This window comes from Lactuca serriola, chromosome 8, assembly GCF_051521515.1.
Source record: "Lactuca serriola cultivar US96UC23 chromosome 8, Lser_US96UC23_V15, whole genome shotgun sequence".
Lineage (NCBI taxonomy): Eukaryota > Viridiplantae > Streptophyta > Magnoliopsida > Asterales > Asteraceae > Lactuca > Lactuca serriola.
This window is the reverse complement of record NC_136415.1, coordinates 81,102,287-81,174,375: the sequence shown is the minus strand read 5'-3', so window position 1 is coordinate 81,174,375 and position 72,089 is coordinate 81,102,287. Positions and strand designations below refer to the sequence as shown.

Below are 72,089 nucleotides of genomic sequence, written 5' to 3'. Positions count from 1 at the left end.
ATGTTAGTGATGTTATTTATAGTAGAAAAATCATCGTTATTTTTGCGGTTTATAACCGTTGCATATATATAGTCGGGGTGTGTGTGTGTATGTGTATATATATATATATATATATATATATATATATATATATATATTCAATAAGACCTTTAATTAGTACATAATTTTACTTGATATAGTTTTACTAATTAGAAACATAAAGAAATATTAGTAAATGTTTTAATAAAATTATGAAAAATATCTAAAACATAAATAAATAAACATTAACATGTATAAATTAATGTTAGTATACATATATAAAAATTATTGCATAATTTAAATGTTAGTGGCATAAATAAAAATTAGTTGTATAAAGTAAATGTTAGTATGCATAAATAAAAGTTAGTTGCATAAAGTAAATGTTAGTATAAGAAATAAAAATCGTTAGTAGTCCATAATATCCATATTGAATAATTTTTATTAATTCACTAGAATTTTTTTTAATATGATAGAGGGTTTTATAATTAATAATGTTTTTACTAAGTAATACATACCTTGATTAAGATAGATGTGATTTCCACTTGTTTAATAACCTTGATTAGAGCTTTTGTGCTGATAATGTGTTATAAATTTGATGTGATTAAAACAAAAACTAACAAAATTAAACTAGAGCATTATAAAATAAAAGAAGAAGATTTGAGATGATTCTTGAACACTTAGAAGATTGTATTCAAGATGATGTAATTATTTCTTTCACATTTGATGGGTATTTATCAGTGTTGCAAATATCGGTCTAGGCGGCCGATTCATCGGCGCCTAGGCGCTTGGCGGTCCTCCACCGTCGACGTTTATAGCTAATCGGACCTTATTATCGGACGTGGTCAAAATCGGTCAAAGACGGAGATTATCGGGTCTAGGCGTGTCTAGGCGCCCTTATCGGTCAACTAAAGTCAATGGAAAAAAAATTTAAGGGCAAAAGTGTCAAAATGTTAGAATTGCTGCTAGGGTTCTTCTCATTCCATCGCATTCATCTATTTTCTTTTTAAAAATTCTCTTTGTACTTTGAAGGAATGAACAAAAGCATCAACTGAAGCTTCTACAACGACTCCATCTTCTTCTTCGTTTCCATCTGCCCTTCTCCGACACAATCTTTTTCTTTCATTCACGTCATCGCAGTCCATCAATCGTCATCCTCGAAGCTAAATCGGTCGGAGCCTTCTGAAGCTTCCACAATAGTCGCCGCCATCTGAAGCTTCCACAACATTCTCCGCCTCCGATGCCATCATCTCCTCCTCCAACGTCGTCGTTTGACCTCCGTAATCTTGTCAAAGGTTAGTCTCTACTTTTCACTTCTACTTTTTTTATTTACGGATTAATATTAGGGTTAAGTTGTGTTTGTTTTAGGCTTCTAGAATTTGATTAAAACCGATTATTGATTGTTGAGAATTGTCAATTGAGTTAAGTTGATTTTGTTTCTGCTCTTGGATGATTCTGCCCTTGACACACTCCCACTTCCAGAAATCAACTTGAATTTGTTTTACTGTTAAGGTTGAGTCAAATTGACGCACACAAACCGTTTGATGAAAATCCTCAAAGAGTTTATTGTTGTTCTTGGCTTAAGAACAGGGTTTGTTTGGACCTTGACCCATATATATGTATTGGAGGAATCAATTTGCAATAACATAGGTTTATTTTTCCTAGCATTTGTTTTTGATTTTGCTTTGGAAGCTAACTGTAACTCCTATGTGTTGTATAGCAATAATCAGGATGGAATCATCGATCATGGAATTCCCTCCTATCCACAGCCTCCTATTATTGAATTCCCTCAACATTCACAAAGTTCCAAATGCTTAGACTTGGATCCAGATGCATTAGACAGCAAGTTGCAGTAGACTTGGATCCATTTTATGCAGAGTTGGATCCAAATGCATTGGTTGGTTATGTAGATATGATGTATTAAGGATCAAAGGAGTTTTTTGTAATCATAGTTTCATGTTATAATGTTATATTTATTAATTTTTTTAATAATTTTTTAATAGATATAATGTTATATTCTTAGAATTAATGTTATATTTATTAACTTTTTAATAATTAATGGTCCCTGATTAATCCCCGCCTAGCCGATTAATCCCTTGACCCCAGTCCACCGTCGAGCTACCGTCGAGCGATTTCTGCAACCTTGGTATTTATACTACATATCATCCTATTCTTATATCATCAAAATAGTAACTAAATAGTTAAAGGAAATTATTTGAAGGGTGAAAAATGTTCATCCGCATGCTATATCTAACTCAATGATTTTATGGCTTTTATAACTATATATATATATATATATATATATATATATATATATATATATATATATATATATATATATATATATATATATATATATATATACATCTTCATATGCATGATTAGGGTTGAAGCCATAGGCTGTCAAGAGGGTGTATGTACGTAGCTTCGTTTCCCTCGATCATGCGTTTTCCTATGTAGTCAATTTTCATCTTCGATGAGTTACCGACAAAAGATAGTTCATGCTTAGTTACCGACGATAGCAGATGAAGGAAGAGAAATATAATTATGTGTTTCCCGGTAAAAGCATTGAGAGATGCGTTTTCTAAATAGAGAGAAAGTGAAATCCATCAGAAGTATTTCTCCGGTGATGTCTTCCGATGAGCAAGATACCCTAAAAATTTTGGGGTCCAATTCACTATAATGTCCAAGAGAGAGTTCGTCGAGGTTGTGAGGTTCGATCTTCGGCTAAGGATGAAGAAATAAGAAGCCCCGGTTATCATCTTCGATGTGGCTTCCGACAGCCACATAACCGAGAGTGAGAGAGGAATGACTTCATTCATGAAAGACACGATGATTTTGGTAATCCATCTAGGAAGCAAAGGATGAAAAGATGGTCAAGAACGAGTTGATTCGTGTAAGTAGTGTGTATATCCATTGACGGACACCATTATTAATACAATTACGTGAGTTAAAACAAGAACCCTTCTTTTTCCTATAATTAGGTTCTTTGATGGGCTTAAAAGCTACAATAAAGGGTAAATGGAATACTTGATAAATTTGATCAATTTAAATGAATTATAGGCTAAAGGTTGACTTTTATGATGGTAAAAGGGGTTTAACCTTTCATGATAATGGATTGCTTCGTAATATTAGGTACTCCTTATTTATTTATTTATTTATTCCATTCATTTGGTTAATATATGAATACTTGAGTATGTTTATGGACTTATTTTAATGAGTCAATATTATTTATTAATGGAGTAAATATCATATATGAGACCAATTTAAATACAATAATTTCTAACAAGATATAATAGTCATAAATAATTAATCAGGTTTAGGAAGTAGGTGAGTAAATTTAATCTTGGTTTAAGATGGGTAGGTTTTACCTATTTACCGAAACTTTGGATTAAATACAAACACGATGATATAATATTAGGCCATGGGTCTAATTTTATATAATTGGATTATAGGTCTTTAGCATACAAGAGCAATGTATGGAATCAGAGTGTCTCTAAATGCTATAATCAACTGAGGATTTAGTGTCGACTATTCGATCGATATTTGGGTGAATTTTCTCATTATACTGTGTAAGATGCTAAATGGTCTTTGTGACTCTTGCATGTATGTTGGTCAAAGCCTATTGGGTGAGACCCGTTATGCAGGTTGGGCGAGGCCCGTTAGGTGGGACTCGTTATACAAATTGGGCATAGCCCGTTGGGTGGGACCCGTTATATTGATTAGGTGAGGATCGTTTATATACTTTTTGGGCGAGGCTTATTATATGTATGTTGTATGTGGTATCTTGGGGAATTAAGTAAGCTTTGTGCTTACAGTTTTAAGTTTAAATGTTGCAAATCTTCTTGGCAGTACGGGAAGAGCACGATGTGATTGCATCACATCCGTTATGATTTTGAGATGTTCCGCACTTTTGAATTTATTACTCTGAATTATGTTATCAAATAACTGAATATTTTTTTTATGATTTAATGGTATGATTACTCTGTTTTAAAAATGAAAATTTTGGCTTGAAATTTGGGACGTTACATCTTTGTTTGGGAACTCTGTGAATAAAGAATACTCCCCTCCTGCCCATGGACGTAGGTCATCTTGACCGAACCACATAAATATTATGTCTTTGTGTGCTTTTGGTTTCGTGTGTTACCCACATTACTTCTTAACAAGGGCCATCAGAACTTGACAAGTGACATCAGATTTGTTATGGGACTTGACAAGTATCGTCTGATTTTCTAACATTTATCTCAGACTAAGTATATTTTAAATTTGTGCGAACGACCTCTTCTTTTGGATAATCGGGCAGTTGATACGTCTCTAGAGAGTAATGACAAATATTCTCCAACTGATGGTATCCCCTTATCAGACCTGAGCCTTTATCGTACTATTGTAGGAAGTTTGGTTTATCTTATTGTCACTAGGAAAAATATTTTTCATATTGTTCATGTAGTTAGCAAATTTATTACTAATCCTTCTACTATTCATTGGGGAGTTGTTTGTATTTTGAGATATCTTTGTGGTACTCAGTTCCGCAACCTTGTGTTTCCTTCCATATCATCTCTTGAGCCACGCTCCTATAGTGATGTTGATTGGGATAACGATGTTTATAATCGCAATTCCACTACCGGGTATTGTATTTTCCTTGGAGGTTTGTTGACTTCGTGGAAGAGTAAAAAAATTAGATGTTGTCTCTCAGTCATCTACAAAAGCTCAGTATCGAGCCATGGTTGTTGCGATTTGTGAGATTGTTTGGTTGCGATGATTTCTTGTAGATACTGTGTTTGTATTTCTCAGCCTACCATTTGCATTATGACAACACGAGTGCGATAATGATTGCCAAGAATTTGTGTTCCATGAATGGACAAAACATATTGAGATTGATTGTCGTTTCACTTATCATCACATTCCAAAGGGAACTATTTCTCTACCTTATGTTCTATCAACCTTGCAGATTGTTGATATGTTTACAAAGGTCTTGACTGCTCATCGATTTTATTTTTTGTCTGACAAAGTTTCAATGCTTATTGTTGTCATATTATAAGTTTGAGGATGAGCGTTAGCATAATAAGTTTATTGGACTATTTTGGTTTGAGCATTATGTTTAGCCATTTAGTTAGGTTTAACATAATTAACTTTTCTACTTACGACGTCTTTCCCTTTTATTGTAGTTGTATTTTTCTTTACAATAATAAAACTCTAACCATATTTTGTTTTAATTGTTTGTTAGTTTACATTTTATTTAAAACCATATAATTACAGCGAGATTACACCTACCACATTGTCAGAAATAACCTCAAAATGTATCTAGAGCCACACGTCTAGAAAATACCTAAACAAAATCTAAGTTCTACAAACAAAATAACCAAAAAAATAAAATAAAATAATAAATTTCAAGCTACAATTATGAATTAGCTTCAAAAATCAGTCATACCACTCAGCAACTGTACATTTTGAAAAGCCCTCGCTTCTATTCGGCCCACTTGACCACCCCATTCTCACATCTTTCATTATTCTCATAGGCTCATAGTTTTCATAATATCCAACCCATTATGATTTTTCCAGCAGCCCATCTCGGTTAATATGGATCATGTGGTGCTTGACTTGTGATGATAGAGGTAGGACCTTGGTCTAAAACTTTTTTGATTACGTCCTTATGATCAAGCATATCATATTTACTAGTTAAGAAAAAAATTGTGTTTTATTTAGGGTTGCAAACATGTCTTTTTTTTTTTTTTTAATGGTCTTGTTAATTTTTCTTTTGGACATGGTTTATTTTATTTGTACGGCTAAGATTTAGTAACAAATTAAGTTTACGTTATGATGAAACAATAAACAAATGTACATCATTAAGTTATCTAAATTATCTGTAGTTTGTCTAATTAAATATCACACTTTAGCTAACAAACTATATAATTTTTATTTTTTATTTTTAATGTTATCTAAATTGTGAAATCTGTAAACAACGTGTATGGTTTTTTTTAAAGAGTGTGCTCAACAAAACTAGTTGGACTAATAGATGGTAGCTTTGATTTGTATATGAAGTTATAGCTTTGATTTGTATATGAGTGTTCAGCAAAACTAATCAAAAGCTTTTAAAACATATAAAATTACATATAATGATATCTTTGTAAAATATAAAATAGAAACATATTTAAAAAAATAATTAAATCAATTTGCAAAAAAAAATGTTAAATTCTACTTGGAATAGCTTTTGGATTTACAATTTATTTTATAAAAAATTTAAAAATTATATTGTCGAACGTTTTTTTTTTCAAACTTTTCTTACTAAAAATTTCCAAAAGTTACATGCCAAACAAACCTAAATTTTCGTTAAGTTTTTATTTGGAACTAATCTACATTCTACCGTTTGTTTAATAAAGTTTTACAGTTTTAATAAATTTAAAAGATATTTAAAAAATGGTATTAACGATGCAACCCCATTTATTTGCATCGCAACTCACTATCAAATATCATACTTTTAATAAATTAGAGAAAAAAAATTAAGCAATTAAGGTTGTTTAACGAAATTTCAGTTTATATGACTTAGGAAAAAAATATATTAGCAATGCAACTAAAATTATTTTGACTCACGTAAATGTTTAATCAATTCATACTTTATAAGTGGAATCATTATGTAGATATATCATATATGTGTGAATATTTAACAAATGTTTAAGATAGATCATAAAAGTTTTACATAGACGTAGTGTGTAAACGAGCAACATGCTCTATTAATTCTGTTTGGATAACAAAACTAATTTTTTTAAAAACAACATTTATAGATTGCTCTACTATGCATGACCCGTCAGACTCTATTGAGAAGATCCACAACATCTAGTGCAAGAAAACCAAAAATATCAAACACAAAATATATAAAAATTTGTTGATTTTTCATGCATGCTTTCTCGTTTTTACCGTTTTGAATGATACAACTCTTAAAAATGCATTTAACAAATGAAAAGTCAAAATACAAATAAATTTTTTTTAATTAAAAAGTATATTTAATACTTTTATTTTCAACTACAGCAACAAGTTTAATTGTCATCGTACAATGAGTGAGATGTCATCGCACAAATAAAAATGCATTTAACAAAAACAATTTAAATTGTTCATTTTAAACAACGGGTTAAGATATCCTCTACTAGTAAGTTGTATAAGAACGAATTTATAGGGTATAAATTTTATAAACCAATTTTAGTAGGATATTTGATTTATTGCATGAAAACCAAACATGTGCATTGGCGGTTCTAGTGAATGAAATGGTCCTCATTACATGTGCAAATAATGAATTATTTTTTAATGTCCAAGCCCAAAGCCGAATGGGATTAAAAGCAAAATGTACATAGTAGGTTACGAGATCGACTGGTAAACGTCAAAATTTAAGTATAATCATAATGAATCAGTACAATTGCATGTGCAAATAAAATATTGTTTTGAATGCAAATTTTATGTTTTGAGAAATATATAAAAGAAAAAAAAATTTTGGTCAGCTGGTTTCATAAAAATTATTGATATGATCCAACAAGTTTCCAATTTGCATGGAAGTTCTAAAATTAAATTTTTTTTAGTGGTTTTGGTCCATAAATTAAGAAATTCGTATGATTTTGGTCCCTGAAAGACTTGATTTGATCATTTTTCCCTTTATTTATTTATTTTCTTTTTTTTCTATTTATTTTAATCAATTTTTTTTTTTAAAAAATAGGCAACGACCCTACCCCCACCAGTACCCTACGCCTTTTCGTTACTTTGTTTCTCATTGTGTCCTCCCTCTTCACCACCGATTTCTTCTCCTCCATCCTCCATCTTCACCGCCGAGGGCATATCCTCCATACTCCATCTTCATCATCGACATGCATCATCTTCTTCGTTCCTTTCCACTAGCCACCAATGTTATTAAAATTTCCCCATTTTCATCGCAAACTAAAAACCATCAACAAAATCGAAGATTGGAAATCAAGACACATCTGCAAAACCGGTATACCAGCCGATCGATTGGAAATGTGGTCTACCACGAAAAGTTCATCCTTGGAAACCGACATATGGTTTACAGATTCCACAAGATCTGTAAACATATGGTTCGACAATGAACAAGAAAATTTGTCTAACAACCTATCGATTAGAAATCAACATCTATCTTCAAAATAGAAAACAAAATCGAAATTAGGGTTCAATGGATAACACTCAATGACATTCATCATTTTGTAGAGGTATCGATAAACGTTTATGGTATGCGGTCTTGCAGATGAGGATTGTTCATTTTGCAGATTCATCTAGGGTTTGTAACTACATGCTCAGATTACAAATAGAGATTGATACTTCAACTACTTCTTGTGTCTTTTTTTATGATTAAATTTTTGATGTTGAAGATATTGGTTAATTTTTGTGTATTTGTGTTTTGTTTTACCAATACTAAGCGACAATTTGAAAGTTGTTTTGGTTTTTGAATATTTGAAGTTTAGTTATGGTGATTTGAGGATAAGGTTTTTCTTTATTGTGTTCAAGTAACACTAAGGAATAATAGTATATACAATTGGGTTTATTTATTTATTTTGTTTGTGCAGGTGTGTATGTGTTTGAGTTTCAAGTGTGTCTGTTTTTTTAACTTGTAGGTATATGTATATGTGTGTGAAGTGTTTATATCTGATAAGTGGTTTTGACATGTCATGTATTCTTAAGCTTCAATGTGTGTATAGTGTAGATTTGTGTGTTTAAATGATAAGGGAAGAAGAAGACAGTTAGGATATGGGTTTCAAAGGTTTTCCGATGTGTGTATATGAGAGAGAGAGAGAGAAAGAGAGAGAGAGATAGAGAGAAAAATAAAAGAGGTACCATTGGGGGTGGGTGGCTGTTCTTTTATTTTTTAATTATCTAAATATATAAAAATATACAAAAGAAATGATAAGGGCAAAATTGTAGTTTCAACTTTTTCAAGACTAAAACCATGAAAAATTCCTGATTTTGGATTTTCCATGCAAGTTGAAAACCTTTTGGACCATATCCACAGTTTTTTCAAAACCACAAAGGCCAATTTTACGGTTTTGTTTATATAATACCTTAGCATATAGTTATATACACAATTCAATTCGATAACCAATACAATCACAAAACATGGCTTAGGTTATTCTATTCAAAGTAATTATTGTGTTATTGTATGCATAAATGTGGGCCAATCAATTTTACTTATTTTAAGAAAGTGATTAATATATATTACTGAATTAAATATAATTGAAAAATATCATATAATTTAATTGCAAGGGTATTTTAGTCAATTAATATCTATTTAATAAAGAAAAATTGCTATTTTAAGGGATCGTAGATTCTATTAATTTTAAAAATCCGATTTTATGAATTATAATTCTTTTAAGTCGGACATTCTGACAGAATGTGTTTATGAGTATATTCAAAAGTAAAAATATTCTTAAACCTATTTATTGATCATGACTTTAAAAACTTCTTGTAGAATAACAAATTCTAGAACAATCAATTGAAAAATAAAAACAAAAAATACATTATTTCTTATAGAATACGGCGGGTAACAATTGTTAAGAATTACATTTATTGTTAAAGAATAAAGCTAAAAAAACTTTCAAAACGGGAAAGAAAACATCAAAATCTAACAACGACACTAATACATTCTAAAAGAATAATGTTGCTTAGAACCACTTTCAATTTTGTGGTCCGTTCTTCAAACATCAATTTCTCTGAAAACAAAACCAAATTGTAGTTTAGATTCCAACAGAATTAGAATTCATGATTTCATTCCAACAGAATTGGAATTCGTGAACAAATGCCATTGATCTTCTTCAATGGTCCATAATCGATTGATTCCAACCATTCTTACGAGAATGACATTTTGTGAGACTAATACCATACGAGAATTACGTTCTACGAGAATATCATTATGTTAAAACACATTTATTCTCCTTATCTAATTTACGAAAACGTGTAGTCCCTGCTTTTGCATCTCTCCTTTACTAGTTCCAACCTCCAGATCCTTTTCTGATAAAAAGAAATATCAAACTAACAATCCAACTTAAAATTAAAGTTCAGTGAAAACTCCAAGTAGTCTTACTTGATACCAGTAAAAATAGATGACCTTAAAAAAAGTAATTGGAAGAGATGCAAAATTTCATTATGGTTTTCAGGAAATTACCAATTGTAACTTAAGCCTACAAGGATTGAAAATGCTTTGTTTCTAGTATCACCACATTCAGAACTAAGATACATCAAAACGTAAAGCTCTCATAAATCATAGACTACTGTAACTTAAGCCTACGAGGATTGAAAATCGCATGGTTTTTGAACAAGATTAACAAATCTAAATAAATTATAAAGTTAAAATCACTTTAAACTCAAGAAACAAGCTATAAAAACACGATACTCCAAACATATTGTAACGACCCAAAAATCACGACTAAAAATTTCTCTTAAAACATTACTAAAATCATATTTATAAAAAAACCGTATCATAAGTCATAACATAATTTCTCGAGTATTAAATCAAAACATAACATCATTATCAGAGTCAAACGTTCCCAGGCTAACTGACTATGGTGTGTGCACTGCAATCTTCTCGAGCTCCTCTTTTGAAAACCGAATACCTGAAACCAAAACTGAAAACCGTAAGCACGAAGCTTAGTGAGCTCCCCCAATCTACCACTTACCACACAATAACAGAAAAAGCATATACTGGGCCTTGCCCACTGCATCGGACCGAAGTCCGGACTAACTGGGGCCTTGCCCCCTACATCGGACCGAAGTCCGAAGCTGACTGGGACCTTGTCCCCTACATCGGACCGAAGTCCGAAGCTGACTGGGACCTTGTCCCCTACATCGGACCGAAGTCCGAAGCTGACTGAACATAGCATGAACATATCCACTAGCATGAACACATATATACCACATCGGGCCGTAGCTCGGCTCACATAACACATAAATCCTGTCTGAGCCACGAAGGCATCAAACATGCTAACTACTACATCGGACCGGAGTCCAGAAACTACGGCTAACTGAACGGGCCGGCATTGTGGCCTTAGATCCGTTCCTACTGGGAAGAAAACTCACCTGAACTGCTGAGCTCTGCTGATAAACCTCTGGCTGCTACTCGACAATCTCCTGAACCGCTGTTCCTCTAGCTTTCCGAGCTGTCAATATCCATATAACACTTAGTCCAACTGACCTCCAAAGGTCAACTAGGTCAACTCTGGTCAAGGTCAAAATCCTGGTCAAAGTCAACCTTCCAGGTCAACCCTACTCGCCGAGTCCTCGTAATGACTCGCTGAGTTCATATGCTCAGGGTCTTTCTATTCGCAACTCGACTCGCCGAGTCAGTCTATGACTCGCCGAGTCCAACTAGTTCCAAGTCCTGTCCTGTCCAACTCGCTGAGTCACCACCCGACTCACTGATTCGAGTCTCAACTCGAAGGGTTTGGGGGTTTCGCGACCTGACTCGCCGAGTCCAAGGCAATCTTCAACCAACTTGTCGAGTTGTTCTTCCAACTCGCCGAGTTCATGCTTAACTTCATCCGACTCGACGAGCTGCTCATCCCACTCGTCGAGTTCCTCCTCATCTTCAAGCTACTCGCCGAGTCCACTCGAAGGACTCGCCGAGTCCATTCAGATCTACATACATGCAGAGGACTTTTGAGTCATGCATGGGCTCCAAACTGTAGATCCACTCTTCTAAAGCCTATTCCTTGCGTAAAGTGGCAAACTTTACGTGTAGCTAACGAAATCTAGGCTCAAATCACTATAAACTAGGGTTTGAGACAAAGGGGCTCAACAATCAACCCATAGACTGATGCTTTATAATTCTCTAGGCCAAGATACACATAGATCTGAAGTAGCAACTTCAGATCTGGACTTCTAACTCGAAATGGTTCATGAACTTGTCCTTAAAGCCCCAAATCCCATGATAAAGGTTGATCTATAAGCAAAAGAGGGAGGGTCACGACTCATTACCTTCAAATGCTCTGGAAGACCTCACAAACTCCGGATCTACTGCCAATTCTTGAATCCCCAATGTTGTGCCTTCTTCCTTTTTCCTTCAAATCACCCAAAATGGCAAGAAAGCTTGAATGAGCAACAATGGAGACTTAGGGTTTCTGGTTCTGGACTATAGGGCCGCAACTGAGCCCTAGGGAAGAGAATAAGATGCTTAAATAGGGTACCAAGTCCCGAAATTAGGGTTTCCAAACCCAGACCTGACTCGCCGAGTCGGTCACTTGCTTTACACCCGGATCCCGCTCCGAATCGCCGAGTTCCTCCCTGGACTCGACGAGTCAACCCTCTTCAACTTAGGGTTTTTCCTTTCCTTTCTTGACCTTTCTGATTTCGGGTGTTACAACTCTCCCCCACTTAAACTAAACTTCGTCCTCGAAGTTTGCTATGGCCAACTGTCCTGCGAACTGCCTCCAACTCTCTGTCTGGGAAACTAACACCCTTTTGTCCATCACTCCAGCCACTCACAGTGCCGGTCACTACTTGTTGGAACATATTGAATCCTTCTCTTTTCTATAATTTCCTCTACGCTACTTCCTCCGACTGAAAATCCTGTTGCCCCTCATCCGCCTACCGGATGCACTGAGACTACCCAGATCTAACTAATCTGCCGATATCTGGGTTACCGGACTCCCACCGGTCACTACACTCCATCGCAATCTCCTAGTCGTTCCCAGCGATTCCTGAAGATACTTCGACTCTCTATAACTGTTCTATCCATTCTGCCACTCATACTGAAACGATGCTGCTGGAACCAGCTTGCTGATATCCCATCTGATTACTCAACTCCTAGTAACTCGAGCCTTCCATCCTGAAAGAAAAGCTACCTGCCTAGCTATCCGCACAGATCACTTATACTTGGCAGAAGGCTCGACTGATCCTGCTGAGAGGGACTTGCCATCTAATTAATGTTTTTTATCGAAAAAAAAAACCGAATATACCGTTGTTCTCAATTTTTCGTCCTCTTTTCATAGAGATCCATGATAATATATAGAAAACGAACTTTTTTTTTGAAAAAAAAACCCACTTCATTTTGTTAGTTTTTTCAATATTTAAGTTTATTTTTATAAAAAAAATACTAATTATACCAAAAAATATTATTTTTTTTGTAATCTATTAATAAACATCAACACCGACTAGAAACAAAAAACCTCGATTAGTGTAGATTCACACTGTGAATCTAAACTGTAAATATTTCAATTTTTAACATTCACAATGTAAAAATACTCGATCAATTCAAATTCACATTGTGAATCTGACTTGCTATTATGTACATTATGAATCTAAAAAGGTTCACAAAAAAAACCTCGATCAATGTAGATTCACACTGCGAATCTAAACTGTAAATATTTCAATTTTTAACATTCACAATGTGAAAAAGCTCGATCAGTTCAGATTCACATTGTGAATCCGACTTACTATTATGCATGCTATGAATCTGAGAAGGTTCACAATGTGAATCTGAACTGAAATATCGTTTTTTACATGAATATGAATGTATGTTTAAAAAGTACAAAAAACATGAATTTTGATATATTTATTATTTTTTTTCTATAAAAAATAGACCTTAACTTTTGAACAAAGAAAATGAAGTGAGTTTTTTTCGAAAAAAAAGTTCATTTTTTATATATCATCATGGATCTCTTTGGAAAGAGGACGAAAAATCGTGAACAACGGTATACTCGGTTTGTTTTTTTCGATAAAAAACATGGTCTAAAAAAATTTTAAACGAAAAAAAGGAAGTGAGTTTTTTTTATAATCATGTGCATGTGCGTCCATTATAAAAGTCTACAACCCTTCCTTTTGCCTTGTTCGCTTTAAATTTCGATGTTTTGGATTGGTTCATTGGTTCTTTGATTAATAATGATTCTCTATTGAACTTTTCCATATATATATATATATATATATATATATATATACACACACCTTAATAAGCATTTACAAAATTTTGTTGAATTTTAAGAGGTACAAGGGTTATTGCATTATTTACAACAATTTTATGCATTACATAATCTGATTTGGTCTTGAAAAGGTCAACAACATAATCTACTGTTTGACTTAGCCCCCTCAAAATCCCTATATTTCCATCAATTTTGAATTGTTGTTACGCCAATGTCGCACCTACATCGCCAATATCTCCTCTTTCCCTTATAAGTTGCGTCTCACCACCATTAAAATCAAATAGAAGGAATCGACACAACCATCAAAGACAGAGGAAAACCATATTCAAGTAATTGTTTTTGTTTAAATCTACCAAAGCAACAATACCTAAAACTTATCTCAAGACTCTTTAATGTTGTGTGTGTGTGTTTTTTTTGGTGTTTACAGGTACCGAAATTGCTAGCAACAATCTAGACAACCATATAAGAAAACATTCCTCCATAAAAAGTAAAACGATACAGGTATATATATATATATATATATATATATATATATATATATATATATATATATATATATATATATATATAAAACACTGCATACACAACCAAAATCACTTTAACTCTCTCTTTGATGTTTTGTCTGTGTTTGTGTTAATTTTTTGTGTTTACAGGACTCAATTGTTGGCTCTATGAAATTAATTCTTAGCCAAGACCACCATCTATTCCTGAGGTAAAATAAATCAGTTTAAGGGCAGGTCTGTAATTTATTTCTAATATAAATTAAAACACATTATATACACACACATCCACATACAATATACCCACTCTAACTCTCTCTTTAATAGAGTGTACATGTCTGTAATATTTGCTTTTAAAATTAATGGTGCATGAGTGTGTGTTTCTGTTTACATCTACCAAAGCAACAATACCCAAAACTTATCTCAATACTCTTTAATGATGTGTGTGTGTTGTGTGTTTTTGGTGTTTACAGGTAACGAAACAACCATTAATCCAACTTATATTCCTATGCAAAACAAAAAACAAATATTAGGTATCTTCAATGTTGTGTGTGTGTGTTTTATAAATGCTCAGGTTTTTTTTTGCAATTTAAGGGTTATTCCTGTCATTTTATGCAATTTAATATTTTTAATGTCATATTCCGCAATTTACTATAGTTTAATGTCACTTTATTACAAAAAATAATTTTCAAGAAAAAAAACTTTTTTCATAAAGAATTTTTGAAATTTTTGCAGATTAAAACTACTCAGAAATGGATGTTGAAGTTGTTATCGATGTCATTGTGTGTGGTATATGTGGAGATGTAGGGAATGAACATTTACTTGCTATTTGTAGTAGATGTATGGATGGCGCTAAACACACTTATTGTATGAAGAAAATGCCAAATGAAGTTCCCAAACATGGATGGTTATGTGAAGAGTGCAAAAATGGTGAGGGCTATGATCTTCCAAATCACAATGCAACTATCCAAATGCAACTTGTCCCAAGACAGTCCAATAAGTCATCAAATGCAAAGAAAATTGTAGAAAATGAATGTACAACATAAATTCAAATTTTACAAGTGTTACAAGAAGTCACTATGCATGTAAATGAGGAAACACATAAAGGAAAATTAAATTGGTGGATGCAGTATGGCCGTTATATGATTGTTGACAACAATGGCTTCCTCTTAGGTAAATACAGAAAATTGGATGAAGACATGAACATAACCTAAACATAATTTGATTTAGTGTCTTTTATAGATGATTTTTAGTTTCATTTTGAACATAAATAGTTTGATTTAGTTCCTATTGTATCATCATACTTTGATTTGGTTGCTTATTATAGTATCCTAATTTTGTTTATTTTTTTAGTTGTAACCGAATTTTTGGTTTATTGTTGGGTTGTATGATTGTCAACAATAATTGCTTATTATATCAATGTACTTTTGAGTAAATCTTTATTATAGATCCATGTCAAAGTACTTTTGAAGATGGAAGGTTTATATTTGTTCAGAAAGAAAAGGACTAAAGAAATGGAAAAATAAAAAGATTGAAGATATTGTACATTCTTTTTCCAAAACAAACACCACCTAAGAAGTTATTTATAAAACTACCAACAAATAAGGTAATACAAATGAGTTAAATATATACACAAACAGAAAATGAGTTAAATATAAACAAACAGAAATTTTAAGTCACACATGAGAAAGCATGTAGTTGATGTGAAAAACATTTTACAAAGTACACTGCATTAGTTGCAATACTATGAACGTACACTATATATCACACACATCAATGTTGAGTTGCCAACATAACTTTTTATTATAAAAAAACGATAATGGGAAATATGCTAATTTGCTGAAAAAATGTCTCATATTTCATGAAAAAGAAATTCAACAGAAAAATTTAAACATTAACATATTCTCATAAATAAGTTATATTTTTGGTCCCTGTTAGTGTTTAATATCAACATGATCAAAACAAGTACAATGGCATTAGTTGGAATACTATGAAAGTACGATAATGTAAGTAGGATGATTTAACTGATAAAGGGAAATATGCTAATTTGCTGAAAAGATGTCTCATATTTCATGAAAATGAAATTCAACAGAAAATTGAACAGTAACAGATTCTCAGAAATAATTTTTATTTTTGGTCCCTGTTAGTGTTTAAAATCAACATGATCAAAAACATGGATCCATACGTATTGCAATTTCAAATAAAAATTAATCGAAAATCAAATACTATTTTTCTGCATAATCAAAAATTAAAAATTTATACAAATCCAGATTAGCTGTAGAAAATTCGAAAATAAGAAATAATAGAGGATAATTTTGTTTATAAAACAAAATATATTCAATATATATATATATATATATATATATATATATATATATATATATATATATATATATATATATATATATCTTATCCTATTTTTCTATCCAAACAAGTTACATAATTCAAATATAAAACTTATCCTATTCATTTATCCATACTAATTCAAAATTTAAAAATCATAATTCAAATAATGGATAAATTTTATCCCTTAGTGGATATATATTATCTGTTAGTAAAATCGTATATATATATATATATATATATATATATATATATATATATATATATATATATATATATATATATATATATATACTACAGTTCTGCCACTAAATCTACACTTCTTGTTTAATTCTGATATTGCAACAATCATAGTATGTTCACCTTTTGATTTATTGTTTTGTCTTCAGATTTTATTTTATGTTCTTGATTAATATTTACTAATCCTTATCTTATTTGACAGCCATCATGAAGACATTTAACAAAGATAACAATAAGAAAGAACATGAAATTGATGAAAAACTACAAAGATGTCTCCTCCAAAAACAAACAAAACGTCAAAGAGCACTTGAAAACTGGAACTAGGACCAGGTGATTGATGTTGTAAGTTCCGAGAATGAAGGGTTGACACCTTCTGCTGTGGACACATTAGATACAGCAGACTCGACACTTGTAAAAAAAAACTAAATACCCCGTGTCACTATTCAGACCCGGAATTGGTTTTTTAGAGTCGGTGACGATTTACCGTATGTCGGGTTAGTTATTATTTCATGCAATATTAATTTTTTTTTTCATATTTTCAATAAACTTAATCGGTTTCTTAATTTTATTTATGACTTCTGATGAAGTTATTTAATATTTTGATGTATTTTTTTACTACTATATTCAAAGTACTTATTAATCACTACAATTAATCTTTTGTAACATTTAGCTGTCTATTTATTACATTTGAAATTGCTATTTTCAGAGATGAGTTGCAGTTACCTTTAGCTGTAATCCAGCCACATCGTGTTGAAGATGATGTAGGTGTCACCGAGCCACATCCTGTTGAAGATGATGAAGGTGTAACAGAGCCACATGCAGTTGAAGATGGTGTAGGTGTAAGCCAGCCACATCCATTCCAAGATAGTGTTTAGGATGTGGATCATCTATTTACCTATAATATAGATTGATATGTTTAATCGTAATGCCTAATAATAAAAATGAATGGAAATTCATTTTTATGTTGGTATTGATCGAGCCTAGCAATAAATATTGTTAGTTGTTTTTTTAATATTTCTAATGACTCTTGGTTTAGTAATTTGGTGTGTTTATGGTTTTAGCTACTTGGCTATTGGCAATTGAAGTACTTTTGATTGATTATTATCAAATTTTGTTTTTTATTGCCATTCTTTTGATAGTTTATTTGTTTTCTTATATTTATTGTATAATTAGGATAACTGATATTATCTTCTTTTAAATTTATAGATGTTATCATGTGTATCTTTACAAACTAAATAGAAAAATCGAAAATGATGTTCGTTTAGTGCATGAAATAGCATCCTACTTTCATAAATAATTATTATTTTACAAAATGAACATTTTAAACAACCTCAATTGCAGAATATGAATCAGCAAAACTAATGTAACACAACTCAAATTTTGATTTGCAAAAACACACAACATATATTATGTAATACTCAGTTATCTCTTTATTGGCACACACAAAAATAAATTTTGCGATGTATATAAATATTTTTTCAATTTTGAAGAAAAAAAAATCCAAGAGGAAAGTCATAGTTTAATCAAATTTCTTATCTTGAACAAGTGCAATACCAAAATCATAAAACAACACAAAAACAATTAACATAACAAGGGAGAAAAAGTAACATGTTAAGAGCTTAACATCATGTCTTAAATATAGAAGATAAAGTCCTTGCAAGTTAGAAGGTAAGGGTATTATGGTTGTATCTGTTTTTTTATAAAAATAAGTTTTAAAATATAAAAAATGATTATAAAATATTAACAAATTACATTTATGCAAATATGATATTTTAAAAGTTTAAAAATGGAAAATATGATATTTACTTTCATAAATTTAAGTAAGTTGCTGTTTCTTAAGGTTAACTAAAAGTAAGTTTCTATATTCTTGTGATAATTCATATATTTTTATTCGATTATTTGTAGAAGCATTACATAGATAAATATTATCATTAAAACATGTTACTTTCAATTTTTCCAAAGTACAATGCTTTTACAGGAAAAATTAAAGTATAATACAATATTTTAAAATTTTATTTTTTATATTTACAATATTTGTGTATTAAATTATAAGTTTTGAAAATAAAAAATTTTAAAGTGGATATGACAAAAGATAAAAAAAATATATGAATATTAAAAAAATTACATTATCCTAATTTGAAATTTAAAAAACATATCCTAAACTTTCTACATTATCTATCCTAACTAAATAATTGTTAAGTATGTTTCATTGACTTATTCTTATCCCTCCAAAATACTAACGTGGTTTCATTATATATACTATATATTGCGCCAAATTGAAGTCTCTAAATCTTATTCTCGTTCGTCTTTTGTTCCTGCAAAAGGTATGTTTTTCTTATTTTTTTGTTTTTAAGTTCTTAATTCTTGGTTTAGAGTGTTATAAAAATAAAAAATGCATATTTCTTCATTCTACAGCCGCAATCAACAATTGTTCCCTTTATTAATCAAAGTCAAACATGTATGTCTTTCATTTTTTTAAGCATTTTTTTGTAATTTGCTAAATTAAGTAGGATACATCACATTAATATGTTTATGTTTCATTAATTTTACTTCTTGAAACATTTTGATCCTAAATAACGTACTATATGCCCATATGTTTGCCTAATTATACGTGACCAATTACTTGAACAATGTAGCCACTAAGTGTATGTATGGTTTTAATTTTTATCAACAAATATCATTTAGAATAAACAATTTTCTAAAATCTTTAATAATGCAATCCACACAAATAATCATCATAAAGTATTGAATATTACCAAATTAATCGATTTATAATAATGTACCTCCTTTTAACCGAGCATTTCAGAACCTACTATCAACCAAATTTCCTGTGATCAACAAACAAATAGAAAAATATAAATATAAAGTATGTTACTATAAACATTTAAAAATATAACAAATTAGGATATTTATTCACAAATAACCACTAACAATTTCAATTTGACATACCATACTTAATTTAACACTAGTTGTTCATTACATCAACACATTTTAGGAATATTCAATGGTCAATAAAAGAGCCCTTCCTCCTAATCTCTCCTTCAAATTTCTGAAAATTAAAAAATAAATTGTTAGTTTAGGGCTTTTTTGATATATGGTTGAGAAAGAGATATATTGAATAATGTAACATAAGAAAGTTCAAAGGCTATCAAAGAATCTTTAAAACATAAATCCATTAAGTTGAAAAGAAACCACACATTTATTACATATACATGAAAAGATTCAGTTTGAATTATGTGCTCAAAAGCACAATAATTCACACAAAGTTTTCAAAAATACTTGGATTTTAATCTGAAAACCTGAAAACAAATATATACTACACATATAATAGTAAATGTTAACACGATTGTAAAGGATGTACCTCAAAAATAAGAACACTTGGCATAATTTTCCAATCAGGAAAATAGCCAGGGAAAAAGTTGTCATTGACGGTCACATTGTTGATGCCAACTGCTGAAACTCTTGGAATATACTCAATCACCCTGTCCACCAAAAGAACTGGAAATGTGCAACAAAAAAAACTCAAATCAGAAATCGAACTTTGCATCCACATTTCTACAAAAAGTTAAAGAAGGATTTAGTTTTGCAGAAACAACAAATGAAATCTATATCAGAAATCAAACAACTCAATATATGTCAAGTAAAAGCACAAACCAGTGTTGAAAAATGTCACAAATATGATTGATATCACGAAATGCAGAACCTGAAATGATATGCGAGAAAAAACTTTGAAAATACCGTACCACAATACTCCAAATACTTCTGATTCAAATATCAAGAACAAAATTGTTCAAAATTGACAAATCAATGAAAAAAGCATACAGTGTTGTTGGTAATTGATGATGGTGATGTACACATCGACCCTCATCATATGTTATGTGACAACCCAAAAATTTCCGTCAGTTTTAACGTTGAAATTAAGTACGTCAAAAATTAGCCAAATTTATCCCAAAATATTTTTGACTGGATTTAAACCCGTTGGAATATTTTAAATAATATTCGTCAAGCGAACCAAAATTAAGGAGGTGTAATTTTTAAATTTGCCGTGTTTAACGGTTGTCGTGAAAAAACCCCGTTCGCGGTTGGTGTCAGGTGGACCCCCAACCAGGCCATAAACTCCACCCTATATAAGGGTTGAGTGGGTTTCATTCCAACCCTTTTCACACCTTAGGAGTCTCTCTCTCTACTTTCTCTCTCTATAAATCGGGTTTTGGTAAAAAAAATCGCCCCTTCGAGCTTCAAAACGGTAAGTTAACCTTCCTAGCTTGTTGTTTAGCTTATAACACTTGCAAATTCGTGGCTTAAACATCCAAAAACCCCAAGAACAAGAGTTTACAGTCTTGGGAGCATCCCAAAACCGTAAACACCTTGAAAGAGGGTTTTGGTGCCCAAAAACCTCTCCAAACCACTTCTAATGCTTAGCAATGACTTAGGGGCTTACATGAAAGGAATTAGAACACCAAAATCTTAACATATAGGGATTAAACATAATTTTACGGCCTAAGAACATTCTTGGACCGTAAACCCATCTTCAAGGACCATAAACACCTTTTTGGGTGTTAAACTACTCCTCAAACACCTCCAAAAGCTTCGATGAGTACCTAGAGCCTTGTAATCCTTCATTTGATGCACCAAAACACATGATTCATGGACTAACATGAGTTTACTGCCGTAAAATCATGTGTTTAAGGTAGTAAACTCACCAAGAACACCTTCATAGACCCTAAACACCTTTCCAAGGTGTTTAAGTGCCTTTAACACCTTCCTATGCTCATATAAGTGACTAGAACCTTGCCTACATAGCCTAGAACCACCAAAGCACAAAAGGAATGGGCTAACATGAGTTTACGACCGTAAACTCATGTGTTTATGGCCGTAAACTCCTCAAGGAGTGGTCAATGGACCGTAAACTCCCTATTGTGTCCATTTTGAGCCCCAATCACTTCCTTAGCCCTTGATTCGACTCTAGCATGATTCTATGAGTGAGTTAAGACCTTTAAACATCCCATGACACCACTACCATGAGTTTACGGCTGTAAACTCATGGGGGAAGTGGTCTTGAAACCATAAACACCCATAAGGGCCATCAGTTGAAGAGTAAACTCCAATGTGAGTCCATACACACCTTCTATGTAACCCTTGATACTTCTAGCACTTGTAGCAAAGTGTTTTTATGTAGTAAGACATCCTTACTTACTTAATTAGTTATTAAATGACTAATTAGATACTTAAATGTATCATTACATGTTAAATAGGATTCGCGTGTGTGGTCAAGTCCTCACTTGACACTTAGCATCTTATACCGTCCATTAATCCAAAACGCCAATGTCAGGTGAGTTCATACCCCTGAATTAACCTTTTAAATGTTTTTACATGCTTTTATGGGGGGGGGGGATACAAGTTAAAACATGCTAGTTATCATATCAATCATATGTGATTAATAACCCGCATGCACAAGGATTTATCACACTTTCAGTTGTTTTACCAAGTATAATACTATAGATGGTTTTCCAAAATGTCTTTACTTGTTTAAATCTTTTCTTAAATTATCTCTCGTGCTGTATGTTTTACTTCTACACCAGTTACAACAGTGTTTTAAACAAAGGTTTTCTTTACTTATTTTGTGTTATCAAATTATATTCAAAACGTGTTTATGAACGGTTTTCAAAGCTTGTTTTACATAAAGATATCAAGTCGTAAATTCTTATTTTTAAAGGTTTTCCAAAGGTTTTACCAAAGTTTTCTTCTATACTTATATACTTCTACTTTGTTAAATGCATGCATGTACTTGTATAGTTATATAAATAATGTTTAAATGACTTAGGAAGGCTAGTTCGCCTTATTTCCTTTTCCTCGTTGGGATGTGGTCTGGTGGGTATCGGATATCCATCTGAAGGTCGTTTAAACAGTAGTTATATATCATGTATACATGTATAGACATAAAGGTTTACATCGACCAGTTCATTTCCCTTGGGTGGCAAGGGCATCCTTCCATTCATCATTCATAGATCAGAGACACTAGTAACTATTATAGGAATAATTAGGAGGTTCTATTTACTCTTTCTAGTACGAGAATTCCAATGGAGTCAGTTCATTCGCGAGTCTATATCATTTCTCCAGTGCCTCCAATAGAATTCAGAATACGAGATGCATCCTCAGGACACGGATCTCCCCGTCATCAAGTTGGTAACCAGAGTCTCCTGGAGGAAGAGCGGGCATTGTGTGTATAGATCTATACGGGACTGACACTCCCGCACCCTGACTGCTAGCTACAGTCCTCGACCTACCAAGCCAAGGGGTGACAAATGTCACATTTATTCCGACGCTTGCAGGGCGTCAAGTACTCTAGTGTCAATCGGTATGGTTACGAGTATCTCCATGTTTACCTTATAATTCATGGCCTTAATGTAACGAGAATTAACACTGTATTTATGAAACAATACTCTTAGGATTACTCTTTGTTTTAGACCTTGCTAGCTTTGATACTGTTTGGGGTCTGTGTTTCTTTGTTTTAGACCTTGCTAGTTGTATCGTACATTTGATATCGTCTGGGGTCTGTGTTTCCTTTTGTTAGACTGAGTCAGGCGTATCATTCATTCGATACTCTCCTGGAGTCTATGATTTCTTTTGCCTTAGTCAGCAGTGTTTTCTGTTGAGGAATATGTTATTTTCCCCTAGTATTTTACTAGTGATATTCTCCTACTTTCTTTAAAGTCAAATACCGTATTTTGGGTAATGATGGTATTTCAGGGAAAATTTCTCTTTAAAACATAACACTGTCGAGTCTTGGTAGAAGACTGCTTTTAATTAGAAAATATAAGATTTTCTGGAAAGGACGCTAATACACTGTAGATTCTAAACTACTACTTTTTATAAAGTTATTTTGAATAAAATGCCTACTTACACAAATGACACTAAATACTTATGAACTCACCAACATTTATAAAAATGCTGATACTCGCTTTCAAAATAACTTGTATTCTCAGGTCAACGATAGACAGGTACACCCGGGAGCTTTTGTGAAGCCAACCTAGAACTGAGCTGCATCTATACTAGTTTCTGTATTACTTTGATGTCTCTATAAAATTTAACTTATGTAAAACTATTACTATTAATGCAATGGTTGTTGTACTTTGATTACTATACTGCATATGTTGTGATACTTGACATGACGTCATCCACCCCAGAACGTTTCCGCCGTTCCGGTTTTGGGGTGTGACATGTTAAACCAACAAAACACTTAAAAACCCAATTGTGGTGAATGTGTATCTGTTTTTTTAAACCAGAGAGATTAAGACAGAAAGAGGGAGAGGGGAGGGTGGAGAAATAAGTGATACCTGAAAGGCTGAAAACCTTATATTTACCAGAATCATTTGTTGACACGCCTAAATACAAGCAAGGTCATGAGCCTCAATATCGTTTTGTGACCCATCAGTTATAGAAGAAGTTATCTACTGGTGGGGGGTGGGGGAATAGTTGGTGCTGACTTCTGCTTTCTTGAAACCTGAGAAAATGAAGCGACAAAAAGAAACAATAGCAACAACAAAAGTATGAACAAAAGTGGTGGTGTATTGGTCGTGGTAGAAACGGCTTTTAGGGTTTAGATAGATGAGGGCAACGGAAACGATTCGAACATCCAGATGATCGGACATCAAGAAGGTCTTCCCTGCTCCACTGCAAACAAAATTGTTCAAAATTGACAAATCAATTAAAGTTTACAACCAGAGATAGAATATAAAAAAAAGTAGATGTTACCAGATCTATGCTCATGGCTGTGACTAGCAGAGAAGGCGAAGCTGTTTTGGGTACCAAATGAGAACAAAAAAACTCAAATTTGAGGTAGTTCGATGGTATTCTAGAGAAAGAGGAAGTTGTTAGACAAAGTTGAATGAAGTGTTTAGGCGGTGGTGGTGTATTGGTCGTGGTAGAAACGACACCCAGGGTTTAGATAGATGAGGGCGACGAAAACGATTCGAACATCCAGATGATCGGACATCAACAAGGTCTTCCCTTCTCCACTCCGAACTGGTAATTGCTGTTGTAGAGCAAATGTCGGCTGTAAGAAATGTATTTGCAATTTAGGGTTTGGATAGAAGTGAAGCAAATGTTTTTTCACTTATATAACAAGACCCTATATTTTTATTATTAAAAAAATGAAATAATAACGGGAGGTAAATATGCCGCCTTCACAAATCACACAACAGCATTATGTTAAGTATTTGTGTCATTGTGTTAAAATATGTATATAAAAAATAATTAAAAGATGTGTATTAAAGCAAAAACACTTTTGATTGTAATATTATATCGTAATTTTTTTTAATTCTAACATTAAATTAAATATAATAATTTAATGTGATTATTTAAAATATTTCACATAAACATAAAATTAATTTAGGCTTTTAAATAAAAATGAATACTCTTATTTATTATTACATAAAAAAATTATAAAAATGTTTATATGGTTAAATTAAATTATACAAAAGAATACTTATTTGTATTCAATACTGACATGAAAACTTTAGTAAAGGATGGTCATACCACTGTTCGAGATTTTTCTGCATTACGACACATTCACATATGGTAGAACATACTAGCTGTTCGAGTTTTGTTTGTGTGGGACGATGCTGAACATGAAATACTTCTTATTTGGCTGATTGATCGCAACGTAAGTATTAATACAATAAAATGAATATGTCATTATTTTGTTTAATGTTCTATTTATAATTCACATATTGTTATTATATTGCATATCTCAGAGAGACAAAATGATCGCAATTGTCCCCCGGGTTTTGAGGTCAATTTTGAACATGAATTTGGTTGGACGCGTTATCTCCTTAAATCATTTCCAAATGGATCATTTTTACACAGACCACCCAAGATATCAACATTATAAAATTTTCTTTGGTGAGTGGGCTATATTGATAAAGAGTAACACAATTTTTACTCTCTTGGGAAATGATATCGCCAATTCATTTCCAATTTATCCATTGTGTTCTTCTATTACAAGTCTCACAAGAGATTTTAGCCATCGAAGAATGTTGATAGGTACATTTGTATATTTGATTATATATTAATATATATATATATATATATATATATATATATATATATATATATATATATATTTCATACGACAAATTAAATAATACTAAATTTGGTGCATTGTAGATGTCGTTGGAAAAATCGTATGGGGAAGACGAATGATGCCATTCTATGCATTTGAACTATTTATCCAAAATGAGATGTAAGATTATAATGTATATTATTTAAATGTATTTACCAATTATTATTATTATTATTACTAAGTTAAAATCCGTGGAGCCCACGGGTGTTAATTTTAAATAGAATTAAAAGAATTGATTGTGTAATAAAATAATATATCAATAATTTAAAAACTTAAGAATTATAATGTTGTATTTTTTTTCATTAGTGGCATATTTATAATTTATTGTTAGTTTTCAAATTCTTATTGCTAGTGGATTTTGTTATGTATTTTAATTTTTAATCATTGGATATTTTAATATTTTCTAGTATTATTATCTCTATGTTAATATTATGTATAGTATTTACGCTAATAAGTTTGAATATATTTATTTGTGCCGGTAAAAAATTAATATTCAAACTATTGATTCTTTTTTTATTGTATGAGATAATTTTTTATACAAATAATCTAATATTTAATCATCACCTTTTCATAGTCATTTTTAATTTTTGTTTTATATCAAGAAGATTTTTTGACTAATATCTTTGCAACCAAATTTCTCCTCTTGTTCATGGTAGATTTGCTTCAAACCAAATAAATTAAATTAAAATTTATAAACCATATCAAACAAATTAAATTAAAATTTATAAACCATATGAAACATCTCAGTGAAACATAATATCAAACCCTATATAGTAGAAACACCTTGCATAAATTTCAACCAAATTCGTAGTCAAGTGATTATGCAAGAAAAAATGCATGTTAAAAAAATTGAACACAAAGCATCAGAACATACATAGAAACACATTCCAGCTTAATCAGGCAGTCCATTTTTAATCAAGAATACTACACAATCATTAATACTATAAATAAATACCAAATATTTAGGAACCTATACAAAAAGAATGAATATATGAAATCTTAAATATGATCCCTTATTTTTATTATCAATAAATTTTGTGCATAATAATATAAAGAAAAAAAGTAGGATGCTATAGAACACAAATCAACAAAAGTACATTGCTATTTCTTGCCTTTAACCTTGAACTAAAACCCAGAAAGCAGGAAAGTTTATTTCAAATATCTTAATTTATTCTAAAACTAATCGAGATCCCTTGATACTCTATATTGGTAAACCTCCAACCGACCTTAAAGTCTTTGAAAAGACTAATAAATATCTAGTGGTTGAGAATTGAGATGGTGGAAACCTACAATAGAAAACTTCACAACCCTATTTAAATTGTACATACATGATGCTAACGACTCCTTAAGATTCATATTCAATTGATATACATCAAAGTAACACAAAAGATCTAAAGTCAAAATATGATTATTCTTTGGAGTAATATGTCGAACATTTGGTGTTATCTTGATTTCCTTTAAAAGAGTCCTTTAAAAGAACGACTTTAAATTTTACTTGTACCTTTTTTCCAATTCTTGAAAAAATAATAATAACACCATATACAATTCAAAACATTTTTTTTGTATATAAATGAACTTAATCTTCTTTACCATGAGGCCGAATTGAATCTCCAAAAAATCTTCTTAGTCAAATTCCAAAAGTACCAAATAACTTTACGAGCAAATCCGTTGTATAATCCAATCACTTTTCTATATAACGATATGTTAAAAGAGTACATCTTATGCAACATGACATCTCCTCAGCCCCTCCTGCATAATGTTATATACACCAATAATTTTTGTTTATTTTTTAATAACTTAATATATAAGCACAAATTTTAGGAACAAAGGGGTATTTCTGGAAGAAAAAACAAACAGAGTTATAGACTCATATATTTTGTAATCAGTGGATAGAAGACAGAAATCACCCAAAACCCTTATTTGAGATTCAATGGAACTAAAAGGTCAACATATAAAATGTTAAAGAAATCACAACACCTCTTGGAAGTATCCTCATTTGATTAAGATTCAAGCTTAAATTTCCTTATGCCCCAAAAAATCAAATTTCAATCTCTAAAATCATGCAGTAAGAAAATTACAAACATGAGTCAAAATATTTTTGTAGCAATGACAATCAAAATGTGTTTCAAATATGAGAATTTTACACTTTAGCCTAGTGTATATTAATTGGAAAGGAAACCTAACTTAATTAAACAAAAACACACAATTTGAAATGTTGATCAATGCAAACTAATACATACAACAAGAATTTAGTATCTCAACTATAAGTGATAGGGATTTAGAACACACAACAAAATATATACATGTGTTTAATAGAATAGAACATACCTGGATTAAGAACTGAAACTGGTTTGCTATTCCCAGTACACTTGGAGTCTAACAAGATTTAGTATCTCCACTATAAATGACAATAATTAAAACACACAACAGAAGAACAGATGTTTAGAGTCACTCAATTGTCCAAAAGAATATTCAAACTGAAAAAAGAATAGCACCCAACACTACTGAATATTAATGGTGAAAGGCGATGTATAAATAAAAACTCTTGCTGTGAATTCCAAAAAGAATGTTCACGTCTCAATTTGAGTGTAAATGTCTTCAATTTCATCTTCAAAATAATCAGTGACTGTTATTTATATTTAAAAAAAATTAACTAAACCCTAAAAGAATTAGGTTTTGAAGATCACAGAAGTTGGTATTGTTAAATATGGGCAGCACAAACTTTAGTGAAAAACTGTGTTAACTTTAATCTTGTGATGATCGTTCAACCAATCAGACATTGAAAGAAAGAACTATTGCTTTGGAAAGAACATCAACAGAAACTGTGATTTAGACCAATTAAACCCTAACGAAAGGCAAGTCCACGTATGTGATTTTAGAGAACAGATGAGAATACCTGAAGAAAAAAAATAGAAGGAGAAGGAGAACAGCCAAGAACGCTTGCTCGTCGACATCATCGTCTTCATCCACTGTCGCCAATTCTAGAGATAAGTTTGTTTCTTGGAACTGGAGAATACGACTAATATTAGGAATTTCAAGTGTGTTGAAGGTATCACTAGCCCGATAGAATCATGTTATTGTCTAGAAGAAGTTAGCATGTTCTAGAATGATCTGGATGATTATAGAACATTCTGGAATACTATGGAGAAGTCTAGAAGATGCCAGAAGATTCTAGAATACTCTAGAACGAGATGGAAGACCGTGGAAGGTTATGGAACATTCTAGAACACTATGGAAGGCACAAGAATGTCTATACTTATCTAGGACATTATAGAACATTCTAAAAACATATAAAAGCTTGTAATTGACATAGAATATGGTAGATAGTTCTAGAATAGTCATGAATGTATGTAGATCTAGAAACTTCCTATAAGGAGGTGGAAACACCTATAAATAGGTGTGGAGCTCATTTGCTCCAAATCAATCCAACATCTAAGTAACCAAGAAAGCCTAAAAGAAAGCAAAGTGTGTAGTAGTCTCACAAAGTGTAAGTTCTCTTTAAGTGTCTTAATAAAAGTCTTGTTGTTTCCCATATAAAAGAGTCGTGTTCAACAATCTGGTATCAGAGCAAGGTTTCTTGATAGTGAGAACGAGTGATTCTCGTTGTATCGTGAGTAGTTTGTGACTCTGCAAGTTTAGTGTCAAAACTAGCTTGTTTGGTATTACCGAGGTACTGCCAACACGATGGGTGATATCCAAGTCGTCGGAGGAACCAAGAAACTCAACAACAACAACTACAAAACGTGGGAAACATGTATGAAGTCCTACTTACAAGGACAAGATCTATGGGAGGTCGTTGGTGGAAGCAAAACTACACCACCAGAGGAAGACGTTAATGGTGCTTTGCGCAAATGGAAAATCAAAGCAGGCAAAGCAATGTTTGCCTTGAAGACCACAATCGAAGAAGAGATGTTGGAGCATATTCGGGATGAGAACACCCCGAAAGAAGCTTGGGACATGTTTGTGACGCTTTTCTCAAAGAAGAATGATACGAGACTACAACTTTTGGAGAACGAGCTATTATCAATCTCACAACGTGACATGACGATTGCTCAATATTTCCACAAGGTCAAGTCGATATGTCGGGAGATTACTGAACTAGATCCGCAATCCGTCATTGCAGAAGCTCGAATGAAGAGGATCATTATCCATGAACTGAGGCCGGAATATAGAAGCTTTATTATTGCTGTACAAGGATGGCCCGTTCAACCATCACTTGTAGAGTTTGAGAATTTGTTGGCCAGCCAAGAAGCTATGGCTAAGAAAATGGGAGGCATCACGCTGAAGAGTGAAGAAGAAGCACTCTACACAAGTAAAATTCAGAGGAATTTCAAGCCACCTTTTAAAGAAGGATACAAAAATGCTGACAAAGGGAAGAGTCATCCAGGAACCTCACAACCATGGAGATCTCAAAAGACCGACAATAAGAGTTCTCGGGGGAGGAGGTTCGAAGGCAACTGCAACAATTGTGGAAAGTGGGGCCACATGTCCAAGGATTGTTGGTCAAAGAAAAAGTCTGTGGAAAGCAATGTAGTAACTTCCAAAAAGGAAGTAGAGGATGAATGGGATGCTGAGGCACTATGTGCTATAGAAGAGAATAATACTAAAAGAGGAAGGCTAATGTTCGTGGATGCCAGGGTAAATGGAGGATACACCAAGGCTTTAGTAGATATAGGTGCATCCCATAATTTCCTTGCTAAAGATGAAGCTAAGAACTTGGGCATCAAATACACAAAAAATCCAGGCCGGTTGAAAGTCGTCAACTCTTTATCCAAGCCTATCATTGGTGTTGCATATGGAGTACCTCTTAAGATAGCAGAATGGGAAGGCACCATAGACTTGACGTGGTGCATATGGATGACTATCGTATGGTATTGGGAATGGATTTTCTAGACAATGTACGACCCTGGTCGTTTGAGAGAGATGATACCATGCGTATCACCAAGGGTTCAATAATTCACATTGTACCCTTGAAGAGAAATATGATTGGATCCCGAATGCTATCAACTATGAAACTCAACAAAGGTCTCAAGAAGAGCGAGACAAAGTTTATGACAACCTTGGAGGAGGAAGACATTCATTGGAAGATGGATGCTACGAAGGAGAATAATAACATTACATCACTAGAGTTGCATAAAAAGTATCATCTTAGACGAAAAATGGAACATGTGATGGAGAAACTGGATAAGGCGAAAAAGAAGAAAAACACATTAATTCGTAAGAGCAAAGTAGAATTTCTCAACAAAGCAATATCTAAACGAGATGAGCAGATCAATAAAGGATCACGTCATAACATGTTAATATTGTGGGAATTTTCCAAGGCTTGTAAAAGGGACAACTCACATGCTTACAAATTTCTCAAAGGGAGGCATAAGAAACTATACAAGATAGTTCAACAAAGTCAGGAACAATATTATGCTGCAAGAAAATGCAACCACGAATGTCGTTGTCAACTACAAAAACAATATATGAAGCAACAACTGCAACAACTAAGAAAAAACCAAGCATGTGGAAGAGAAAAAGTTCTCAAGGAAGAAATCAATATGCGACAGATCAAGACTGATAAACAAATAGCGGAATTATTCACCAAAGGGCTGAGTAAAGGAAAAAGTGAAGATTTTAGATGTCAGCTCAACATGATACGAAGAATGGGGACTAGTGCTGAGGGGAGTGTTGAAGGTCATCACTAGCCCGATAGAATCATGTTATTGTCTAGAAGAAGTTAGCATGTTCTAGAATGATCTGGATGATTATAGAACATTCTGGAATACTATGGAGAAGTCTAGAAGATGCCAGAAGATTCTAGAATACTCTAGAACGAGATGGAAGACCCTGGAAGGCTATGGAACATTCTAGAACACTATGGAAGGCACAAGAATGTCTATACTTATCTAGGACATTATAGAACATTCTAGAAACATATAAAAGCTTGTAATTGATATAGAATATGGTAGATAGTTCTAGAATAGTCATGAATGTATGTAGATCTAGAAACTTCCTATAAGGAGGTGGAAACACCTATAAATAGGTGTGGAGCTCATTTGCTACAAATCAATCCAACATCTAAGTATCCAAGAAAGCCTCAAAGAAAGCAAAGTGTGTAGTAGTCTCACAAAGTGTAAGTTCTCCTTAAGTGTCTTAATAAAAGTCTTGTTGTTTCCCATATAAAAGAGTCGTGTTCAACAAAGTGTTCCACGAAGAACCTAAGAACCTACAGAGGAATGGAATGGAAAGAGCATCAACATATCAACATATAATAATGTGTTTAAAACCCTACGATGGAGAAAACGCAAATGCATTTTGGATCTAGAGAAATACGATCTGTATACCAAGAAGCAACGCCAGAGGAAAGCGATTAACATCATCCTCGTAATTTCAAGAAAACAGAGGTGAATGCGAGACCAGATAAAACATATAAAACAAAGAATCTTACATTGTTACATCTTTGGGTTGAATAAAAAAATACAACAACACCATAAACACATTCACTTCTAATAGACGGATGAAGAGACCATAATCTTGATGTTTGTGAATTGTGTCTCATGTTCGAAGACACTAAGAAATTGAAGAAGGAAGTGTGCCGCCCTAGTTTATATGAATTGATTTGGCGATGATTTCGTTTCAAAACCCTGACTTCCTCTAAAAGCGGTAGCCTTGTAACTGTTTGTGAGATAAAACGAAACCACATGTAGAGGAAATTTAGGGAACTTCATAGAGTGAAAATTAGCGGGAAAAATCGATAGGGCGCTAAGAGAATGACACCTGGCAAAAATGTACTTATTTATTAGATTATTATTATTATTATTATTATTATTATTATTATTATTATTATGTGTTTTAACAAAATTTTGTTTAAATGAATAGGGGGCATACAATAAAGTTGATGTTCAATCACGTACCGATGAGCCTTATGATACAAATGTATCTTGCAATTGTCAATCAATCCATAATTTATGTCTCTAGGGTCAAGTTGGTCCACCAAAATTTTTGTAAGTTAACTTTGTGCAACATTATATATAGTTTCAATTATTTATAAATAAATTATTTCGGTATACCTTATTAACTATATAATACATGTCCATACAGATAATATTTTGGTTTCAACTACATTAACTGATGTCACGTTAGATCCAAGAATGCCAGAAGCTAATAAGATTCGAATGAGAGATGGAGAAAATTTTTAATTTTTCCATGGTTATTTGTGTGTGTCGTATGTGGTAGTTATTTGTTTGCGGGATTTAAGATTTTTATTTGTTTTAATAGTTATTTTGGTATTTATTTGTTTGCGGATTTTGTGATATGGATTTTTGGTACGTTTTAAGTTTATAAATTTTACTTTCTTTGTTTGACAGTCTTTTCTTATATGATTGTATTTTGTTATTTCTGTTTATAGGATATTGATATTGTTGTATGTTAATTAAAATAAATATTCTACCAAATAGAATTTACAAATACTATCTAAATAAAAATCAATCAAAATGAATTTATCCAATTATTGAAAAAAAACTTATTGAAATATGAAAGAACGATACAATGAAAAAACAATTCAAATTCAAATTATAAGTTGACACGGTAAGTTAATACCCAAAAACTGTTAAAACATCACTTCCAAGTCTTGTAAACAAAACTATATAATTTAATGTAAGGATCAATCTCACATATAAATAATTACTTCAAACCAATCAATTTTCGATTAATATGTTAGTATTTTATAAAAAAATTCGTTTTTTTATTACAATCTGTTCTGAAACTAATACAATTATATATTATTATTGTTTACGTTTTTACAGTTGTCATGGTGATTGTAGACAAGGAAAATAGGCCTAATGAGGCTATACAACTTGATTTAAATGCAAAAAAGGTATGTTTCAGATGTGCAATATGATTATTATATTATCTTTACGCATAATTCATCCAAAAAAAATATTGCAGAAAAAAGGAAAGCATATAATAAGTGTTGGTGCATGTAAATGCTCCTCAAATAATGAGTGATAGTTAGGTTATATTTTTCCTTTATTTATATTGTTGGTGTAAATACTCTCCCAGGGAGAGTTGGTCACTTATTAAGTTAGCTAGCTCATTTTTTTTCCTTAGTTAGATAATACACTTCTTACCATGCAATCTCTAGAGAGAGAAAGTGGTGGGTTCTCCCACCCAGGGAGAGTTTATCTCCCACCAAGCTCTTATGAATATTCTCTCTTTGTTCTTGGTCTCTTTTCTTATGAACTCATAATATGTTCTTCGTGTTCATACTTTTAAAAACACGATTAATCTCGAGAAACCCTTCTTCCGCACTCACCGTTTGTTATAAAAATGGGTCTCTACAATTGGTATCAGAGCCGTACCTTGAAGATCTCACGATTAGTTCAAGGGAGCGACTCCCGTTCGGTGATTATCTTGTGATTTTTCCGTGTTTCTGCAAGAAAAAATTTTCGGGTTGCAAACCGGAATTTTTTTATGATGTTCTTTCTTATTTCTATCATTTGGGTGATCCTATCTCAATAAAATAAAAATGTTGCTGCTGCTGATCGTTTTATTTTTGCTGGAAAAATGGTGTTCTTCATATTCTTATTATGTTTCTGTTGAAGAAATGAAGCAAATGGGAAGAGAAATTAATTTTTGTGGTCTCTTAAAAGCTTGAAGATTTTCTCCAGGCATTTTATTTATGCCTTGGAAATGAGAAGACACAATTATGAGCTTATTTTCATTGAAGTGGTGCTCCTTTTTTTTTACCCAGCAGCTTGAAATCTTCTTGAGGTATGAAGACTTTTCCTCCTCATTTACTCTTGCTGTAGATCTTTAATTGAAGAAATTTGGACGTAATATGTGTTTGCATAAAGCACTTTGTCCTTTTTGCTCTTTTGGGTAAAGAGTAATTCACTCTTATTTGCCTTTCTAAGCAAAAAACCATGTGGCTATGACAAATCCCATCGCCTTTTGTCCCTAAAAACCCCCTGCACACTCCTCTTTTTGCCTTCCCAAGACCCTCCTTTGACTTAGAATGCTTTATAAAAATATTCCCTTATTAAAATATGAATAAATAGCCTTTGCGGTACCATTTTTCATGAAAAAAGAGCATTTTTCGTCACCTGTTCAGCCCCTTCCGGACCCCCGAACCGCAACCAAAAACTGCCTACCGGAGTCCCCTAAGAAGCCTCTCAAAAGCCATTTCTTAGCCTTGATTCGAGGTCCTCTCAGGACTCTATCCGCAGCCGAGGTCAGCAACCAAAAAAAAAAAAAGGGAACCGCAGCCTTACCATACATTGCTGACCGAAGTCCCTCAAGACCGCAGCTTCGGATCCTCTTGGCTTGGACCGCAGCTCGGACCGTAGGCGCGCCTATCAGCAGTCTTGCACCGCATCGCCTACTGCAGTCTCCATCCGCAGCCTTCGCCCATCACCTAGTCTAGACCCGCAGCGAGACCACCCATCCGCACCTAAGTCTTGTCCGCATCCAAGACCCCCACTGCACCCATCTCGCCCGCACCTATCACTCCACCCGCAAGCAACTTCCGACCCGCAACCAACCCTCCTGACTTTGGATCTGCCCCACCTCCTCTCTCTAGCGCCTCCCCTTCAGCCCTTCTCCTTTCCTCCCCTCCTTCCTCCTCCTCCCCCCTCCTTCTTCCTTCTCCTTTCTCCTTCCTCCTTCCCCACCTTTTTCCTCCCCTCCTTTTTTTTTAAAACCCCTTTTTTTTTCTAGACTTTATTTTTAAATTCATTTTTTTAATTAATTAATTTATTTTTTTTCAGTCAATTTTTTTATTTAGCCAATTATTTTTTTTTAACACCAATTTTTTTTATTTAGCCATTTTTTTTTATTATAACCAATTTTTTATTAAAACCATTTTTTTAACACCAATTTTTGCCACAACCTACCCATGGATTGTCAAATTGGTTACTTCATGCCGATTATTATTATTGGAAGAATATTCCTACCCCAGTCGGACTTCATATTATCTTTGTGACGTTTGCACCGCAACGACGATTGATCACCAAAGTTGTTTCGCATTCTTCACATTATGGGATTTTATGACTTGTTGCTTATGATTTTTGGTTGACGAATCATGTATCTTGAGCATGTGGACTTTATTCTCTATTGAAGACCACTTCAAGTGTTCCGGCACCGCAGTTTGGATATTTGGATATATTTTTGGCACAACAGATTTTCTCGGCACAGTTTCAGCAACTGTCACCCACTTTCTCATGACCGCAAGAGTATTTATTTTACTCTTTCTCGTTTCTTATCGAGACCCTTCATACATCTAAGGAGAGCTTCTCTTAGCTATTGGTATCCGACACTCTCCATCCGATGATTTGTTGATTTTTGATATCTGGTCATTGGTTATCAAAAATAGGGAGAGAATATCATCCAGATTTGGTTATTATTGTTTGAGTTTGGATTTTGAAGACTTCTGAAGACGATTATTTATTTGGTGATGCGATGTGGCACTTATTTTTGGTCTTCACGGATCAAATTTTTGGCATTACTCGATGTTTTCCGATTCGGATTATTTATTATTCGGACTCTACCACAGGATAATTTTGTGTTCGCATCCAGTTCAGATTTTATGGTTTCACGAGTTTGGATTTGTGATATGTTGAAGACGAAGATTATTTTGGCAATGTGACGTGACACTTATTTTTGGTCCTTGGATCAAATTTTCGGCATTGGTAGACCATGTTTTTGGACTCACATTATTTTTATCCGGACTTCATTTTATGGATGTTTCACATTTTTAGCAGGTTATTCTTTGAAGAATTTCGGTGTATTATGATTCGAGAACTCGAGATGTTTTTCAGACTTTTGAAGACGAAGTGTTTCTTTTATTGGATCTTCTACTTGCTCATGGTGACCTCCTTCTTCGGGTGATTATGATTGGTTTGAAGATTTGGATCTTATATTTTCTGCTTCATTAGTTGTGCTTTGAAGCCGAAGACCTTCATTTTAGAGATTCATGGCCAGTTTCATACTTCACAGACACTTCAGAGTTTCAGAGACATTTCAACACTTGATTTCATTTACTACCACACTTGCTAGTCGGATTACTGTATTATAGCCTTGTATCACTTATTGTATCTCTCATCATTTGTAAGCGTTTAGGGAGAGAATGTTGGTGCATGTAAATGCTCCACAAATAATGAGTGATAGTTAGGTTATATTTTCCCTTTATTTGTATTGTTGGTGTAAATACTCTCCCACTATATAAAGGGAGAGTTGGTCACTTATTAAGTTAGCTAGCTCATTTCTTTTCCTTATTTAGAGAATACACTTCTCACCATGTAATCTCTAGAGAGAGAAAGTGGTGGGTTCTCCCACCCAAGGAGAGTTTCTCTCCCACCAAGTTCTTATGAATATTCTCTCTTTGTTCTTGGTCTCTTTTCTTATGAACTCATAATATGTTCTTCGTGTTCATACTTCCAAAAACACGATTAATCTTGAGATATCCTTCTTCCGCACTCACCGTTCGTTATAAAAATGGGTCTCTACAATAAGACATATTATGAACGAAAAAAAGAGAAGAACAAAATGAGACGAATAGCTAACGGTGAAGTAAGTAGCCAAAACGTGACACATAAGACGAATGTGTCTGCAGTACAGAGGGCCCTAACTGATATTACAAATGCAACCCCTACAAGTGTATTGGATGAAGCTCAAAGGAAGTCGATTCGGAACATAAATTACTATCAAAGACGCAAGGAACGAAACTCAATGAGAACATCTATGCAAACTCTTCAGGATGATCCATATAACTTTGTTTATGATGGTGTCCCTAAAAAAACATCGTGTGTTGAAGGTACAGAAAGCATGTGTTCATTCTGGAGCAAAACGATTGCAATTTGAATTCCCTACCTTTTGTTGCATGGATGGTAAGACAAAATTGGCACATTCTTCTATTCCCGATGAATTACTCGATCTCTTCACATCTAGAAACGAATTAGGCAAGACCTTTAGACAAAGGATACGTGCATACAACTCAAACTTTTCATTCGCATCAATGGGCGTCGATGTTGATAAAACAATGACCGACATGACATCTGGAGTATACACTTTTTGTGTGAATGGAGGAATGTATCATAGAATCGATCAGTTAATCCCAAGGGATGGAATACCTCGATACGTACAGTTGTATTTTTATGATGCTGATTATGAGATGTCAAATAGACTACAATGGAAGAATATTGACAAACGAATTGCTGAAAAGTTGATTCGTATTCTTGCTACAAACCCATACGTGCAAATATTTCGAAGACTTGGTGATCTAGGGCCGCTTGACAATTACAGAGTCACGTTGAATGCGTCAGTAGAACTTGACCAAAGGGTTTACAACCGGCCGACCACATCCGAGGTACCGTAATATTATGTTTGCTAATTATACAATAAAAATTTCATGTATGACATAAATGTGTGCATATTACACACCGTATTTAATCATTTTCTTACTATGATAAAAATATTAGGTTGCTGGTATTTGGGTTGATGGTAATGACAACATAGCCGCATATAAATGAAGTATTATCGTGTATGCAAGATCCGACAAACCAAAAACAATTCAATCTTATTGGGGATGTTATGATCCATTGTCTTATCCTTTGTTTTTCCTTACGGTGAGTCGGGATGGCATTCTAATATTCCAAGACATGGAATTCCCATCAATAATATTATTACTGACGATGATGACATCGGGGATGATTTAGAAGGTACATATATCATAACTTTATAAATCTTATTTAAAGTAACAAACATTACATTTTGTACACGTCATTAATTATTTTTTTTATTCACGACATCAACATTATGTAGACTCTAATACAAAAAAAGGACGGGATACTGTATCTATGCGAGAGTACTACTGCTATAAGTTTCAAATCCGGTCAAACTATAATGTAATTTTGATGGGAGGGAGATTACTACAGCAGTTTGTAGTAGATATCTACATCAAGCTTGAGACTTCACATTTGGATTTTTGTAGAAAAAATCAGTCCAAAATAAGAGCAGATTTATACCAAGGTGTTGTGGACTGTGTTAATGTCGGTGAGGTTCGATCAAATATGATAGGGCAGTGTGTTATGTTGCCTGCAAGTTTCATCGGAGGCCCCCGTGACATGCGGCGGAGATTTCTTGACGCCATGACTTTAGTTCAAGATGGTGGGAAGCCTGACATCTTCCTTACAATGACATGCAATCAAAACTGGCCGGAGATAAAAAAATGAGCTACTCCCTTGGCAGACGTCTCAAGATCGACCGGACCTTGTGTCAAGAGTTTTTCGTGCTAAGTTAGAGGATATTAAGAAACAACTCTTTACAAATCACGTCCTCGACATGGTGTGTTCATACATTTATATTATTGAGTTTCAAAAACGTGGTTTGCCGCATGCACGTTTCCTCCTGATAATGAAACCTCCATACAAGCTTACTAACGCTGACCATTACGACAAAATAGTATGTGCTGAAATTCCAGATCCAAAAAAGTATCCTGAAATGCACGAATTAGTCGTCTCATACATGATCCATGGTCCTTGCGGCGGCTTAAACTCTGACTGTCCTTGTATGGATAATGAGCAAAAGAAATGTCATTTTAGATACCCTCGGCAATTCAATGAAACCACGTTACAAGGAAAGGACTCATATCCTGTTTACCGAAGGAGAGATAATGGTATAGAGGTGGACGTACGCGGCAATAAGATGGATAACAGATGGATTGTCCCATATAACCCAAAGTTGTTAATGTTGTTTAATTGTCATTTGAATGTTGAGGTCTGCTCGAGTATAACCTCTGTGAAATATGTGTTTAAGTATATTTACAATGGTCATGACAAACAAGTTATCAATATTGATCCTGATGGACAACATGTCGCTATTAATGAGATAAAACGGTTTCAGGATGCAGGATATGTCTCACCTCTAGAGGCCATGTGGAGGATTTTTAGCTTCCCTCTTTCTCGGATCCACCCTTTTGTGATGGCTTTGCAGGTGCATCTCCCAAATCAGCAGATGGTTAGGTTCAGTGAGGATGATACGCTGACTAGCGTTGTTGAGAAGGAGAAAGATAGGAGATCAATGTTAACTATTTTTTTCTAAAAAAGAAAGAAAATACTAGTGAAAGAGAGATAAAATATAGAGATTTTCCAAAAAAATTTACGTGGGATCCGAGCTCATGTCGTTGGCATCATCGAAAACAAGGATTGATGCGGGGTCGTATGGTTTCTGCCAACCACGCTGAAGGGGAGCGATACTACCTTCGCCTACTTTTATTGCATATTAGTGGGCCTATGTGTTTTGAAGATCTCTACATAGTCAACAATGTACAACACCCAACATTTCGGAAAGCAACTCTTGAAAGAGGGTTAATAGAGTCTGATGATGGTTTATCACAATGTCTTACAGAGGCATCTTTATTTCAAGCTCCTATTGCTCTTAGAAGGATGTTTGCAACGATATTGACTTTTTGTGAGCCAGGAGATGTTCGTAAGTTATGGGATGACCACTACAATGCTCTTTCAGAAGATTATAGGCGACAATATGGAAGTATTGAGAGAGTCCAAAACATGGTCCTCACCGACATCAACATATTCCTACAATCTATGAGTGACAACATTGATTGTTTTGATCATCCAAAGATAAATGAAAATGTCGATTTAGAATCTGGAGTTTTTCGTGAGGTACAAGAGGAATGCTCTATTGTTTTAGAATCAGAACATTTACAAGCCCAAGATTTTCTCAATCCTGAACAAAAAGTTTGCGTATGATGAGATAATGTGGCATGTCCATAGTAATATTCCAGGAGTTTTCTTCATAGATGGTCCCGGTGGCACAGGAAATTTTTTTTTGTACAAAGCTTTACTTGCTAATATTCGTTCATGTGGTCATATTGAATTGGCGACTGCTTCATCAGGTGTTGCACTAATAACATTCCTGGGGGAAGAACAGACTCACTCTCGCTTTAAACTTCCTATTAATCTGGAAAATAACTCGGTCTGCAAGATTTCAAGACAAAGTGGCATTGCTCAACTGCTTCGGACTGCAAAAGTAATCATATGCGATGAAGTGTCAATGGCTAAAAGACATGCGTTGGAGGCGGTTGATTGAACAATGAAAGATATCACTGGGGTGATGCTCCCATTTGGTGGAAAGATAATGGTTTTGGGAGGTGATTTCAGATAGGTTTTGACTGTCGTTAGACGTGGAACACGAGCACAGGCTGTGTATTCTAGCATACGAATGTCGCCTCTGTGGTCTTCGATTATCAAGTTGCGGTTAACTATAAATATGAGAGCACTAACCGATCCATGGTTCTCAGACTTTCTTTTACGTGTCGGTGATGGAGTTGAAGAAACAATGCAGGGAAACTTTATTCGCATCCCCGATGATATGGTAATTCCCTTCACTAAAAAAGAAAAGTCATTGAATGCTTTGATTGATGCAATCTTTCCATCCTTGGAAATTAATAGATCTCAAACCGATTATATTATTTCACGTGAAATATTATCCACAAGAAATGACAGTGTCGATGAGATTAATGATTTATTGATTGGCCGATTCCATGGAGAAGAGAAAATTTACTACAGTTTTGATGAAGCTGAGGACGGTATAAATAACTTATGTCTTGTAGAATTCTTGAACACACTCAGTGTTAGTGGTTTACCTCCTCATTACCTACGACTAAAAGTTAGATGCCCGGTAATATTGTTACAGAATCTCGACCCATCAAATGGATTGTGTAACGGCACCCGGTTGATATATAAAGGTTTTCAACAAAATGTAATAGATGTTGAAATAGCTGTTGGTCAGCATGCTGGAAAGAGTTTTTTTGCCAAGGATTCCTCTATGTCCGTCTGAAGATGACATGTTCCCGTTCAAGCTAAAGAGAAAACAGTTTCCAATCCGATTATGTTTCGCAATGACAATCAATAAGGCCCAGGGACAAACAATTCCAAATGTAGGAATATATCTTCCAGAATCGGTTTTCTCACACGGACAACTTTATGTGGCGTTATCCAGAGGGGTATCACATGGGAATACAAAAGTATTAGTGATCCCAGATGAACAATTCAACGGTAATGGAGTCTGTACTGTAAATGTGGTGTATAAAGAAGTGTTGCATGATCAATAATGCACAATCAATCATGTTTTCATTTTCATTTGTAAGGAATCAAAACTTTTTATTTTTTTTTTATTTTTTATTAGTTAGCATAACTCTTAATAACGCTATTTCAATTGGTTATTTTATGTTATTATTACCGTGTTGTGTCATGTTTGTCATATTTTAATTGGTTCGTTTTGTGTCTATGCAAAAAAACAAGTTATCACGTTGTGTGATATCAAACAAAAACACGACATGACACCCCATTTGATAGCACAAATTGATGAAAACAATTCACATAAAGAAAACAATTTACCTAATAACACTGATGAGTTGAAAAACTCTTTGATCGTTTAGATCTTCAAATAGGTTAATCACAATAATATGAACAGAAATATCAAACACTGTAATGAATCAAAATATGCTGAATGATTCAATAAATTCACGCCTCATCAGAGCTTGACTAAGAACTTCCGCTGTAGAGGCTGTTTAGGGTTACAATCGATAAAAATATGCGCTGTGAATGATCGACTCCAAAATCTTACGTACAAAGATGCATGCAAGCATCTATAAATACTAACCCCTAATAAATAAATCACGGATGGACAGGCCCAATCCGGATACAAAATTGGACTATGAACCGAGCCCAAGACGCAACACCTAATGAACCCTACAATCTCCCCTTTGCATCAATTGGAGTGAGACTTTACTTCGGCTTGCTAGGTCTAGCTGCAGGAACTTTCTTCGTGGTGTCGAACAGACGAGGAATGATAGCAATGATGGTTTGTCTGAAACGAATGTACCACTGGATCATATCATCGAAATACTTCTTGTCATCTTCTGAATTCAGCTTGCATCGATTGATGATCCCCAGAACATGTTCCAAGCACGAAGTGGTATATAGATGTTTGTCTGCCAAGGCGAATAAGCATTTTTGACCTTCATTCCTGGTGAACATGACTGAGTTTCACTTTGGATCGATTCTCCCCATCTACATCATATTCATATCACTTGCAGAACCAACAGGAGAGATGGTGGGCTTCTTCTTGAAGACACTTGCAATCTCCTGATCCATCTTGGCGACCTCCATGATGTAGCAAACCAACATCCTCTTGAAGTGATCTATGATCGGCCCATATTCAGCTTCATTAGTGAGGAGGATGTTATGAAGGATGATCCAATCATGTGGATTTAGGTTAGGAAGATCAGCAAGAGAAATGGCATGTTCGGTTTTAGCTGACCCCCTCAACACTTTGAACCTGACATTTGTGAAGTTACCCTACCGAAAGGGTTTGAGGACCCGCACGTTTATGATCTTCTACGCACTCTATGTCTGATACTGAGGCTGAGCAGACCTCAGATAGAACTCAACAAGCTACCTATCGACCTTCGGGTGAGGATGAGGGACATCAGCAACATGGGAAAATGCATGAAATACGAAGGCCTTTCGGGTCAAAGGCATGTCGAACTGAGAGTCGACAGAATTAACTCAGTCCAAGGAAATCACCGGTTCGAGCCAGAGGATGCTGGGGGTGTCGATAGCTTCTTTGATAAGCTTCTCGAGAGTCCACGGAGGGAACAGGGTTTTCCGACTTTCAAGGAGATCATGAGCCTCCTTCATCTTCCTTTCGTTCGCTTCTGCCTCTCTAGCAATACGAGCGCTCATGTCTGAATGCTTATCCCTGGCTTGTTTCTTCAAGAGATCATCAATGGTCTCTTTGTCATCATCACCATCACTGTCAACCATAGGCCTTTTTCCTTTATCTTGAGCACCCGAACCTGAAGCCTGACCAGTTGTTGGAGGTTCGGTTGCTTTAGTTGAAGCTGATGTAGAAGTAGGAGGCGGTTGAGATTGATTTTCACCCTTTGAAACCCCTTCTCCCCCTTGTTTTGGATGGGCCACGAACTCAAAAAGCCCCTCGATTTTGCTGAGCAGGTCAAGAGCAGGAGCAAGATTCTCGGCTAAAGTCCTGCTCACTGAGTAGTTCAGGATTGGGTCGTGTCCTTCAATAATGTTGGAGAGGGCGGCGTGGACATCCGAAACACAAGTGGAAATGACCGCTCGCTCAGATCGAAAAGATGCAACCTCCTTTTTTGATTGGGAAAGTTGAAGACTCTTAACCTTTAGAGCAGTGGTTTTACGAGCAAGCGCATCCGTCACTGAGTTCTCCGAAGCGAGATCTTCTTGGAGCTTGGTCAATCGCTCCTCAATAGTCGCCTGGAAGGATTTATTGTCAGCTTCAAGAGACTGACGAAGAATGCCAAAGGATTGTTGTTCTGATGCGAATGAAGTAGCCAGGTTCTCGACAACGGAATCGACCTTCGCTGCATTGGATTTAGCGGCCCCCTGTAAATACTGTAACAGATTGTTAGCATTGTGAAATAGTTTTTCGACTATTTCGGTCGCTGCAGCACATGCCTTTGTAGATGCTTTTACAGCAGCAGTGGCGGAGTTGATAGAGGCTTCATGCGCCTTGGTGAAAGAATCAACTAGCCCCTGAATAGCAGCCTCTGAGATATTGGATCGAGAGGAGGAGGAGGAAGCGATGAGACTATCAATTTTCTCATGAAGTTCCTTGATGTGCTTTTTGGTGACAGGAGCATCATCGTCATCATCGCTTTGAACCTGGTAGGGACTGTAGTAGACAGAGTCGAAGGTCATGTCTTCCCCTCCATGAAAAGTCTCGGTATCAGCGGAGTGGTTGGGAGATGAAGGCGAAGGTGGAGGTTCGGTTGTGGTAGTAGGTTCGGGTTTGGAGGTTGGTTCGGTTGCAGGTGTGTGTTTGGGTGCTAAAGTGCGAGCCCCCGTATCAGATACGTTGGTTCGAACTCCAGTGGTGGTTGTTATTGTAGCATCTGAGAAAATAGGGGGTGGTATGGGAATAGAAGTGGGTGGAATATGAGTAGTGAAGGTTATGAGGGGAATGGAAATAGAGATAGAGATTGGGGGAGGAGAAACAGGTTTGGTTGAAAGTGGTACCTCAGGTGAAGGCGAACGGGGAGGAGTGTCGCTGCGAAACGACTCCTCTGAGTTTGAACTCTCATCCTCTGATTCACTGGAGGAAGAGGCAAGAATGAGTTTCCGTATAGGCTGGGTTTTCCTCTTCATCGGTGGAGGTGATTGGGCTGCCTTCGTAGGTTTTCGCTTCTTAGGAGAAGGGCCTTTCGCCCCTTTGACCACCTTCTTGTCTGGTTTCTTGCCCCTGGGAGCAGGCTTGTCAGCGTCATGGATAGACTAAATCATCTTTGGAGTGAGCTCTCTGGGACCCGAAGGAAGAAACTCTTTGTAGGTCTTGATGATGCGACTCGCCCCTGGTATACATGCATACATTGACTCAGGAATTGATACAACGAACTGAAACTTGGAAGGATCCGTCATAATGATCTTCGTAGTGTGGAAAGTGCCAATAGAGGAGAGTGGAGATGTATCCACAATGGGAACATGGTACTTGTCCATTGCCCATTTGGTGACGAGCGTCCAGAACCTTGCATATGAAACTTCAGAATGTCGAGAGGTAGAAGCAAGGCTTTGGATTAACTGCTACCATAGAACAGAGCCATAATTGAGATTGAAGCCAGTGTATAACCCGTAGAGAATCGTCATGAACAGACGACTAGCTCCATCAGAACCTGTACTTCTCTCTGATAGACCCTTGAACAATATCGTGAAGAAGCCATTCCACTGAGGAGGAAGACACGATTTCTTGAACTTTGTGACTGTGGTAAGAATCTCAGTGTAACCCAAGTTGTAAAACATGGAGAACAACTGTCCCACAGAAATCGACTCAGGGTTAACCCTCAACTCATCAGGTTCAAACCCTAGAAGCGAGCAGAATCGCTATTTAGAGATGGAGGTTTTGGTATCAAGAATATCGAAGAAAATTCGATCAACAGACTTGTCGAAGTGGGCAGTAGAGAAAATCTAGGATAAACACTCCATAGGTACGATCTCGACCTTGGTCAGAGCGAGAACCAGTGGAGAGTGTTTTGATGGGTTTTGGCTATAAGAACATCCTTTGTGCTCATACAAACCCTAATGCTTGGATCTAGGTTTCTCTATTGTACATGCAAGTTATCCAAGACTATAAACCCTAGATCTAGAATATGATAATCAATATAACATATAATTAGGGTTTAGATCATACCTTGATTGTTATGTAGCAATAACAATCTCAATTCCTCCTTGTATTGACTTTAGAAAGCTTAGAGTCACAAATGTCACTCCTCTAATGGTTCACAAACACCAAGTGCAAGAGGATGAAGAGGAGAGAGGATGGAGGCTGCCCTAAAACGTGTGAAACCCTAGAAGGATGCTTAGCCACGTTTTTGGGTCATAAGGGATCTATATATATAGGAGGCTATTAGGGTTATCTAACAAGGAAACCCTAATTTGGATGCTTAAGCCCTAAGCAACCCATGGACTCCTTTCTTTAAGGCCTTGGATGATTTCTTATGGGCTTCCCCATAGAATTCGTCCACTCCTTAATATAAGGCAATCCATGGCCCAAATTGCAATTATCTTATAATTACAATTCCAGTCCCTTAAGTTTAATTAATCTCTTTTAGTCACAAAACTAATTACCAATTAATTATTGACTAATATTAATTAAACAATATGATTTCTCATTTAATATATTATTCTCATAATATATTAATAAATCATATTTAATCCTTTCTCACCATAATTCATCCTATCAAGTTGCTTTGGTGAAGGCAACCCAAAAGGACCATGCACCATCGGGTCAAGTACATACCAAAATAATTATGGACTTAGACACTAATCCAACAGTCTCCCACTTGGATAAGTCTAATAACTATTATGCGTATGACTTCAGATCCTGATCTGCAATCGTAGCTTTCCAAAGCCGTTGTCAACTCTGATCCTATCAGATATGCGTGTCCTTTAGATAAGGGATCATATATTCCTCCATTCTAGATATCGTATGAGACATGATTTCAAATCATTCTCTTTGTACTATTTCTCGACTTCCGATTTATGATGACTGACTAATTGAACAAATCAAATTAGCCCTATCCCGGCCGAGCATTTATGTTTGTCATCATCAAATCATCGAGGGGCCCAAAGATATCGCTTTATCCTACTTTGGATAAAAGGAACGGATAAACTTTGATACAATGCTTCCTTGCACTCACTCACCGAATTACACACAACAATATGTTTTATAACACCAAGTTACTGGTGCGTTTACATACTATCAATGTGCAATCGATTTGCAAGATACAACTCACACATCTCAGTTTCAAGAATATAAGATGTTATCGTCTCACCAATCACTTGTGATACAATCCATGGAGTGATCCAAGTGAGCGTGGGTTTGATCCAATGCTTAAATTCATATTCATAAGCACTCATGAACGTTGCAGCAAACATTTGCTTATGTCTAATATTCTTTTAGACATTCCACACACCAATTCATGACAGTCTTCATTCATACCTACTTCCAACATATGAATGGCTGTGGCCCGTTCGAATAATTTGACTGTTCTTAACCAATTAAATTATTCAGGAAGTCAAAACATGCAAAGTGAAACACAAGAATAATACTAATCCCATATGGCCTCAACCCTTTGAGCATAAATAAAACACTTTTTATTTATTACCATATCGATTACTCATTATTTGTCGTTTCGGTTAATCAACTTCTTACTTGAATTACAACACTTGTCCCATGCTCCTAGCATGCACAAAATGTTTACCTGTGGTTCTTACTTTGTGAAATAGATCACATTGAACACATTTCCAATCATACTCATTTCACAACTCCAAATCCTTTTTCCATAAGTGAAAGAATATCAAATTCTTGCCACTTATAGAATATGCTAGATTCTAACATTTTATGCAATGATCCTTTCGTAATATCACTGCACCAAAGTCACAAAGACTATTGCCAATTATATTACAAAGTCCTCTATCAGATATTGTTACAATACAATTCCTTAGATATGATGTCTCTCACTCAAAGTACTTTCCTTTGAATATCCTTTTACATAAAAGTTTCTAATCTAGACATAGATTTTTTTTCCAATATTCAATTCCCAATATGGACACGTTTCCATATTTCCATATAACAACTCATTCTTAATAGAATCTTATCTATTTGTAATAATGTCGATATGGTCCATCCAATACTATACTTCCAACTACTCACAAGCGACCAATCCTCGACGAACTTTGGATTGTCCTTTGATAGTTGTTTAATTATTTTAGTCAAAACCGATTCTGGTCCCTTTTCCCTCTAAATGCGCTAAACATTTGGAAAATTTTAGAATGGTCAAATATTATAGCATTTGCCATCGATCCTATACCCGAAGCGTATGGGACACAATGCAAAATGTCTTACATAAAGATTTGATACTTTATCAATCTTTTTCCATAATGTTTTATTTGCTATGTTCTCAAAATTCGAATTGTGAAGAGGAATGCCGTAATCATAATCGAAATTTTAAGAACACACTACGTTCCTTTGACTAAATTTATTAACATTCCACAACCTAAGCCTTTAGATTTGAAATGAAGCATAATATTCTCTTCCTTAATTATGGCAAAACAACTATTCCATCCTTACGACTTTGCAAAGAATGACTCTTGTTTTCTATAATTAATATTGCCAACTTGCAATACTTCCCATAATAATCATACAATCATAACATTTATGCTCCCATTATCATGATGATTATTATAAACATAACACTTATGCTCCCACTAACTTTGACATGTCTTTAGAAACATCTTAACTTTCAGACAAACAATACTTATTGAATTTCTTAAGTTCATGTTTCTAATACTTAGTGCTTTGATAATCTTTTATCAAGGCTTCTTGAACTTATACACCTTTGCCTTAGATAGTTTATATGTGCGTCTAAACAATTAAGAATAATTGCCAAACCTCACAACTCAAATTATGGAAAGGGATACCGTAACCATAATCGAATTCGAGAATGCAATTTTACAATCACTATCTTCTTAAAATCTTTCTTAGTGGAAGCATTTCCTCACAATCATTTTCATGAAGGAGGAAATCTTATGACACTTAGATTTAAACGGCGTATGTGTTCCTATCCATGTGAATTTGTCAAAACCAAAGTTTACGACAAATTCAAACTCATATAGACCGAACTTCCTTAATCTTGATTTCTTGCCTTACAGCTGCCCACCATGTCTTCCAAGTAGTTAAGCAACTCACCTTTTCCTATCAATTTACTTTTCATTGATCAAGGTCCTTGCCTTTTATACATTCAAATGAGAACTCATAGGACTCACATGTATAATTAACTCAATTGGAACAGCATAGAAACAAAATAATGTCAACACGATAGGTTGTAAACCTCAACTCGTGTGCTAGTGATGATCGATAAGGTATATTTGATTTGTTCTTGAAACCTTTCAGGACCATTAAGACTCCCACTGACTCCTTGACATATAAGATTCTCTTGTCAATAAACATTTCTTGACAAACAAATATTCAAGAGTTAGTGTAGCTTTTATCAAAACTCTTCATAAATTGGTCCTAGTTGGTCTTTGTCTTATCCAAGACATATCAACTTTCCACATTTGATGAATGTTACAAACCTTTTAATACTTGTCACTTATTGTCACAATCTTCTCTAAGACTTGTTTTGGAACGAAGTATGATTGACTTCTTGATTTAACCATTTCTTCAATTCTTGATTCCTCTTTTTAGACATACAATTGTACTAAGACTCACTTAGAGGATCAATTGAGATATGGTTCTTAATCATTAAGACCTATCATAAAGCATAAAAGGTACTCTCCCTTTTTCTTAGAATGGAGAAACTTTTATCGTTCTGCCATCTTGATTCTTCTTATTCGTTTTGCTATTGATTTAAACCTTTTTTAATCAATTCAGAATTACACTTAATCTTATAAGTATAATCATATTTACTAAACCTTTAGTAAATCATGACGAATATCTTTGTTACTCTTATGGTGGACTTGATTAACACGCAACTTTGTGTATTCAATCTCCTAGTCCTTCACTTGACACTTTGTCAATGAATTAGTCTAATTTCCAATTATGAAATTTCTCATTCATCGTGCAACCAAGTTGCACGATTCCAAGTCTCTGTCCAATTAAAACTTGGGTGATGAGAAACTTTCCTTATTCGGTAAATTCTTCAACATTTCCACAAACAACATAATAAGAACCAAATCCATTATTGCTAATAATAGAAACATTCAAACATCTATTTTTCATATACGCCATTGCAAGGATAAATAAATAATATAAAATCAAAATTTATTTTATTGCGGAAAAATTTTGTCCTTACAATGCAATTCATTGAAAAACTATGCTAATACATCTTTCTTAGCAATCTAATTCTAACTCTAAGTAGTAGCTCAAGAATCTAATCTTCGAGAAATGCGATCGAAATCCATTCCTTCACGGTTAGATTTTGCTCACTTCTTCCCTTAAGCTTCCTTTCTTTTCTTCGATCTTACAAAACATCAATTGTAATCTTATCACATTATGTATTAAGAATCTAGAATAGAAGCTTAAAAGAGTTAGTAAATGGATTTTACCTATATTATAGCCATACGTTTCGACTCTCCCATCTCTTAGATCTCTTAGGTAAATAGGGAAGCTTCGTCTCCAATGCCCTTTCTCTTGGCAATAAAAGCAGATTGACTCTCTTGGAACAGGACATGGAACTACTTCAGACATTGCCTTTCTCTTATGATCAAACTTTTCGATCATAGCATGTCTTTCGTTGCCATTGTCTATATCCATAGAGGTCTTGAAGGCAGATTCACCAATCAACTTTGCTTTTCTATTGCGCCAAACCATTGTTGATTCAGCAGCAATAAGCATATAGGTGAGATCTATAAGGGTCACGTCGCGGTTCATCATATAGTACTCTCTTACGAACTCACTATATGAGTTAGGAAGTGACTGAAGAACCCAATCAACAGCCATTTACTCATAGACAACGGATCCCAACATTCTTAACCTATCAATGTGTGACTTCATCCCTAGGACGTGTGCACACACCGACTTTCCTTCTTTATGTTTACTTGCCAAAAGGGCTTGAGTGATCTTGAACTTTTCAAGCCTTTGAACTTGTGGGTTAGGGATAATAATTGGAGGAGGTGGAGGAAGTGAAGCATGATTTCTTGTTCCTTGATCGAATCGTGGAATATCATCTTCATGTGGAAAGCTTGTTCCACGGGATTTGGGAAGACCATAGTTGTCGAACTTTAACATCTACAAAACGGGAGAAAACGAATTCAAGTTAGTTGATTGATTGAGTCCTTAGTAAATCAACCAAATGAGATACTAAGGCTAGGACCCAACACAATATTCTACAACTCGGGAGAGGGATGCCGTAACCCAAATTGCAGAACATTTGAAGGTAAGTGAATGACGATTCACTAATTTCCACCATGAAAAACGAAAAAGAAATTTAAGTTTTAAATCTATGAAAACTCCTAGATCCTATGATATTCATTGAACATTTCAATGGCATGTTTAAATCTCGATATGCCCCTCTTGTTTGTGACTGGGATGCCGAGGATCACAAAGCGGGTGTGAATAACCATGCAAACTACATGGTGCCCCCACATGTTACATTCACCTATTCGATGTGCCGGTAAACCACACACGCTCCACCGAACTACGACAAACATTGAGTCACCCTTTGCTACCTTTGCTTAGAACCATTTAGTGTGCCGGTAAACCACACACGCTCCACTAACGTCTTCGCAAGGGCACAAAGTGTAATTTCATGGAATTGCATCAATTCACTTTTGCCTAAGTAATTAAGATTGGGAATTTGTAAAACATTTAGTTACTTTTGTAATTCATTATACTTGTAATGGAAGGTTTCTCCTATCCTACACGTTCAGCTAACGACCCTCCACTAGTCAAGAGTGCGGTGGGTAAGAGTGGATACCCATTCAATCGCCATTTTATAGGCAATTTCCTTAAACACCCCTTATAGACCAGCTTCGTGAATGAGGCCTACTAACGGTAAGACTGACTTTTACTCATATATATATATATATATATATATATATATATATATATATATATATATAATGTTAGACTTTTAATGTTATATATAGTATAGGGTATATTTTACACTTTTAAAATACTAGGTGGTCAAATTTAATAATTATACCTTTAATTCAATTAAATTATAAACCAAAACTTTTATGGATTTATTAAACCTCTTTTAATTATACACCTTAATTAATTAATAAAAACATAAGGGTGTGATTTGAACTTTTCAAAAACAATACAAGGGTTTTAGAATTTAACATTCCTAAATTAAACCTTTAATCAACTTTTAAATTCCAAAACTTGAGGGCAAGTTTTGAAACATTTCAAAACATTAGGGTTTAGAATTTAAATATACATCAAAATTAAACAATTAATCAAAATTTAAATTCCAAAACTTGAGGGCAAGTTTTGAAACCTTTTTCAAAATATTAGGGTTTCAACTATTTAAATTTCAAAACAACAAAACTATAAAACCTAAAGGGGGAAAATATGAAAATTTTCATAATACAAGGATCAAATAACAAATAATCTAAATTAACAATTAAACACATAATTATCCATATTTGATTTATTTAATGATTTCTTGCAAAACAATTTACCAATTTAATCAAAATAATTAATCAATTATCACATAAGGAAACAAATATTTTATTAATTGATAAATATCTTCAATTAGATCAAGAATATAGTCATATATATATATCAAAAAATCGGATTTATATTGATCTAATATGATAAGGCAAGTATCCTCAAGCAAAAACAGCAAGAAATCCCGGTTTTCCCTCATTCTGACCAGCCAACTCGTCGAGTCAGGCATGGACTCGTCGAGTCAGCATGGACTCTGCGAGTTCATCTAGAAACTCGGCGAGTTCAGCAAGCAGAACCACAAAAAACGAATTTTTTCAACATACAATGCATCAATACAATAGAAACCAATCTAGGCTTTGATACCACTGATGGGTTTTGGCTATAAGAACATCCTATGTGCTCATACAAACCCTAATGCTTGGATCTAGGTTTCTCTATTGTACATGCAAGTTATCCAAGACTATAAACCCTAGATCTAGAATATGATAATCAATATAACATATAATTAGGGTTTAGATCATACCTTGATTGTTATGTAGCAATAACAATCTCAATTCCTCCTTGTATTGACTTTAGAAAGCTTAGAGTCACAAATGTCACTCCTCTAATGGTTCACAAACACCAAGAGCAAGAGGATGAAGAGGAGAGAGGATGGAGGCTGCCCTAAAACGTGTGAAACCCTAGAAGGATGCTTAGCCACGTTTTTGGGTCATAAGGGATCTATATATATATATATATATATATATATATATATATATATATATATATATATAGGAGGCTATTAGGGTTATCTAACAAGGAAACCCTAATTTGGATGCTTAAGCCCTAAGCAACCCATGAACTCCTTTCTTTAAGGCCTTGGACGATTTCTTATGGGCTTCCCAATAGAATTCGTCTACTCCTTAATATAAGGCAATCCATGGCCCAAATTGCAATTATCTTATAATTACAATTCCAGTCCCTTAAGTTTAATTAATCTCTTTTAGTCACAAAACTAATTACCAATTAATTATTGACTAATATTAATTAAACAATATGATTTCTCATTTAATATATTATTCTCATAATATATGAATAAATCATATTTAATCCTTTCTCTCCATAATTCATCCTATCAAGTTGCTTTGGTGAAGGCAACCCAAAAGGACCATGCACCATCGGGTCAAGTACATACCAAAATAATTATGGACTTAGACACTAATCCAACATGTTTAAGACACTCCACTATGGGGTACATGAAGCCATCGTACGAGTATGGGGTGAGATCAATGACCAAGCTTTGCTGGGGTCGGATAGGGAGAATATGGGAGGTTTCGTGAACAGAGGAGGAATCCGCCATTGATGAGTGCTTCGAAGAAGATGATGAACAGTGGTAGAGAAGTATCTTTGTTTGCTCTCAGAAAATTGTGTGCAGTAAAGAGGTAAAAGAACTTAGGGTTACCCTTTATACCGTGTGTAGAAGAGAGAGAAAAATCCGCTCCCAAATCTTCTTGAAAAACGAATCGGTTCCGGAGTTGATTGACGCATGACAGGTAGCAACCCCTATGATTACGCATAAGAGAGAAAACCGTTTCCATTTTGCACGCTTCCCATCAAATGCCTTTTTGAATTCCTAAAACCCCTTAGTCTCCCGGCTGAGTCATCAATTTATCCTTAAAATGAGCTGTCTTCACTAAATAAAAGCAATCACGTAAATAAGCCACAACACCCCATTGAAAATATAGCATTAAATACCAGAGCTATAAAAATAGCTTGTAGTGAACGAAACCAGACTTTTGGAAAATCAAAAAGATTTTCGTGCATAGAGTGTCAAAGATAAAGAAATAAAGCAACATATATGTGGGAAATTGTGATGTCAATATAGACACAAAATAGTGGATCCTGGGCACGAATCTCTTCCTTCAAAGTCAAGAGAGACTTTAAAGTGTTTGTGTGGTTTCCCGTTGAATTACGATCAAGCACTTGTTAAGAAGTGTTGAAAGGCATCTTTTAATAGGGCTGATAAGGATGGCTTTCGCTTCAGTTCAGAATTTCTGATCTTGACATAAGATAGAAACTGAATGAAGTACTTGTGAGACCGATGTGGTCTGTTAAACAAGTAGGTTTCGTCAATATTTAGTGACTCGTTGAAAGTGTTTTAGTGTGAAATCTCACAAAAAATTAAAACTAGATTCTATGGGAAGAAATGTTATGGTATGTAACAATTTCATAAGAATCACACAAAAAGGAAAAATAGAGATTTCAAGGTACATCCACTTGGCTGGATTCGTTAATTCATAAGTGAAGGCTAGAGCAAATTTAATTGTTCACCATCAATGCATAGTAGGTATTGAATTTTGGGTTTCACTTAGCACGTAGTGACACGAAGCTAAGATCACAAACACAGAGATTGTGTAACCATAAACCTCAGTGGTAATTTCTGAGAGTCTCAAGGGTTACATGTATGAAGCGAATATGATGGAGAAAAATGTTTGAGATGTTGTAAGGAAATCAAAGTACCTCTGCTATAAAATTAGTGACTAAGCAGAAAACTCTTAACTCATATGAGAAAGGAGTAAGGTAGCTCATGATATACCAAGGTTTGTATATACCAAGTCAATAAGGCTTTATTCAAAATCAGTTGAGGCTTTGGACAACATGCAACAACATGCTTCTAGGGACACTTAGCTAGTAAAAATTGTGAGAATGATACCTGCCCCATCGATATTCCATAAACTGTTAGTATAAACAGAAGTAGAGACAAAACGAAAAAGAAAATACTTTTGGAATTTTTGAGAATTTTGTAAAGAGAAAAACAAAACAAACCAAAAAAAATGGAACCGAACTCGGTTCCTAAAAAAATATTTTTGGATTTTTTTTGAAAAACAATTGTACAAGAGTATACAACCAAAGATATCACCTTTTTTGAGATAAGCAAAAATAAGTGAAATGGGACCGAACCCGAAATAGACTGAGCGTTCGGTTCATTTCGGTTCCCATGTGAACCGAGCCCGAAATAAACCGAGCGTTCGGTTCATTTCGCTTCCAACTTTTAGATCTGAGAATGTGTTTTTGGTACTGACTCCGATTGCATCATACCTAGGCCTTGTAGGATTTTATTAAAACATGCTTCAGGAAGGGCTTTGGTAAAGATATCGGCCAGGTGATCATTTGTTTGAACAAAGTGAATTTCTACGTTTCCTTCTTCCACATGATCCTTAATAAAGTGATACCTTAGTGCTATATGCTTCGTCTTGGAATGTTGCACTGGGTTATGACAGATCCTAATTTCACTTTCTGAGTCGCAATATAGTGGGATCTTTTTCATATTGAGTCCATAGTCCCGGAGTTGACTTTGGATCCAAATCACTTGAGATGTGCAGGAGGCGGCTGCAATGTACTCTGCTTCAGCTGTAGACAGAGAAACACATGTTTGTTTCTTAGATTGCCAGTTCACCAACTTCCCATCGAGGAATTGACAGCCTCCTGTAGTGCTTTTCCTGTCTAAACCACATCCTCCTAGGTCTGCATCTGAGTAGGCTTGAACGAAGAAACCTGAGTTTGAGGGATACCAAAGACCGAGAGAGGTGGTTCGCTTCAAATACCGGAATATATTCTTCACTGCCAGCATGTGTGGTTCACGAGGATTTGCTTGAAACCTGGCACAATAGCACACTGAAAACATTATATCGGGCCTACTAGCTGTGAGGTACATCAAGGAACCAATCATTTGGCAATAAAGCATTATGTCAACTGCCGGTTTTTCCAAAGATGGTGAGAGCTTGGTACCAAACGCCATAGGGACTTTGACCTTTGAGTCTCCCATCATGCCAAACTTTGCAAGAAGATTCTTGGTATATGCTTCCTGGTTGATAAAGATGCCTTCGGGTCCCTGTCTAATATTTAAACCAAGGAAAAGTTAATTGGACCCATTGAGATCATTTCAAATTTAGTCTCCATCAGCTTTCTGAATTCAGCTGTTAGGCTAGGATTCGTTGAGCCAAAGATGATATCATCGACATAGATTTGAACGATCATAAGGTGGTTACCTTCCTTTTTACGAAAGAAGGTTGGGTCAACCGAACCTCGTTTGAATTTAGACATCTTTAAAAACTTAGTTAATGTTTCATACCATGCCCTAGGTGCTTGTTTCAGACCATAAATAGCTTTATCCAAGATGTAGCAGTGATCTGGATGCTTTTCATTTACAAAACCAGGAGGTTGCTCCACATACACGGTTTCTTCAAGTTCCCCATTTAGAAAGGCGCACTTTACATCCATCTGGTAGACCTCAAAGTTCTTGTGTGCAGCACAGGCAAGAAATATACGAACATATTCCAGCCTTGCCACCGGAGCGAATGTCTCTTCGTAATCGATTCCTTCTTCCTGGCAATAACCTTTCACCACTAGCCGAGCCTTATTTCGAATCACATTACCCTCCTTGTCCATTTTATTTCTGAACACCCATTTGAGACCTACGACCGATGCATCTTTTGGTGTTGGAATGAGTCTCCAGACCTTATTTCTTTCGAATTCATTGAGTTCGTCTTGCATTGCCTGAACCCAATCAGAATGATCGAGAGCAATATTTACGGTCTTCGGCTCTATTTTGGAGATGAAAGAATTAAACATGCAAAATTCTACTTTGGAGAATAAGGAAGTTTGCTTCGCCTTCAATTGAGATCGAGTTAGAACCTTTTCAGATGCATCACCCACTATTTGAGATACAGGATGATCTCTGGTCCATTTGGTGAGAGGAGGATAATTTGGATCATAGGATGGATCCAATTCAGCATTTACCATTTCTTCCAAATCTGATTGAATGTCATCATCATAGAGCATATCTGAGTTCTCCCCCTCGACAGATGATGAACCAAGAAGTCTTTCTTCAACTGAGCTTTCAGGTTGATCCGTACTTTCGGTTGTCACTGGACTTTTGGGTGCTACAGGACTTTTGGGTGTAGTCGGGCTTTCGGGTGTAGCGGGGCTTTCGGGTGCATCAAATATTGGATTCTCCCCCTGAATATGTGAGTCCTGTAGATTTGAAGAAAATAGATTCTCCCCCTCGACCGAAGTACCGCTCTGGGGAGGTTCTTTTCGAACTGGTTCTTCTGCTCCCATTTGTTTGGCTGCATCTTCGACAATCTTCTTAAGGTGATCAATCTTGTTGTCTGTTTCCGTGGCCTCAGAGTGAGCAGCTTTCTCAGGTTCATCAAATAGATCCATGAACTGGTCAAAGAGATTGGCGATTGAGGTTGTGACTTGACCTGTTTGAGAGAAAATCTCTCCAATTGCTTCTTCGGTAGACTTCAACTTCTTGACGTAATTGTCATCGAACATCATATAATAGGTTTCTTCAATTCTTTTAGAATGCTTGTTCAAAACCCTGTATGCCTTTCAAGTAAGAGAATATCCCAGAAAGATACCTTCATCAGCTTTGACATCAAACTTGTTGCGATGTTCTTTGGAGTTGAAGATGAAGCACCTAGAACCGAACACGTGAAAGAACTTGACATTTGGCTTCCTGTTGTTAATTATCTCATAAGGAGTGAGAGAAAAACGCTTGTTGAGATAAGACCTGTTCTGAGTAAAACACGCTGTAGCAATGGCGTCAGCCCAGAAATATAAAGGAAGGGAAGCAAAACTTAGCATGGTTCGGGCCGCCTCACACAGGGATCGGTTTCGCCTTTCGACAATTCCGTTCTGTTGAGGTGTATAAGGGGCTGAGAAGTTGTGACTGGTGCCTTTTTCTGCTAAGAATTCTTCGAGTTCTTTGTTCTTGAATTCCATTCCATTGTCTCTCCTAATATTTCGAACGACTTTTCTTAGTTGCACTTCGACTTGCTTGATAAAGATCTTCAGTTTGGGAGTCGCCTCAGATTTGTGCTTCAGAAAGAATACCCAAGTAAATCGTGAGAAGTCATCAACAATAACAAGGATGTACTTGTTACCGCCAATGCTCTCGATTGATGATGGACCACATAAGTCGATGTGAAGCAACTCAAGTGGTTCAACAACTTTGGTGTTGACAATTGTTGGGTGACTTTGACGACTTTGTTTCCAAATTTCACATGCAGCACATAAGTGTTCACGATCGCACTTGAGCAATGGAAGTCCCCAAACATGACCACCGGTGACTAGCTTGTTGATGTCTTTGAAGTTGAGATGTGAGAGCCTTCAGTGCCACAACCAACTTTCGTCTGAATGAGATTTGGACAAAAGACATATTGCTGGATTTCCTTTGATTGGTCTGAGATTCAGAGGGAACATACAACCTTTTCGTTCAGACTTGAGAATGAATTTGTTGGATTTCTTCTCTATTATCTCTGAACCTTCGTCATCGAATGAGACTTTGATACCTGTTCCTCCCACCAGTTGAGACACACTGATGAGGTTATGCTGCAACCCTTCTACACACACCACCTTCCTGATTATAAAATTTGTTGGAATAGTGTCTAAGGTTGCAACTATATTAGGCAAGTATTTGACCCGGTTGTGCATGGTCCTTTTGGGTTGCCTTCACCATAGCAACTTGACAGGATGATTTATTATGAGAGAAGAAGTATTATTAATATATTATGAGAATAATATAAGGAATAATAATAATATTATTTGATTAATATAAGTCATAAATTATTTAGGAATTAATTTGGTGACTTAAAGAGATTAATTGAATAAAGGGGCATAAACTGTCAATTGTATGATAGTTGGGCTTTGGGCTATAAATCCCTTATGGATAATGGTGGACGATTTCTAGGGCTTTGGATAGGCTTAGATTTCGTCCAAGGCTTATCAATTAGGGGATTGGATTGCTTAGGGCCTAAGTTATCCAATTAGGGTTTAAGTGTAACGTCCCAAAATTCAAGACTAAAAATTTCTTTTAATAAAATATTAATTAAAGTAAAATCGTCGATTCAAAGCATAATCAAAGTAATAGTTTTCAAAACACATGTTCATTACCAGAGTACTACATCCCAGGCTGTCTAAAATATGGTGTGTGCCATGCGATCATCCCGAGCTCCATTATCCGCTGCCGGAAGTACCTGAAACCAAAACTGAAAACCGTACGCACGAAGCTTAGTGAGTTCCCCACCCTACCACATATCATGCAAACATACAACATACATACTGCCAGGCTATTATGGGGGTGCCTGACTAACCTGTACGGCCATTCTGGGGTGCCGACTACCCGTGCGGCCATTCTGGGGTGCCGACTACCCGTGTCAAGCCATTCTGGGGTGCTGACTACCCGTTTCAAGCCATTCTGGGGTGCTGACTACCCGTGTCAAGCCATTCTGGGGTGCTGACTACCCGTCGGTCCTAACAACCGATCCTCGGGGACTATTTCACCCCTTACTGCTACTAGCACATATATCGTAACATAACATTTTATCAGACATATCTGGTGTGTCTAACCTACCCTTCGGTCCTAACAACCGAACTCTACTACTATCACATACACATATCATAACGTAACAGATTATCAGACATATCTGGGGTGTCTGAACTACCCTTCGGTCCTAACAACCGAACTTGGGGACTGGTCCCCTCCTACTACCTCTATCACATATAACATAACAGGCCAGCATGCAATCATATCATCACATACTGTCAGACGTTTCTGGGGTGTCTGACTACCTTCCGGTACTAACAACCGAACTCTACTGATGAGCCAGGGAGCCCCGTCCATGCTCCTACTGATAGTGAGATACGAGCCCAGCCCGCACTCACTCTTTCCCTAACTTGGGCCTCGCCCCTGATCTGCTGCTAATGAGATGTGGAACACCATCCACACTCTGCTATTGGTGAGGTACGGGACCTCGCCCACACTCACCACCCTACCAGGCACATACAAGTATCACACAGACAACAAGTATAAACTATCACATAAACCATTCCTTGGGCACCCGCCCGCTAACATTGGACCTCGTCCTGAACAACATACTAGCATACGATGCATAGGGCTAACCCCTGGGTCTTCTACCCATATCTACATGGGCCGACATTGTGGTCGTAGACCCATTCACATAAAGGGAAACTCACCTGATACTGCTGAACTGCTGCCGCTAATCCCTTTGACCGCTACCTGACCACTGACTCCGAACTGCTGCTCCTCTAGCTCCCCGAGCTACCAATATCAACGTAACACTTAGTCTAACTAACCTCCAAAGGTCAACTAAGTCAACTCTTTCCAATGACAAAGTCCTGGTCAAAGTCAACCTTTCCAGGTCAACCCTACTCGCCGAGTCCACATACTGACTCGCCGAGTTCATATACTAAGGGTCCTTCCATTCGCGACATAACTCGCCGAGTCAGTCCATGACTCGCCGAGTCCAACGATTTTCGAGTCCTAACCTGTCCAACTCGCTGAGTCTCCACCCGACTCACTGATTCGAATCTCAACTCGAAGGGTTTGGGGCTACGCGACTTGACTTGCCGAGTCCAAGAACAGACTCGCCGAGCACAAGTAAATCTTCATCCAACTCGCCGAGTTGTTCATCCAACTCGCCGAGTTCATGCCCATCTTCATTCGACTCGACGAGCTGTTCATCCCACTCGCCGAGTTCCTCCTCAACTTCATGTTACTCGCCGAGTCCACTCGAAGGACTCGCCGAGTCCATTCAGATCTACATACATGCAGAGGACTTTTGAGTCATGCATGGACTCCAAACTGTAGATCTACCCTTCCCAAGCCTATTCCCCACGTAAAGTTGCAAACTTTACGTATAGAGAAGGAGATCTAGGCCTAATCCACCATAAACTAGGGTTTAAGACCAAGAGGCTCCGAAATCGACTCAATGGCTGATACTTTGTGCTTCTCTAGGCCATAACACACTTGGATCTGAAGTAGCAACTCCAGATCCGACTTCTAACTCAATTGGGTGGCAAACCATGTCTTAAAAGCCCCAAATCTCACAACCATAGAAGATCTAAAAGAGAGAAACGACTTATTACCTTCAGATGCTCAGAAATGTTCCCCAATCTTAAGATCCAAGACCAATTCTTGAAGCCTCAATGATTTCCCCTTCTTCTTCTTCCTTCAAATCACTCAATATGGCTTGGGAGCTTGAATGGGCAACAATAGGGCTTGGGGTTCGATGCTCTGGGTGCAAGAGGCAGTAAAGGGACCCTAGGAAGGAGATTAAGGCGTTTATAAAGGCTCCAAGTCCCGAATTTAGGGTTTTCCTTGCACAGACCAGACTCGCCGAGTTACCTTGGCCGACTCGCCGAGTCGGTCACTTACTCCTCGACTCGGATCCCGCTCGGACTCGCCGAGTTCCTTCTTGGACTCGCCGAGTTGCCCCTAAAAATTAGGGTTTCTTTCCTTTCTTGGCCTTCCAGATTTTGGGTGCCACATTAAGGGTGAAACCCTAGGAGCCTTACAAGTATAAATAGACCCCAAGGGTGAAGGGAAATCGGCACTTGTGCTTTAGAAGGAACCCTGGCCGATTTTCACTTCCCTCTCCTCTCTCTCAAATCATCCTCTTGCTAGTTGGTGTTTGTAAGCCATTAGAGGAGTGACAATTGTCACTCTAAAGCTCCAAGGACAAGAAGATAAAGCAAGTGATTGAAGGTAAACTTCTAATTCTAATTTCATATTGTCATTATAGTCTATTAGCCATTAGAAGTCTTGGATTGAATGCATGTTCAATTAGAGAAACCTAGATCCAAGCATTAGGGTTTGCATGTGCACATAGGAATGTTCATATGGCTAAAACCCATCAGTGGTATCAGAGCCTAGATTGGTTTCTATTGAATTGATGCATTGGTTGCTTGTTTGATGCCTTCAAAATTCAAATTTTGTGGTTTTGTCTAATGGAATCAGCGAGTCCCATAGTGGACTCGGCGAGTAGGCTCGACTCGGCAAGTCCATTGGGGTACTCGGCGAGTCCAAGCGTCAGAAAGAGCAAATGTCGGGATTTCTTGTTGTTTATCTTTGAGATGCTTGCCTTAATCATATTAGATCAATATAAATCCAATTTTATGATATATATGAGTATATTCTTGATTTAATTGAAGATATTTATCAATTAATAAAATATTTATTTCCTTATGTGATAATTGATTAATTATTTTGATTAAATTGGTAAATTGTTTTGCAAGAAATTATTAAATAATTCAAATATGGATAATTATGTGATTAAATGTTAATTTAGATTATTTGTTATTTGATGCCCTATGTTTTGAAAAGGTTTAAAACTTGCTCTCAAGTTTTGAAATTTATGTTTTGTGATTAAAAGTTTTAATTTAGACAATTGAAATTTCAAACCCTAAAATTTTACAAGTTTAAAATTCAATCCTATATTAATATAATATTACAAGATTAATATATATATATATATATATATATATATATATATATATATATATATATATATGTATAATTAAAATGCTAGTCTTACCGTTAGTAGGCCTCATTCACGAAGCCGGTCTATAAGGTGGGTATAAGGTTGCGGCCTATAAAATGACACTTAATGGGTGTACACTCACACCCACCACTTGCTTGATCGGTGGAGGGTCGTTAGCCGAACGGGTAGGATAGGGCAACCTCATCTCTTCATTAAAAGTATAATATGAAATACAAAGTAACTACATGTTTTTCAAAATTTCCCAATCCTAGTTACTTTAGGAAAAGTGAATTGATGCAATCCCATGAAATTACACTTTGCACCCTTGCTAAGAAGTTAGTGGAGCGTGTGTGGTTTACCGGCACACTAATTGGTTCTAAGCAAAGGTGGCAAAGGATGATTCATTGTTTATCATAGTTCGATGGAGCGTGTGTGGTTTACCGGCACATCGAATAGGTGATTGTTACAATGAAGGCACCATGTGAATTTTCATGGTAATTCACACCCATTTTGTGATCCTCGGTATCCCAGTCACAAACGAGAGGGGCATATCGAGATTTAAACATGCCATTGAAAAGTTTCAATGAATCTCATACAAACCTATGAATTCTCAATACATTTAGAACTTAGAGTTATGTTTTCGTGATGGAGAATTAGTGAATCGTCATTCACTTACCTTCAAATTGTTTGCATGTTAGATTACGGCATCCCTTTTCTAATATGTGAATATTGTTGTTGGATCCTAGCCCTAATTTTTCTTATTGGGTGATAATTAGGGATTCAAATTCTAATATATCTTTGTCCTTTCCATTTGTAGATGTCGAACGCGAACAACGCTGCTGCTAGTTCATTCACATTGATGAGCTTCTGTCAAAATGTGACTTTCGATGGGACGAACTTTAGCGAATGGATAAGATACATTCGCACGATTGCTCACTACGAGGATAAGGAGTATGTCCTCGATGAGAAGCTCGAGAAAATCAACCCAGAAATCGCAACTCCGGCTGAAATGACTGCTTTTGAGACTCATGAACGTGATGCGACGAAGGTTCATTGCATCATGATAGCCACTATGAACTCCGAATTCCAAAAGTCCTATCAGGACATGTATCCGTACGAAATGCACCAAGACTTGTTGGAGAGATACCACCAGAACGCGAGGCAGGAGCGTTACGAGATTTTCACTAACTTGATTTCCGCCAAAATGGGTCATGGAGAATCCCTTACCGTGCACCTACAAAAGATGCAAAGGTATGTCGATCGTCTTCGCAAGTTGAATGTTGACTTTGGGGAAGACTTGGCGATCGACATGGTTCTTCACTCTTTGCCTCCGTGTTACAATCAATTTAGGATGACCTACCACATGAACAAAGAAGAGGTCACCCTAAGCAAGCTCCAAGGTCTCCTTAAGGTTGCTGAAAGCAACCTCAAGGACAAGTCTGTTGCACCCACTCCCAATCCACTCGCTGCTCCTGTTTTAGCCATTGGGTAAGGAAGAGGAAAGAAGAGGAAGGCTTCGTCTAAGAACCATCGCAAGGTTAAGTCCCGAGATGGTGCCTCTTCTAGTGGGACCAAAGTTGATCCTGCTAAACCCTGTCCTAACCTAAAGGAGGCAGAGTGCCACCACTACCATAAAATAGGACATTGGAAGAGAAGCTGCCCAGAATACCTGCAAGCTATCAAGGAAGGAAAGATCAAGCCATCTTTCACAGGTATATACACAATTAAATCTAATGATTCATCTCATGCTATTTCTTGGGTCCTTGATACCGGTTGTGGTTACCACATTTGTTCTGATTTGCAGGGACTAAGAAGAAATAGGGATGTGGAGCATGGAAGAATAAATCTAATCATGGGGAACAGAAGATCGTCGCCTGTGACCAAGATTGGAGTGTATTCTTTAGTGCTTAGGAATGGTTTATGTTTAGATTTGAACAATTGTTGCTATTTGCCAGAAATGGCAAGAAACATCATTTCATTTCATGGTTTGTTTAGACAAGGTTTTAAATTTTCTTTTAATAATGAGAATGGTTCTATTCTTGCTTATCTAAATGTTGTCTTATATTTTGAAGCAATACCGTGTAATGGAATTTATGAAACTGTTATGATTGTAGATAACTTAGGAAATGATGTTTTATGCATGGATTCTTCCAATGGTATGGATAGAGCATCCTTGTGGCATTGTCGTCTTGGACATGTCAACAAGAAGCGCATAGCCCAACTCCAAAAGGATGGAGTGTTGGAGTCATTCGACCTTAGGGAAGATGACACATGCGAGTCTTGTTTGCTTGGAAAGATGACTAAGTCACCCTTCACTAGTACATGTGAAAGGGGTGAGGGTCTATTGGACCTATTACATACCGATGTATGTGGACCATTTAGATCAACCACAAAGGATGGGAACCGCTTCTATGTGACTTTTACTGATGACTATAGTAGATATGGGTATATCTACATGATCAAGCAAAAGTCAAAAACGTTTGAAAAGTTCAAAGAGTTCAAGAATGAAGTGGAGAATCAATTGGGCAGGAAAATCAAGATGCTTTGATCCGATCGAGGAGGAGAGTACCTAAGTCTTGAATTCCACGACTATCTCAAGGAGTGTGGAATAGTTTCACAATTGACGCCACCTAGGACACCGCAGTTGAATGGTGTGGCAGAAAGGTGTAATCGAACCTTGTTGGACATGGTTCGCTCTATGACGAGTCGTGCTTCACTACCTATCTCTTTTTGGGGGTATGCCTTAGAGACTGCCGCCCATATCCTTAACCGAGTCCCTACTAAGAAGGTTGCCAAAACACCTCATGATATGTGGACAGGAAAGCTCCCTCGTTAGCACATATCAAGGTTTGAGGTTGCGAGGCTTTCATAAGACGAGATACTCACGACAAGATCGAACCTCGTAGTGAGCAATGTATTTTCATCGGCTACCCACAGAAATCCTTTGGATATCTCTTCTATAGACTGAAGGACAATGTTGTCTTTGTTGCGAGGAGAGGAGTTTTCCGAGAGCGAGAACGAATAAGCCAAGGAGACAGTGGGAGGCAAATCGAGCTTGAAGAGATTCAAGAGTCGATAGATGAAGGAACCTCTACCGCTGGCACTCAACCCGAGGAGGAAACTCCGGTTGAACCAATTGACGAGTCATTACCTCTTAGACGTTCCGAAAGAGTTAGAGTTCAACCCCAGTTGTATGGTTTTCATATTACTACCGAAGGGGATACGTATATTAGTGATGGTACACTAATAAATCTAGATGAAACTAATAGCTATAAGGAAGCCATGGCAGGCCCGTAGTCTGTGAAATGGAAAGAGGCAATGGACAGCGAGATCCAGTCCATGTATGACAACCAAGTTTGGAATTTGGTTGATAATGTGCCCGGACGTAAGACCGTTGGGTGCAAATGGATCTTCAAGAAGAAGACCAACGTGGATGGAAACTTACACACATATAAGGCGCGATTGGTTGCAAAGGGCTTTACTCAAACTCCCGGAGTTGACTATGATGAGACCTTCTCACCAGTTGCGAAGATAAAGTCTATTAGAGTGATGCTAGCTATTGCCGCATTTCATGATTATGAGATTTGGCAAATGGATGTCAAAACCACTTTCCTTAATGGAAAGTTGGATGAGGATGGTTACATGGCTCAGCCAGAGGGTTTTGTCGATCCGAAGCATCCAAATAGAGTGTGTAAGCTTGAGAAGTCCATTTATCGACTTAAGCAAGCGTCTCGCAGATGGAATCTTTGTTTCGATGAAGTCAAAGAGTTTGGATTTGTACGAAGCGAAGATGAATCATGTGTATATGTCAAAGCCAGTGGGAGTATAGTAAGCTTCCTCATTCTGTATGTCGATGACATACTACTCATAGGAAACGACGTCCCGACTCTGCAGGAGGTTAAGTCCTGGCTCGGGAAGTGCTTCGCTATGAAGGACCTCGGAGAGGCTTCCTATATTCTGGGAATAAGGATAGTGAGAGAACGAAGTAAGAGACTAATAGGACTTAGTCAGAACACTTACTTAGATAAAGTACTAAAACGTTTTAGTATGGAAAACTCGAAGAAGGGAAAATTACCGATACAAAGTAATGCCAAGTTGAGTAAGACTCAAAGTCCGAGTACCGAAGCGTCGAAGGAGGCAATATGGTTGAAGAACTTCATCAGTGATCTTGGAGTTGTACCTGCCATAAAGGAGCCCATGGAGATTTTCTGTGATAATGAAGGAGCGGTTGCCTTGACCAAGGAACCGAGGGATCATGGTAGATCTCGACATATCGTCAGAAAATATCACTTTATTAGACATCGTGTAGAAGAAGGACAACTCGTAGTGAAGAGGATATCATCAGAAGATAACCCAGCAGATCCGCTTACGAAGGGACTGAGTAGGGTTAAGCACTTGCAGCATGCTAGGAGTATTGGGCTGAAGGATGATATTAGTATAGATTAGATAGTATTGAAAACGTGCAATAGATAAATGCAATTAACATTTGATGATTAAATAAATGAGTATTATTTATGAGTAATGTTACTGTCTTATGTTAATTGTTTAACTATTGTTTCATTTTGCATGTTTTGACTTCCAGAATAATTGAGTTTATTAAGAATAATCGAATTATTCAAATTGTCCACAATCGTTCATATGTTGGAAGTAGATATGAATGAAGATTGTCATGAATTGGTGTGTAGATTGTCTGAATGGTATTAGACATAGCAAAAGTTTGCTGCAACGTTCATGAGTGCTTATGAACTAGTTTTGAGCATTGGAACAAACCCGCGCTTGCTGGAGTCACCTTATGGAATGTGATAAAAGGGTGAACGCAAGACGATAATATCATATGGTCTTAAAACCAACATATATGGTTTGTTATTTGTTAATTGGTTGTACATTGATAATGCGAAACCGCATCAGTAACTTGATGTTATAAAACACATTGTTGTGTATAATTGATTAATGAATAAGTAAATGCATATAAGTCGAAGTTTATCTGTTGCTTTTATCCTAAGAGGGTAAAAGCGATATCTCGGCCGCTCGATGATTTGATTTGACTTATGTGCCGGGCCCGGTCAGAACTGAATTGATGTGTTCGATTAAGTTCTATGTCGAATAAATCGGAGATCGAGAAACCAAATGCTAGACAGATTGTTCCATAGAATTGTCAGCATGATAGCTAAACAGAGGATTGTACGATCCCTTATCTAAAGGACAAGATTTATTAGATCAGAGTTTGACAGCGTCTTTGAGAGCTACGATTGCTAATTGGATTATACTTGTATATAGTTACTAGACTTATCCAAGTGGGAGACTGTTGGAATAGTGTCTAAAGCTGCAACTATATTAGGCAAGTATTTGACCCGGTTGTGCATGGTCCTTTTAGGTTTGCCTTCACCATAGCAACTTGATAGGATGATTTATTATGAGAGAAGAAATATTATTAATATATTATGAGAATAATATAAGGAATAATAATATTATTATTTGATTAATATAAGTCATAAAATAATTAGGAATTAATTTGGTGACTTAAAGTGATTAATTGAATAAAGGGGTATAAACTGTCAATTGTATGATAGTTGTACTTTGGGCTATAAATCCCTTATGGATAATGGTGGACGATTTCTAGGGCTTTGGATAGGCTTCGATTTCGTCCAAGGCTTATCAATTAGGGGATTGGATTTCTTAGGGCCTAAGTTATCCAATTAGGGTTTATGGGTGAAACCCTAGGAGCCTTACAAGTATAAATAGACCCCAAGGGTGAAGGGAAATCGACACTTGTGCTTTAGAAGGAACCCTGGCCAATTTTCACTTCCCTCTCCTCTCTCTCAAATCATCCTCTTTCTAGTTGGTGTTTGTAAGCCATTAGAGGAGTGACAATTGTGACTCTAAAGCTCCAAGGACAAGAAGATCAAGCAAGTGATTCAAGGTAAACTTCTAATTCTGATTTCATATTGTCATTATATTCTATTAGCCATTAGAAGTCTTGGATTGAATGCATGTTCAATTAGAGAAACCTAGATCGAAGCATTAGGGTTTGCATGTGCACATAGGAATGTTCATATGGCTAAAACCCATCAAAATCTCCATTGGCTATCATCCCATAACCCTTTATCGTTCCATAAGAGTTGTTATCAAACTTGACATTGCCACCGTTTTGAAGTGACCGAAACTCCCTTAGCTCTTCCATCCTTCCTGTCTTGTGACGTCAGTAGCCACTATCTATGTACCATTCTTCGTCGAACTGCTCATCACTTATAACCTGCAAAAATTAAGCAGATTTAGGAACCCAAAGTTTCTTGGGTCCTCGTGAGCCTTTTACAGAAACAGGAATAGTAAGAGAAACATCAACCAGATATGTTCGTTTTATTAAGGTTGTTTCATCTTTCCTCTTAATGGTAAACACTTTGATTTTATTGGAGTTAGATGCAAGTATTTTGGATTCAGGTTCGGGCGTTTGGACTTTAGCCTGCTTTCGGTCTTCATTTGCTGAGGAAATCTTCCTTTTTCCTTTCAAATCCTTTGATGATTGCGAATTTGGTGTATGAAGAGAATTAGTCTTAGAAGAAGCATGAGAACGAAAAGAATTAGAAGTGAAGAAATTAGAATGAGAATCTTTCCTGACTTGAGGTTCGAAATGACCCTTTCAGTTGAGATCATTTGAGGGACCGAACCTGGACGTTCGGTTGCCTTTTGATGATGGACCGATATTGTTTTTTCCGATTGTTGTGAGTAGCTGGACCGAATCTGGGTCTTCTACTGTAAAAGCTTGAAGGGTTGAACTCTGATCTTTGTCTGTTGTTGTTTAGTGGACCGAAACTAGCCTTTCGGTTGTTGTTACTTTCGGGACCGATCCTATCCTTTCGGTTTTGTTCTTCCTGTGGCCCGAAAGTCTTCTTCTGGTTCTTTTGATGTGATGAATCGAAGTTCCTTTTACTCTTATTTTCTTCTCCTTTTGGCTTGGAGTTTCTGTTATAATGAGTATAGTGAGGGTTTTGGGAGCGCCAAAACTGCTTCCGCTCTGAGAGATTTTTCTTGTATCTCAAATTTCTCTGCTGCTTTTGATTTTTCACTTGTTTCGGTTGTCTGTGAATATTTGCCTTCTGTTTCGGCTTCTTAGCAACAGGTTCACTTTTCATGGAAGAGGTTTCGCTAGTTGAGGAGACATATTCCACTGGAACCTCTTTTGTACCGCTGGAACTAGGCACGTCAAAGTTGGTAGGTTTATTCAGTGGTTCTGCCACTTATCTACCTTTGGCCTTCCATGATGTTCGCTCCGACAAACCAACTGTTTCATCTGCGTTGTCTATCGCTGCGGACCAAAAAAACTCATCACAGCCATCTGCATTATCTTCATTCACTATGGCAGTGAGTTCGGCTGTCTGATGTTCGGTTACTCCTGTGACCTTATAAACCTGATTGGGAGTGGTTCGAACCTTTTGGTATACAACGGACTTTTCTTTAAGGATTGGGGACTTATGTTTGGACAAACGAGCGAATTCCACAGAATTTTCAGAAATCAAGTTTTTGTGGTTTTCAGTTTCGCTCCTAATGAACTCAGAACAGTCAACCTCATCCTCTACATAAATTTCACTCATGTCATCGTCCTCATTAAGTTCAGATGCATTTTCAACATCAATTTTATTTTCTGAACTTAATTTGGTACTCAATGAGTCAAATTTTTGTATAGCCCTGAGTTTCAACTTATCATTTTCATCCAAAAGATTCTTAAGCATGTCCTTATGGTCTTTGGACTTTATAAAAGATTCAATTTTGTCCAGACCATACATATAAGTGGGATTAACAACATCTGAAGATTCTTAAGCATGTCCTTATGCTTCGACATCGATTTCATCCTCCTTTAACTCAAGGAAGGGCAAAATCATACGATGTATCTTCTGGCCTATTTCACAGTTTAAATGCAGCCGAGTAATGTTAGTATAAATTCTTTTTGCAATTAAACAAAAAACATTCCTCTGTTTTAATAATTTAAGATTGTCTCTTTGCAAATAAATGTTCTCATCCCTAGACTTAACCAACTCCAACTCCTTCTGCTCTATCCATATCCTTCGCTCCTCACTCTTAGATGACACCCTCCTTATTTGGTCAGTTAGATTAGAATTCGTGACACGTGTTTGAGTTAAACAACTATCCAGATTTGAAATTCTTGAATTCAGGTTATTTATTTCCTTTTCATATGATGTTTGTGGAATTTTGAACGAAATAAAAATAGATTGTACCTTCTTGATCAGTTCATCTAGCTCGCTGATCTGCACACTGAGAGGCTTCGTTGTAAAGCACACGTCCTCTCGCTCCTTAGCCTCTTCGTTTCCACCATCAGTGTTGTATCCCCTCATCTGGGATATATCTAACACCATCAGACATCTTCCACCAGCATCACCATTCTTCGCCACATATGACTTTCCATGAGAAGGCTTTCTCACTTCATCATCTTCTGAGTTGGTTGACCACACTTGTACGCCATCGAACTCATCATCATCTACCGAATCCTGCACAATAAGAGCATTCATAGAGGGATTAGTAGCAGCTTTATTCCTCTTAATCTCCTCTAGTCTTTTTAGGAGACTTGCTTCTTCATCTTTCTCCTCATCTTTCTCCTCATCTTTCTCTGCCATCTTCTTCAACACGCAATCTTTTGCGTAGTGATTTTTCCCACCACAGTAGAAGCAACTGACACCAGAGTCAGCTTCACCCTTCGCTTCCTTCTTTGATTCTTCAACCTTCGGCTCCTCTTTCACTTTTTCAGAGTTGTAGCTTCCCTGCCAATTTCGGTTTTTGTTGGTAGGGAAATTCTTCTTAATGAACCTTCTGGGGTTTGATACCATCATAGCATAGTCTTCAGTTGTTAAATCATAATCTCCCAGATTCAAATCTTCTTCTTCTTTTGCTGCTGCATTCTTACCTTTGGACTGAA

The 72,089-nt window shown here is 35.8% G+C and overlaps 3 protein-coding genes across 3 annotated transcripts; all 3 read left to right on the top strand.

Annotated features, from left to right (window-relative positions):
• The first annotated feature begins 39,515 nt into the window (after nt 1-39,515).
• Nucleotides 39,516-40,202, top strand: LOC145067101 (uncharacterized). The gene has a single exon (XM_079014309.1). It carries the CDS (start codon nt 39,516-39,518, stop codon nt 40,200-40,202), a length of 687 nt encoding a protein of 228 aa, XP_078870435.1.
• A 107-nt stretch (nt 40,203-40,309) lies between these two features.
• LOC145067100 (uncharacterized) lies at nt 40,310-41,210 on the top strand. The gene is made up of 2 exons (XM_079014308.1): nt 40,310-40,783; nt 40,860-41,210. The coding sequence occupies exons 1-2, from the start codon at nt 40,310-40,312 to the stop codon at nt 41,208-41,210; spliced, it is 825 nt and encodes a 274-aa protein (XP_078870434.1).
• A 132-nt stretch (nt 41,211-41,342) lies between these two features.
• Nucleotides 41,343-42,234, top strand: LOC145067099 (uncharacterized). The gene is made up of 2 exons (XM_079014307.1): nt 41,343-41,801; nt 41,902-42,234. The coding sequence occupies exons 1-2, from the start codon at nt 41,343-41,345 to the stop codon at nt 42,232-42,234; spliced, it is 792 nt and encodes a 263-aa protein (XP_078870433.1).
• Nucleotides 42,235-72,089: the final 29,855 nt, after the last annotated feature.

What these genes read in the sequence shown, in the direction of transcription:
- LOC145067099 (XM_079014307.1), top strand. Translation starts at nt 41,343, where the DNA reads ATGTCGCCTCTGTGGTCTTCGATTATCAAGTTGCGGTTAACTATAAAT. An exon ending in GACTAAAAGTTAGATGCCCG is followed by an intron (nt 41,802 to 41,901) that starts GTAATATTGTTA and finishes ATGTTGAAATAG; the next exon opens with CTGTTGGTCAGCATGCTGGA.
- LOC145067101 (XM_079014309.1), top strand. Translation starts at nt 39,516, where the DNA reads ATGAAACCTCCATACAAGCTTACTAACGCTGACCATTACGACAAAATA.
- LOC145067100 (XM_079014308.1), top strand. Translation starts at nt 40,310, where the DNA reads ATGCGGGGTCGTATGGTTTCTGCCAACCACGCTGAAGGGGAGCGATAC. An exon ending in AATCTGGAGTTTTTCGTGAG is followed by an intron (nt 40,784 to 40,859) that starts GTACAAGAGGAA and finishes CTGAACAAAAAG; the next exon opens with TTTGCGTATGATGAGATAAT.